Source organism: Euleptes europaea, chromosome 11 (assembly GCF_029931775.1).
Source record: "Euleptes europaea isolate rEulEur1 chromosome 11, rEulEur1.hap1, whole genome shotgun sequence".
Lineage (NCBI taxonomy): Eukaryota > Metazoa > Chordata > Lepidosauria > Squamata > Sphaerodactylidae > Euleptes > Euleptes europaea.
In genome coordinates, this window is record NC_079322.1 from 28,352,320 (window position 1) to 28,424,408 (window position 72,089).

Below are 72,089 nucleotides of genomic sequence, written 5' to 3' on the forward strand. Positions count from 1 at the left end.
TTGCCATCCATCTTTGCTATGTTCAAAATTCTGGACCTTTCTGTGCTCGTGATATATTACCTAAAAACTCATTCTAAAAACCGATCTGAGCCGCAAGGAACATTTCACAAAGGAAACCGTATAAAAATAGGCTTAAAAATTATTCCTTTTAAGGGGAAAAAAAGATACAAATGTATGTAAACCACAGTTCCTTCTATGTGCCTGAGAAGTCTTAGATTTTGTACCATAGTTATTCCACTGAGTTTTCCGGTTCCTTCTCTCCAAGTAAGGACATGCCCACCTCTCCATTACCACTAACATGTGTTTCACCATTACTCTTAAGTGGCTCCAGAGCACGGTGGGCAAAGGTATACGTCTCATTGTCAGCCATTGGTGTGGAAGACTCCTCAGTCGTAGATAGTTTGGACATTTTCCTGAAAGATGAGATTGGAGGCGGGGATGGAGGCCTAGAACTGATGGGACCAGTAAAAGGCCTGTATACGCCGATTTCAGCGTTTCCAGGGCCACTCAAGTTATCGAGCAAGTGCCCGTAAACCATGGTGTCATCAATGACTGCATAGACATGAGACTCGTTGTTCTTCCTCCCCTTTTTGAATACGCCTGGTTTTGTGGGGAGCTGGGTGCTGACATTGGTATTATACACTCCCACCACTGGGGTCTGGGAATTTTCCTTTTTCCTGTAAAAAAAAACAATAAATAAGCAAAACATTACAAGCATGTTGCATTTTTTTCACATCGTTTTAATTTGGAGGCCTTGCCTTGTGGGGCTTTTAGCTGAACCTCTGTCAGAGGTACTTCCAGAGCATAGAGTCTCCCCCGCCTTCCCCCACACACACCCCAACCGTTTAAAACCGCCAACAAACAAAAATCAGAAAAAGTGTCGCCCTGTCAGACAAAGCACTTATTTCAACATTTCCTCTGATGCAATTTTCCATTTTCTGGCACACGGGGCGTGAATTCACGGACAGAAAGATCAAGACCGCCGTACGTCAAAAATAAACATGAGTCAGTCCCCTGTGAGTTTGCCCTGGCCGGCTAAATCTCGCTGATACTGGCCCAGGCGTTTGTGAAGCATGGCTGCCTACAGAAAACAGTCGGCACTGCTGCGTCATAAGGTGGGGCTTCCTTAAAGCAGGATGGGATTGGGCAACTCGGGGTTTGTCCCTCCCTGACTGTACACTGACCGAGGCAGTGATGTATCAAAGCCACAGCAATGTGATTTGGGATGTCAATAAAGGGGAAGGACAGTTGCACGAACGGAGGTCAACAAGTCTGCGGAGAATTCGGCATGGAAATCACCCAGTTGTAAATGGCAACCTTTATTAAAGCATAAATTCAAGGGTTTATATGAATCTTAAATAAGCTGACGAACACAAAACGGAACTGATGTTAAGCAAACATTTTAGGAGAGATGAAATGTTGACATTTTAAGCTGTATCCATGCTTGGGTATTTAAAAAAGCCCCTTTCATGAGAACCCGACCTCAAACGAGAACTCGGAGGAGGTAGGGAGAGACTTACAAGATGCACTTTGTATTCAACACTACTTTTTCTATATCTGTCCTTCGCATTTTTACTCTGCCCTTCTTCCAAGGAGCTCAGAGCAGGTCTCCCTCCTTTTTACCTCACAGCCACCCCATGAGGAAGTCAGGCTGCGATTCAGTGACCCGTAGTCACCCAACGAGCATGTAGTTGAATGGGGATGGTGGGATTATTTGGTTCTAGTTTGACACTAACCATTACATTTATATCTATATATGAATGGTATTTCACCACTTCCAGCACCCAAGCACGCCAGTCAAATCCCAGTTACTTTAAGAATGCATAACTGTGCGCTGGACTAGAGTTTCTTTTAATAGTTTTGACACATCCAATTTGGGGGCAACCAATTTCATGATGAATGGAATTCAGATAACAAGAAGCAAGACAGTGACCAGTGTGGTATATGGATGAATTTACTCTGTACTGTTCTGGAGTCCAATCAACTAGACATGCTCTTGCTGAATGAAAACTTGATATGGATGCCAGGGGGGAAAAACCTAACCCTATGCACCTCCCTGTTAGGCTAATACAAGACTAATTGCATGCAATAGCAGGTTAAGCTTTCTTTAGACAACTTCTTCAAGTGTATCTACATAGTTAATTCAAGGAAGGTGTGGCAGAGAAGGGTATCTTGCACAGAACATGTTGGGGTCTTCAAGGATGCTCCTGCACCACAGCTCCCTGTTTAACAAAAAAGGCTAAACAATGGGGGCACAGGCTATCTGGGATTCTCCCAATGGGGTTACCATTTTGTGTGAAAAAGGATTATGCGTGCATTTTCCATGTGCGTGCAAGCTTTAGGATGTGCAAATGAGATCCCTCAAAAATCTGGTGTTCTGTTTGCATGTACCAAAGCGGCATGCACATCAAAAATGTATGCATATTGCCCTTTCCATCCAAAATGATGGATAACATGCACGTCCACTATGTGTGGTCGGACTGCCAAAAGCAACCATCTGGACAGGGCTACAATCAGTGTGTTTTATAAGCACAGCAGAAGGCAACAGTTTGCTGCTTTGGTTGAACATACCCCCCGCCCCCCACAACACAACCAGTACTGTGATTTCTGACGACACTAGTCAGATATTAGGCATGAGAAGGGAGACCCCCAGTTCTCCCTTTGACAAACACAATGCATTTTGACACTACTTGTGAACCTACTTCTTTTTCTTAATGCAGCATACAGCAAGGCCAATAGCTGTTAGCAGCACAGCCAGCCCACCAACCACCACGCCAATGATGAGAGCCACATCTGTGAAGAGATAAGGGGAAAATGTTATTGAATGCCACTGAAGGGACAGTCCAACTCATCTGGAATCACAGCTGCTGTATCTCCCCTCACTGTTCAGCTTCTGAAATGTGATATGTCTTTATGAGCATGCGGGCGCACACACTATACACATTTTTCTCTGTAGCCCAAGCAAAATGCAAGGAAGAAGAAGAGTTGGTTTTTATATGCTGACTTTCTCTACCACTTAAGGAAGAATCAAACCGGCTTATAATCACCTTCCCCTCCCCACGACAGACACCCTGTGAGGTAGGTGAGGCTGAGAGCTCTAAAGAGATGTGACTACCCAGGGTCACCCATCTGGCTTCATGTGAAGGAGTGGGGAAACCAACCTGGAGAAGAACAGGATGTGGAAGGGAAGGATGTAAGTCTAAACCCTCTCCTTCAGAGATGAATTTTTAATTCACATTTTTTTAAAAGCCAGAAAAAAAATCACAAGACGTTTCAGCACACAAAGAACAAGGGGTTGTCTTTCCTGTGGTTGACAGGTGGATGGTGGCGTTGTTATCAGTGGCAGCAGGAAGAGAGAGGGGAACAAAACAAAACAGTCTCTAATGGTTGTGCAGTGAAAATATGCATCATCCACTTTTTTGCTCGACATCCTTCCTTCCAACAAGACAAAACGTTCATTAACAAAAGCAATACTTCACGGCAATCCAATCAACCTCCGCACAGGATAGCCTAGTTGTACCAATAAGTAAATTTTTAGCTTTGTTACTGCTCAGCGAATGAATCCTCTTCCCAAGCTCACTTCTCTGTGCCTCTGTGTGATCAGAGTCAGGACTTTGCCAGTGGTAGCACCTTAGCTTTGGAATGCCCTCCCCCTTGAGGATCACCTAGCACCCATCTTACTGTCCTTTAGTCATCACACCAAAACACTTTTTATCCATGCTTTTAACTGAGGTGGTTCCATCTTTTAACGCAGTCCCCAGAAGTGCCTGGCAACCCTCGGCTCAGAGGACAGTCTACAAACTGCACTAACCAACACAATGGTCCCTTTGGTAGGAAAAGCAACAGGACAGGAAGAACAGCAGCCTAAATCTGGCTTTATCGCCACTAACTCTCCTTAGTACTAATGTCCTCTTCAAACTCAATATTTTCAGGTATTCCTTTAAAAAGCGTGCATTCTGCAATCAATGTATTAATATTGTTTGCACAGTGATCTGGTTTTCAGCTGCAAAACTTGTATTTGACCCGGGGATAGAGAAAACTTTCTTGCTTCCTCAAGGGACGAGAGACTTGCAATCCTATACAGCTACTCGGAATTAACTTATTCCTAGGTACATGTAAATGGTGAAGCAGCCTTCAGTTCCTTTTGTAGCCACATTTCTTTTTGTTGAATGGTTCATACGATTTGGGCGTAATAACTAGTGCAGAACAGCTCATCCCCCCTCTAACAGCTCTTAAATGGGATGGTAGTCCTAGTTGACAGCTAGATGTATGAAATCAGAGTCTCGTGGTGCCTGGATAGGTGCTTTTAATTTAAGACAGGGGGTTCTTTTTTCGATGCCAATGCCCGGAGGGCTCTTACATCTATCGAAGGACAATTCTTTCAGAAGCATGTGGGAGAAGTGTGTAACCATTCAAGTCCCTTGGTCTCTCCCTCATTATGGGTAGGAATATGAGCTATCAGGAAGCACTGATAACGATCAAGAAGGTGGTAACCCATCTGGGCCGTGTTAGTATGCAGTTGTGTGCATATGTTTTATTTCCCCCTCTCCAACCCTCCCCTCATACGTCAGTTTCCAGGCCTGCTTTCATGTTTAGCCACTGAATGTTTTGCAGAGTGCAGAACTGAGGGGGGTGCTTTGAGAAAACCTCATTTTCGGCTCATTTTTGTTATTGCAAGTCTGGTACAATCGAGATTATAGATCATCTTGTGTGATTTTGCCATCAATGGACTGTACCCAGATCTTTGGAACATGCCTATCTTGATTAAATATCAGCTTCCTGTTGAATCCTAGGTGATCTCTTTTCTGTTGGCAGATGTCAATCTGGTAACAACTTGGTCGGTTGCCAAAAATCTTTTACAAGCGATTTGCTTAAGGCACTATCAAGACGGGCTTTAATTGATCAATGCTTCCTGTGAAAATTGTATACGAGTACTGTAATATTTTATTCTGCTATGTATTTTATTGTAAGAGCTCGATTATAACAGCACTACTTTTCGTGCTCGTCGCGTCTGTTCATCCTAGTTCTTCGGAATACCCCCTCCACGTGGTCTGCCTGTCTATACATATTACCTGACAACTCCTCATCTTTGTAGAGCTTTTTGCTTGGCTAGATTGAATGATAACCCTTCTATGGTAATGAAGGGCAGAATTCTGAATATACGATACTCAGACAGGATCTGCCCTTGCTCTTCTGGCTCTATTGACACATTAGCCCATGCCCTTTTGGAATGCCGCTTTTACGAGGAACTTCGATTGCACTATATTTCCCCCCTTTTAACATACAAATCCAATGCCTCTGTGTCTGACATAATGCCTTTTCTACTAAGCGATAGGGACCCCAAGGCTACATTGTCAGTGGCAAGATTTGTTTCAGTCCTTATATCCCTCCAACACTAGATATTTGCTGCTCAAGATCAATTGATCAAGGAGCTTCTAAGGGATAAAAGGAAAGGAATGTATTTTATTGTTTTGACTTTTTTTATACTTAAGACCTCTAGTCAAAAGTGATTGTTAATAAAAGCAAAGAGTCACATGATGTGCACACATAAGCTACCTTGGTGGCCTTTGTAAGGGAAGAAAGTCCGGGTGCATTTCCTGTTGCATACATAACATTTTGTAAACAAACATGGCAGTGGAATACTCTAAGCAGGTACAGTTTACATGAGTAACTCAACATTTGTTTGGTAAGCACTACCACCTCCCACACATGAGCATACTGAAGTAGCTGAAAATCAGCTGTGGCTCAGTGGTAGAGCATCTGTTTGGCATGCAGAAGGTTCCAGGTTCAATCCCCAGAATCTCCGGTTAAAGGGACTAGGCAAGTAGGTGATGTGAAAGACCTCTGCCTGAGACCCTGGAGAGTGGCTGCCAGTCTGAGTAGACAATACTGACTTTGATGAACTGACAGTCTAATTTAGTATAAGGCAGCTTCATGTGTTCATGTGCTTATACTAGGAAGGGAAGTACATACAGATAAAACTAGGCTATTTTGAAGTTCATAAACTAAGTTACATTCAGAACTAGGAAGCGGCAGAGTGTGTGTTTTCCCTCCTAAAACATAAACCCTTTGTCTTCCAAGTCATATAGCGGGGAGATTCTTCTCCCCACACTCCTTAATAGATGCAAAGGGAAGAAGTAAATTAACTCTTGGTAGAATTGACCTGTTCTTTTGTGGAGTCTCATGGTGAATTGCATTACGTGAAATCAGACATAAAACACATCTCACCTGATTTTTGGCCAATTGTCACTGTGAACTGCATGGACAGAAAGTGCTTAGCAAGTGGTTTACAGTTACTGATGTTTAACCAGAAATTATGACGCATATTTAGAGTCCTTGGCAGTAACTGATCATGACGGCGTACAGTTTCCTCTGAATTTGGTCTCTGTTCGTTTGCATAGACATAAGCCCACCCCTTGTCACAAGAAACGTCCATCCGTTCTGATAAGAACTGAAGCTGTGCAGTATTCTTCTTTGGGACGCTGATGTTCCAATAGACATTCATGTAGGGAGGCAGACCCTCTACCCAGTTAGGAGTCTCTAAGTAAACTTTGGATTTTGGAGCTGGGGTAACTGTGAAAATGCAATCTTCTGTAGAGACACAAAAAGCAGACATGCAAAGTCATTTCTGATCTTTCTTATTGTAAGGTGGAAGAGACACTTTGCCAAAGGAAATACTGTCAATCATAAACTACTACGAAATCTTTTGATAACTTGTCACTGTGATCGAGGACCTACAGATTCTGAAACTTTTTGATACAATTTCTGGAGCATATTAACTATTAGGATTGCAGAGATGCCTCCATCCAGGAAAATTAATCTTTACTCCCTTTAAACTTATAACTTTTTATGTGCACTCTGTGGGGGTGGGTTGAGATGTTTTATTGCTGCCACCCCCCAAACAAGGTTGAGAAATTCCTGGTAATTTGGGGGTAATGCCTGGGGAGGACAGAGTTTGGGGAGGGAACACAAGCAGGGTATAATGCAACAGAGTCCACACCACAAAGCAGCCACTTTCTCCAGGGGTACTGAGGTCTGAAGTCTGGAGATAAACTATAAACTATGTAATCCCAGGAGACCGACCACACCCTGCAGCCAGAGGAGGTGATCCTTTTTACCTCTTTGCAACCCATGCACTCTTTAAAAATAACTCCATATGTCACCTATGCCCCATAAGGCTTCCCAAACTTTCATGTTATTCCTTTCTGTTATTAGACTTTGGCCACTATTTTGTTTGCCCTAGCAAAAGGCAACTACAAGTGCAGCCAAACTCAAACGAGAACAAGGACTCTCATGAGAATTAAGGGACTGGCATCCTAGGGAGGTGGTGAGCTCCGCCTCACTGGCAGTCTTTCATCAGAGGCTGGACAAGCACTTGTCAGGGATGCTCTAGGCCAGTGGTGGCGAACCTATGGCATGTATGCCAGAGGGAGCACTCAGAGCCCTCTCGGTGGGCACGCGCGCCATCACCCCAGCACAGAGTTTGCCGAGCCAGGGCTGCTGAGGGATGGGAGAGGTGGCGGCGGCGGGGTGGCAATCGGGCAGCTCGCAAGGCTCCCCCTGTGTGCCGGACGGGGCACACCCAAAGGCCATCTAGTCCATCCCACACTTGAAAATCAAGAGCATCTACCCGCTGGTCTCTGACAGATCAACCCCCTGCAACTCTATGATTCTATGATTCTAACCTCTTGCCTGGACGAACAGAAACATTTTGGACTGGTGCCAAAAGGAAGTAAGGTAGATGCCAGGCTTGCCTCAAAGGGAAGGGCATTCGAAAACCGAGGTGCCACTTCAGTTCAACAAATTCCAGAATCTACTACAACTCAAGTATGCTTACCCAAAGATTAATTGATACTCCGATTACAGTCTCAGGATGTTTAAGCTAAATTTCAGAAGGTGCCATTCAAGCGCTCAGCAAATCCATACAAAATTTAACTCTTTACTCTTTTTTAAATTCAATAAATAAATATGAATCGCACTTACCTTTCATTGCCGGCACAAAAAATAACATCAGATACTGATTCCGCAAATCATTGTTGAAGTTTTGCCCAAACGTCTTCAGGCTTATGGTGATGTTGTTTCTTATCTGGATTTTTTCAATGGCTCCCCCTGGACAGTATATACCAAACCCTAAGGTCTTCCCTGGGGTGGTCCCATTAATGGCATAACTGTAACTTCCACTGCATATGTGTTGTTGGTTGGGGATATGTTGCTGTAGTTTCAAGGCTGGAGCCCTCAGTTCTATGTTGGTGTCTTCAGGTGCTGTAAGTTTCCATATTAACATGCTGAGAGGAACCGGCAGCCCCAGAAGAGCCTCGGGTACCACCAGACGAAAGGGTTTATTTTGACACATTCTGGAATTCCAACAGGCTGTAACCAAACAGACACAAATTACAGATCAGGTTAATTTAAGTCAGGCAATCAACCCAGTAGCTACACATGACCTATGGCTTGAGAAAAAAGGTCTAAAGCAGCATTCCTCATATACAGGGTTGCCAATCTCCAGCTAGTGGCAGGAGAGCTCCTGCTATTACAACTGATCTCCAGCCGACAGAGATCAGTTCGCCTGGAGAAAATGGCTGCTTTGGCAATTGGACTCTATGGCATTGAAGTCCCTCCCTTTCCCAAATCCTGCCCTTCTCAGGCTTCGCCCCAAAAACCTCCCGCCAGTGGTGAAAAGGGACCTGGCAACTCTACTCATATAGCTGACTACTTCTGCAAACCCAAGAGCTTTTGAAAACTGTGTGTGCAAAAGTGTGGCTTTAAAGGGGAAAGGGGCAAACTCGCCAAAGCGTACTCTTAAACATGCTCTCTAGATTGTGGTCATAATTTTTTTTTACTCCCAAAGTTTCACAAAATATGTGTTCCTATTATTCTGTTCAGGCCCCCCCTTTCTGCTCAAGCACAAGGAAAAGAGTAATTACATGTTAAAGACATACCATCAGCAAATGTTACACACACGCAATGTCTTATATTTAGAGATTTGTCTACAAACCTGAGGAAACCCCCAGGCATGCAGAAAAATCTGGAATCTTAAAAAGAAGAAGATTGATTGGGGAATTAACTCTTCAAAATACGCAGAACAACATGTATTGCTTTGATAAATGAACTCTCACTACATTCTTGCAAGACTATATTCTAAGAACTTTGCAGCCATTTGGGGCATCACTAGGCAACCACAACAATATTGTGAGGCTTTCAGGCCCCGGTTTCAGTAAATCAAATGCTGGGAGGGAGCACGAGCGGACTGGTCAAGACAACCCTAGAAAGGGTAAGGGTAAAAACCACTGAGACTGGGGCAATTCCCGCAGTGCTGCAGATACTGCGACATTTCTGCTGCTCCACTGCTCAAGTGCAGGCAGTTGGGGGCAGGACAGAGAAACAGGTCAAAACGCATGGTCCCTTAGCCCACTTTCTTCCCTGTTTATTCCCTGTATCACCCAGGATCAAATCTTCGCGAACGGACAGGACCTCATTTGCTGTTGGCTCAGCCTTGTCTCGACGCCAAACGAACCCGGCTTTTGTAATTCACGAGTCAAACTGTTATCCCTGGCTCATCTCAGATAAACACGGGCTGAGTCTTCCCGCGTCACAACGGCCCGCCCGACTCCAAACCCCTCCCCTCGTGACCTCTCCACCTTTTTTGAAATGACCAATCACCGGAGGCATTGCTGACTTGCTAGGAAGTACCCGTCTCCGGTATTTTCTGTTTTCATGGACCGATCGGCACGCAGCTTCGCCCCGGATCATTCAAGGTAACGCGTACAGTTTCCCCCCCAGCCCGGGTTCATTTTATCCTGGCTGGAACGGGGAAGAAAGTGGCTTCCTAGAGGCCCCTGGTTGGCCACTGTGTGAACAGACTGCTGGACTTGATGGGCCTTGGTCTGATCCAGCAGGGCCTTTCTTATGTTCTTATGTTCTAAAGTGGGCTAAGGGACCATGCATTTTAGACCACAGACAGACACAGACTGACGTCTATAGAGCTTGACCGCTGCAAGCATTTGAATACTGGCATTATAGCACCACACTGCTATATTGGTCTATAGTGCAAAAGTTAGAACATTTAAAAAAGGAAGAATAGAATGTGCTAGAAATAGGTGGGGGACAAAATGTGGCCCCGTTGAAATGGGCAAAACACTTCAGCTATGGGTCAAAAACAGATGTAAAAATGCTGTTTGAAACCTCTGTCTCCGCACTGCTTCGCATGGACTTGGGCCAGCAACAGATAACAACTGGGTTCAAATGACCATGTGAAAGGGGCCAGAAAGACAGAGACAGTTCTGACAAGGAGAAGTGAGTCTGTGGAGAAATAGTGTGGGGTTGTTGTTTTTGCCAAATGTCTCCCTTTACTTTCATATAAAGGAATTCAGGATATTTTCCTCATACCTCTAGACTGTTCAGCAATCATCTTTACATTGCTGGATATATCCTTTTTGTGGCACAGAATGGTAAGCGAGGCTGAGTCACCAGATGCGAGCGTCACATTGGGCCCACAGTGCCTAGCACTTCTGCAGATTAAGCAGGCAGGGTTATTCTGCGAATGGGATCCAGATTGTAGAGAGTCTGTATAGATTGTAACGTTCATGTTCTCTTTCGTAAGGTCAACAGTGAAGGATATATCTGAAAAGGAAAGGAGACCCAATCAGGTCATAAAAAAAAAAAAAACCGTGGTACGTCATGACGTTCTTACAAAGAGAAAGACATTAATGGTGATTCCCCAGGATTGAAGATGATTTACAAAGTACGCACTATAGAAAAGTTTGTTTAGATCTTTTGTGCTTTGTAGCAGTGAGAATTTTAAACAGAAAATGAGTGAAAGTTACATCTTCTCTCTGACAGAACTATTCTCTCTCCTTGGAACAACAATCTGTTCATCCTCTTGCCTCAGAACTACGAGGAATGCACAAACATTGCTTTACAAATTATTGTCTCATCAACCTTCACTGTAATACCGTAAAATAAATATACTAAGCAAGAATTTGAACATGAACCTGCCCAATAACTGTGCCCAATGTTTACTCCACCACACTGGCCCACCCTCATGTTAATACTCGTGCATTTGTCCTAATTGTCACACAGAATGACTGATGCAACATTTGTATTTAAAGATTTCTGTTACAGCCTGTTGTACTTATTTCAGTGAAACAGAATCTCCATCTCTTTGCCTAATCTAGAAAGTCCACAAGGAACTTGCATGAGCCATTGTTGTCTAGCCTTCAGGAAACAATGCCATCTCATTGGCTTAGTTCATGCTTAACAGCAAACCATAGCTGTTTACAACCTGAGTTAGTGTAAGGGATCCTTGCTTCCCCCTCTCCAGCCTGTGCAAGAAAATAATGAATTATTTTGGAGTTGTGATAAATCATACTTCACCATATGTGCATTTCCCTTCCAAACCAAGAATCCATATAGTGGTTTGTTCCTGTTTGCACATGCAGATGCAACAGCAAACCAGGATGTGCCACAGACCCGGGAGTTACTAAATATTCTTACGCAACACAAGGAGAGAAAAGGGGTGGGAAATCATGAAAGTGAGCCTGAGGCTCCCTTCAGGGTTCTTCTCATAGTGCCAAGCTATGATTTGGCATTAGAAGAAGAAGAGTTGGTTTTTATATGCCAACTTTCTCTACCACTTAAGGAAGAATCAAACCGGCTGACAATCACCTTCCCTTCCCCTCCCCACAACAGACACCCTGTGAGGTAGGTGGGGCTGAGAGAGCTCTAAGAGAGCTGTGACTAGCCCAAGGTCACCCAGCTGGCTTCATGTGTAGGAGTGGGGAAACCAACCCGGTTCACCAGATTAGCCTTCACCGCTCATGTGGAGGAGTGGGGAAATCAAACCCGATTATCCAGATTAGAGTCCACAGCTCCAAACCACCGCTCTTAACCACTACACCATGCTGCTATCCAGCTAGCTTGTGAATTACAAAATTTCAAAAGTAAAAAAAATTCACAATGGAAAATAATAACTGAAGAAAAGATGCAAGGAAGAGAGGAAAGAAAAGAAAAACACTTACTGTCCTCATTTTTAGGAGAGTGAACATCAACTTTAAAAAGCAAGCGAAGAGCCTCCGGGGTCGTATCATCTTGATCACAACCTTGCAAGGAAAGGTTGAAGCTACCAGGAATATTCATTGGCTGTGCATCTTTCAGAGAATACACCTCAGGGTTATCGTATCCAGGTAAGAAATACTCCAGTCTCTGTTCTTTCCGTTCACAATTTGGTTTGGTGTGGTTGAGGAAGAAGACGCTGGCTCTCAAAGTAGGTGGAAAGACAAACTGCCACGTCATGAGTTCATCTTCTGGGAAGCCCCAGGGATAATTGGCAGACATCAGGGTTGCAGACGATTCACTCAGAAACGTTGATTCAATAATGCACAATCCTATTTTTTAAAAAAAGGGGGGAAGAAAACATCTGAAAGGGGAGAATATATGTCACTCTCACAGTTATGATGTTTGCTGGAACTAGAAGTTGATTACATTGCAGAAGGCCTTCAGAGCCCCTTAAGCCTGATTCATTGTAGAAATTATGTACAATATATAACCAATATATCCAGATAATTTTGATAGTGGGGAAATTTTTTTTTTATTTATATATCAAATTTATAATCTACCCTCCCCAGCCTAGACCAGGCTCAAGGCAACTCACATAAAAATAACAGTATCATAAAAACATATTAAAATAGTAATGAAAAACAAGCCCATACAAATATTCTTTCACACAGGTGCTTACTGTATTTGGCCAGTAGAACCAAGCCAAAGACATACGGTTGCCAACCTCCAGGTGGTGCCTGGAGATCTCCTGGGATTACAACTGATCTCCCGCATCATCAAACAAACATACTTAGGCACTCCCTGTTAAGCATTAAACATAAATTGGAGATTGGATAAACTACCATCTTTGGCACTTACTTTTTATGGAGTCCCTGCTTTCTATCTTAAAGCCAGAAGTGTTGAGTTTTGTATCCCAAGGAAGCTCCAGAGTCATGATTACTTCCCCTTGCACCTTCACCCGAGAAACTGAACCATTTCTGCAGAAAAATCCAATATTGACGGTGTTGGCATCAAAGCGGCTGCCGATTTTATAAACAACTTGATCGTGGCAAATGTGTCCAGGTTCCACTTGTCTTAGCCACATTGCAAACTTCAGTACAAGTGCATCTTTTCTACCAGCTTTAACATCCCAAATGAATGTCCTGTTAAGGTTGGGTAATCCTGAGGGCTGAAGAAGAATATCTTCAAAGGGGCAGTGTCTTGACATACAATCTAGAGACAAACAACCACAACATAAAGTGAATCATCACCGTAGGTGGCCACACAACCAAATGATATAAGATAGTGCTTTCATCTCTATTTACTATTTTCCATACTGTGCTATAACCAAGTATCAGACCAGGGAATACACCACTGTTTTTGACAGCCACTAAATCAAGAAAGAGGCATGGTTTCATCTCCTCCGACATCTCCAGGAAAGATGATAAGATAGAAGGCATGAAATCTGAACCAGTTAGCAAAAGCATATACATTGTAATAAGGAAAGTTGTTCTTTACTTGGTAAGAACATAAGAAAGGCCATGCTGGATCAGACCAAGGTCCATCAAGTCCAGCAGTCTGTTCACACAGTGGCCAACCAGGTGCCTCTAGGAAGCCCACAAACAAGACAACTGCAGCAGCATTATCCTGCCTGTGTTCCACGGCACCTAATATATTAAGCATGCTCCTCTGATCCTGGAGAGAATAGGTATGCATCGTGACTAGTATCCATTTTTACTAGTAGCCATGAATAGTCTTCTCCTCCATGAACATGTCCACTTCCCTCTTAAAGCCTTCCAAGTTGGCAGCCATCACTGTATCTTGGGGCAGGGAGTTCCACAGTTTAACTTTCCATCCTTCTGGCTTCAGAAGTAGGTACTATTTGTTGAGTACAACAATCCATCCTGAGCTGGTCCCATAATTCCCAGAACAGAAAATTAATGTAATGGCATTTGGTCAGACAGGACTTGCAGACTGGCTGCTCACTAATCTATTTGGGCAAAAGACATACTCAAATGTCATCCTCTATTGTCTAGCGAAAGACTTCAAGAAAATTGAGGAGAACAGCTGCGATGGGCTCTATTTCTTTCTCTCTTACACCCCTCCACAGAGAACAGGGTCTTGATTTGGAGGAGATTCACTTTGCAGTGAAAAGTGTGAATAATCTGAGAGGTCTTGAAAGCCAATGAGAATTGTTTGGCTCTCTTAGCCATGTGAGCCAGTCTCATACCTTATTTCTGGCAAGCAAAACACACCTGTAATGCAAACTGCAGCTGAAGAGCAAAGAGAGAAAGGAAAATTGAAAGGACAGGCATCTTCACTTCTGTATGAAAGCCGGCTACTACAAATAGGGCACTCTAGACAAGGCATGTAAGTGCTTTTCACAGGAAACCACTGGCAATCTTAGCCCCGTAACGCTCTCATACACACTCCTGATGGACTTCTGTGCCTCAAGTCTACTTTGTTTAAAATGGAGGCCCGCTTGACTTTGGAGTCCACAAGCTTTTGTTGAAAGGAGACTAAAAAATGGGTGAATAGTAAAGTTCAGGTTATTTATAATATTTATATCCTGCAAGCTCAACCTGAATATCTCTAAGCATGTCTGACAGCATCCTTTGAAAACATTAAAATACAATTATAAAAGAGTGACTGAGGGTTGTCTTATACACGGACAACTGTTGGGTGGGGTGGGCGGCGACCGGTTTGAATGCTAGACGCCGGCTGGCCAGGGCAACAGGCCTCTTTCCCTGCTCGCTCTCTTCCCCGGGGAAAGAGAGCGAGTGGGGAAAGAGGCCTGTTGCCCTGGCCAGCCGGCGTCCGGCATTCAAACCGGTCTCTGCCCGCCCCACCTGTCAGCTGTTGGGCAGGGTGGGTGGCGATTGGTTTGAACGCCGGACGCCCGCCAGCCAGGGCGACAGGCCTTTTTCGGAGCTCACAAGCACCTGGGTTTCTTCTTACAGACAAAGTCCCCATGTATAAGACGACCCCTGTTTTTTTTAACCCAAAATTAAGAAATCAATATTGATTTCTTAATTTTGGGTTAAAAAAATAGGGGTCGTTTTATATATGGGGGTGTCTTATACGCAGAAAAATATGGTATATTGATTATTAAGCTGCAAGTTATCACCCATTTCCTTTACTATCTCAAAAAAGCCTGAATATGAAGATTTTAGTAACATGCTAAAATGAAATGAATTAAAATAATTAAACAGATTAATTTGCCAAAAGGCAGGTGATTTACTCAAACAGAAATTATTTAAATCAGTTTGCAGCCCTAGTTGTAAAACTTCTGACTCACCTCCATGTTCTGGACAGCACCTGGAACAATGTTAGGGTTAAACAAAGATGATGTAATTGTAGTAGCAGTAAATCCAGAGTTTAAACTTGTAGTACCTGGTTCAAATCTGCACATATCTCAAAATTATTTGAGTATGCTTAGAAAAACTTTGAGAGACTGGAACACAACTTACCAATGTACCTCTCAACTACCAAGACCCAATATTTTTCTGGTGCGGAACATGCAAGAGAAAAATTAAACTGCTCCCCAGATAGTATTTTCCGTTCAGGAAAGCAGACTCTTCCTGTACACATCCTGCAGAATTTTTCTGCTTGAGTAGAAACTCCAGGCTTTATCTGAACTGTTATTTTGTCAACCGAACGAATGGAGATTGTAAAGGAACCTGAGAATGTGAAAAGAAAAAGATTGCACATCATATATTTGGTAAAACAAATGACAGCCACGTGTATAAATATTTATAACCATCACTCTGCCAAAGGGAAAGCCTTATACATCTATCATTATGTTCATTAGAAAAGCTATGACGTCAATCCATTCAAAGAAGTTTCAATCTGGTTACCACTTGGGGTTGCTAGCTCCCTCATGGGAATTTCCTGGAAATTTAGGGATGGTGCCCGGGGAAGGGAAAGCGTAGTTTTGCCAACCTCCAGGTGGTACCTGGGATTACAAGTGATCTCCAGACTACAGAGATTAGTTCCCCTGGAAAGAAAATGGCTGCTTTGAAGGGTGGATTCTATACAATTACATCCCTGCTGAGTCCTCTCCCTTCCGCAAACTCCCCCATCTCCAGGTTCTGCCCCAAATCTCCTGGAACTTCCAAACCCAGAGCTGGCAACCCTAGGACAGTGCGGAGCAGAACACCACACCACCACTTCACCTTCTGCTGAGGTCACTTCCTTCCAACAAAATCCAAATTTTAAGTGTAAGTGTCTCCTGCCTCGTTTCACTCAACCTAAAAAAAAAATCTCAAAATTGTCCACAGATTTTTCTCAGTGTTAAGGAGAAAAATCCAGACTGAAGACCATAGGAGGATGCCAGCTAATAACAGTCCCAGCTTCCCATTGCCTTCTGCCACTTGGCCAAGCATTTGGAAAACGCTGGAAAATCACTTCCAGCAACTACCTGCAAGTGGCATCACATCAGCAATGTGACCCGGTGCCACTTCTAGGTATTCACTGGAAATCAAATTGTACCATCAGTGTGTCATTCCCCCTATTCCCACCCTCTCTCACTGGTTGCCAGCCGTGACAACCCTAGTTCAATGTAGGGGAGCCAGCCTCTTGGAGTTCTAAGCCCATTTACTTCATCAGACATAGATAGGGTTGCCAACCTCCAGGTACTAGCAGGAGATCTCCTGCTATTACAACTGATCTCCAGCCAATAGAGATCAGATCACCTGGAGAAAATGGCCGCTTTGGCAATTGGACTCTATGGCATTGAAGTCCCTCCCCAAACCCCGCCCTCCTCAGGCTCTGCCCCAAAAATCTCCCACCAGTGGTGAAGAAGGACCTGGCAACCAGAGGTCACCAGAAGTCGGCTGCGACTTGACGGCACTTTACACACACACAAAGATCTACAATAAACCTACTTTTAAACTTAATATTATTGTATAGTTGCTTGATAAAACAGGCATGCAATTCTAAAACCAAAAAAAGAATGGAACATGTTTTGAACAACCGGTACCAAATACACTTTGGCATACGCACCAAAAATGCTGTAGCCCATGGATCAGCAACTGACGGTCCGAGGGCCAAATATGACCACCTCAGAAGACAACAAAATTGCCAGAACAGATGCATAGAAGTAGTAACGGTGGCAACAAGGCTTCCTAGCAATCCATTTTGATTGGAGAGGTGTGGCCTGGACCACCAGCCCTCCATATCTTCCTACTCATCCATCACATTTTTAACATCACTTTTCCTTACAGGAGCTCAGCAGGGCAACAGACGTTCCTCTGCCACATTTTGTGCTCCGAACCCTGTGAGGTAGGTCAGGCTGAAAGAGTGACTGGCGTTATGTCACCCGATGAACTTCAAAACTGAAGCAGAGTTTCCCCAATCTACTCACACCAGCATTCAAAGCAGGGTTGCCAACTCCTGCTTGGGAAATACTTGGAGCCTGGGAAGGGCAGGCTTTGGAGAGGGGAGGGACCTCAGCAGGGCATAATGTCATAGCGTCCACCCCCTCCAAAGCAGCCATTTTCTCCATGGGAACTATGGTAGCCAAGCTTCAGTTGGGCCCTGGAGATCTCCCGGAATTGCAACTGATCTCCAGAGTACAAAGTCGAGTTCCCCTGGGGAGAAAATGGCCAGTTTGGAAGGTGGACTATATGGCATCATACCCTGCTGAGGTCCCTCTCCTCCCCCAAACCCCATTCTCCCCAGGCTGCACCCCCAAAATCTCCAGAAATTTGCCAACCCGGAACTGTCCTCTGTCACCTGGAGATCAGTTATCCTCCTGGGAGATCTCCAGTTCCCACCTGGAGTTTGGCAACCCTAACTTGGAAGTGTTCCTCTGATAAATCCAGCTGCCTGGAGCTATACACTTCTGGGAGATTTTGATGCAGGAAAACTCCACATGGCAGAACTGGGACTGCAAGCTTTAATAGGTAGATTAATTAAAACTGTCATGGATATAAATTAGTCCACCAATTAATCAGAGAGGCTGACACGGAGGAACACATTGTTTTGGTTTTTCAAGGTCCCTTGTTTCAGATAAAACTAACACTCATCCTTAAAGGGAACGGTCCCTTTCAATGTACCATCTTTACTGGCCTCCCCATCCCTCCCCCTCCTGTGTAATGGAAGGTATGGTTGAGGGCTCTTACAGTAGAACGGGATTTGTGCGCCATCTCAGATGAAGGGTTTTAAGGTTTAATTTTATTGTTGGCTTTATTATTATTACTATGTGATAGTTAGGTTGTAAATGATGTTACTTGCTGGCTTGCTGGGGAAGGCGGGCTACAAATTTGAAAAAATAAATGTCTTTTTAAAGGTTCTCTATTATGGTCATTTCATACACTTACCTATTTTTAAATGTAGAAAACATTGGGTACAATTCCTTCAAAGAAATGTTTGTTACCAAAATTTATTTTGAATTTAAAATTGATTAATTAGCAGATAACTCCACATTTTTTTTGCCTGCTCACAGCTCTAGAAATAATAAATTTTAACTTCGTCCACAGTTCATTCCTAATATTAATGGTTGAGCTCAACTCTACAGGTGTATATTAAAACTAAGATGGTGCACAGTGTGCTAAAAGAAAGAAAACCGTAAACTAGAACAGGTGGACTCTCTGATCTCTATCCAGAGGAAAATCTGTGCATTTTTGTAATTTGCTCTGTTTTTTCTTGTTATAGGGATAGCCAAGAAGCTTTACAATGCAAAGGTTTACAAAACCCTGCCTTCTTCTTCCTTAAGTTGCTGAGATTTCAGCAGCCATTGCCCTCAGAAAGTTTGAGAAAGTAAAATCAGGGAGTCCAGGATCCTAGTAGCAAAGTCAGGGCTGCACTGGAATTGCAGAATTCACAGGTTTAGTTATGACCCAGATTGTACATTTGCTGCAGTTCCACAGGAATACAGAAAACCACGGAATGCAATATTGGTTGCAGTATTCAATTTCCCAAGAATCTACGTTTCCACTTTTTATAAAGGGGATCAAGTTTCTAGTCTTCATGTTTGGAAAGCTTTCCTGAAAGTGTGTGAGCAGTGCCTGCTAACAGGGATGCCAGCCTCCAGGCGGGTCTTGGGGACCCCCAAAATTACAGCTCATTTCCAGACTAGAGATCAGTTCCCCAGGAGAAAATGGATGCTTTGGAGGGTGAACTCTAGGACATTGTACCCCACTGAGGTCCCTGTCCTCCTCAGGCTCAATCCCCAAATCTCCAGGAGTTTCCCAACCTGGATCTGGCAACCCTACCCCCATCCCCCACCGGTGGCCAGGGGGACCTGGCAACCCTAATATCACTGGAGCCAGAAGAATAGCGGATTAAGATTTCCAGTGGTGTGGTGGGAATCTACACTGCCCAGCACCTCTCTTAGATTTTCCATGTCACCAGCAAACCTAAAATTTATGTACTTAGAATATTCATAACTGGGACCCAAGGTGGGTAACTCCAATAAGAGCGGTAAAAATAATAATCCTAAAAACAGATTTTAAATCACTGTCAACTTCAACAGAGACTGCTATCTGTTTAAAATCTGGGTTTCCCCTCTTTACTTTGCCACATCTGTCCTCATGTAGAATTCTGGGGAACTGGAAAGTTTGCATACTGTTATGTGTCTTTGGGTGGGAGGGAAGGCAGCACACTATAGCCTGATCTAGGGCTGTGCATATCGATATACCTCAACCCAAAATAAACCCGAAATTAGCCATTTTGGCAATATTCGGGTTTTGATTTTACCAAATACCAAAACCTGGGAAGCTGCCCAAAGCCGAATAAGGGATTCCCGAAAATGCTGAATGATTATTTGGCTTTTTCGGGTTTGGCTAATTGCCTTTGCTCAGATTCACGACTCTTTTCTTTCTCCCATTATTCTATCTTTTTTTTTTACTGGTTTTGTGAGGGCCCCATAGTAAATTTCGGGTTTGGGTTTATTGGGCCTGAATACTGCCTCCATACCTGGAAGATGGGGGTGACCCCTTGGCTGGCCCATAAAATTGGACCCCCTTGTCCCAAAGCTCAATAAACCTGAAATTTACTGATTTTTTTTTAATGACCTTAGCCTGATCTCATCAGATCACAGAAGCTAAGAAGGGTCAATACTTGGATAGACCACCAAGGCAGATATTGATGGGGAAGGCAATGGCAAACCATCTCCGCTATTCATTTGCCTTACAAGGCCATTGATGAGGTTAGTGTAAGTTGGTTGCGACTTGTTGGTACACATGTATGCATGTGTCATTGGGCTAGGCCCAATAAAGGTATTACTTGGATTGGGTTCTTGGCTTTTGGGTCCCACACAAAGCAGTCTGCCTGAGGAGCCAAAGGCTCTTTTAAAGAGTTCTGTGCTTGACAAACCCTCTGAAACTGAAAGAGGTATAGGTCTTCTAATTTCCTCTGGGAAGCTGTGCCAGAACATAGGAGCAGCCACAGAAAAAGCATGCAGCAGCAAAGGTAGCAGCAGAACGTACCCTTGCAGGGGGTCAGAACAACCAGGAGGCATTGCTGAGCAAAGCTGCTGTGCAGGCTCCTACCAGGAGAGTCAGTTTAAAAAAAAAATAGCCACACTCAGTCATCCAAGATACGAAAATATTATTTTACTTGATTTGCATAATGTATACTGGCTGCAGAACCAAGCTTCTCTTGGCACAGAAATTCCTTTTCTTTTAATATTGGATTATCCCAGCATACCAAGAAATGGAAGCCAAGTAAACCATTTCTTCCTTAAAACACTGCTACCGCACCATAAACAAAACCTCCCTTAAAAGCCCAAAGGTCAGCCAAAAGAAACATGGTCCCAGAGAAAGCATAAGCAAAGACCTCGGCTAGCTAAACATTTAGGTCCTGCAAGTCTGTGGCGATGGCAGAGGACGTGAACTCCATTTATCATTGTGGTTTACAAGCAGAGCAATAGCAGTGATTCACACAGAAGAGGTTGGAGTAGATGCGTCTGTCTGCATGTAGCCCTATCAGGATTACAAGAACTGCACATAATTAAAGGAAGGAGGGAATTTCTTTCAATTGTAGATCACTATTTTAACTTGATGACACACAGCACTTAAAGGAGACACAGGGTCGGCTTAGGTTGCCCAAGAACTCTGTTTCTTTGCTTGTTCAAGGAGCGCAAACTAAACAGACACTGAAGGTCCAGAGAAAAGTTCGTGTTGGCTTAAAACAATAAATCACATCTCTTACAGATGCCCAGGAACCCCCATAGTTCTCACTGCATCCTTCATCTCCAGTCACAAACACTGGTAGCTTCCATGCCAAATTATTCCCTCATTTCTAGGTGCAACCAGAGTTCCTGACTTCTTGTTCAGGCTTGCAGCAGCATTAACTGGAAATAGGAAATATGACTGCTTCAGATTTCAGGTGTCTGCCTAGCTGCAGGCAATTTTGCCTGAATAAATCTGCACAAATCTCCCCCCGCCCCCGTAACTCTGCTTTATCATAACCCATTTTCCTAACATGGATGACTTCTAGACTGTTATTAATATCATGTGCAGGAAAAGAAGAAAGGTCACCTCTAGTCCAGAGTAATTTGTGCCATGGCCCCTCAAGAAACTGCCTGCTGCTTAGGAGCGGTGGACTCTAATCTGGAGAACCAGGTTGGTTTCCCCACTCCTACACATGAAGCCAGCTGGGTGACCTTGGGCTAGTCACAGCTCTCTTCAAGCTCTCTCAGCCTCACCTACCTCACAGGGTGTCTGTTGTGGGGAGGGGAAGGGAAGGTGATTGTAAGCCGGTTTGATTTACTCCTTAAGTGGTAGAGAAAGTCAGCAAACTCCTCCTCTTCTTCTTAAACCTCATCACAAATAAGATAGCCTTTCAGCACCTCCTACAAACTTCTGAAGATGGTCGTCCCTCATCTCCTTAGGGAGCCCATTCCACAAGGTGGGAAACTCCAAAAGTTGATTCCACAATCATTGTTCCCTTGTCATTTTATTACAACCAATGAATCCTAAAGGCCACCATGACATTGGGCTGATACCCAGTGTATAAGTTAAATTTTAGCATGCTCAGTTTTTAGAATGCATCATACACATAATGCACTTGAAAACATGAATCTGATGGGTGGGGGCATGCTACAGGGATGCAGCATGTCCTGGCAACTGGGGAGGGAGGTGGGGACATAGGGGTTGCTGACTGGTGACTGGTTATTTTCCTCCAGCCAGATGCAGGCGTGGTGGTGTGAAACAGGGGCAAGGGTGGGGAATCCTCTGCTTCCAGCAGGAAAATGGCAAGCTTATGTGCAAATCAGACACAGATATTAAGGTGGTCTCAAGCAAGGCATTACTTCAGCTCTACATCTGTAAACAAGAGTAAATATTACCTGCCACAAGGACTGGCTCTATAAAAAATGTTACCTCTCCTAAGATTTTGAATGGGATTAAAAAATATGTAGCACTGGGCCAAACACAAGATTACAGTCAATAAACTTTCTGGTAGCGAGAATACCTCACACTGACATGGGACAGAGAAAAAAGTCTCTACCTACCCTCTCCATGTCATACTTAACTATCATCAGGTCATCTCTTACTTAGCCCTTTACCTCTCTAAACTAGAGTTCCCAACCTTTTCAGCCGTCCCTCAGAAGGAAAATCCTCCAGCTCCTCTATCCTTTTAGTTGTCCCTTCCAGGGTACCTTCCCAGCTCTAGGACATCAACAACAGGCCAAGGAGTTATGGGATAAGCCCAAGTAACATACTCAAAATGAAGGCCTACGAAAAGGAAATCAATTCACAGTGTGCTGTGACCAGCAGAAAATCAGGATTCTTGGGTAGAGATAGTCTCACAAACAGTACGTTTTAGCAAGAAATGCCAGGGGTTTACTACTCTTGAACTTCATACAGGATAGTGGTTAAGAATGAGCTAGTATATCACTGGTTCAAGTCCCATATCAACCACAAACTCACTAAGCAATGAGTTGACAACTGTTTCTCAGCCTCAGTCCCCCAACTGCAATACAGGAATAATAATACTGGTCTACGTTACAAGGCTGCTTAAGGATGACTGTGATGACATAGCTATACAGTATTGAGTATTATCATAAATGCAAAACATGCCCTTCCTTGCAAATGAACTGCTGCTATGGAACAAAGCAGTGACTTGGATCCCATAGAAGATTTCCATAGATGGAAGGGATTTCCACATAAGGAGCACAGGTTTCTCACCTGCTTCCTCCTGCTGAACCACAACATGTTCACTGAAATGCTGCTCCAGGGAACAGATGTTCTCCAGGAATAGCATGAAGGGATAGTCAGAGATCTGTCACGGGAGTCGTGAATCTACAAAAATCACTTTCCCTTCCCTCTGCAGAAGGCCTACCTGGAATCCAAGCCCATGTGTAATTTGTTCTCATTTTCCACCTGAGGCAGTTACTTAGGGTTGCCAGGTCCCCCTTCGCCACCAGTGGAAGATTTTGGGAGCAAAGCCTGAGGAGGGTGGGGTTTGGGGAGGGACTTCAATGCCATAGAGTCCAATTGCCAATGCAGCCATTTTCGCCAGGAGAACAGATCTCTATCGGCTGGAGATCTCCAGCTAATACCTGGAAGTTGGCAACCCTACAGTTACTCAAGGATAAAGCTGGTGTAGGGAGGGAAAGATAACTCTTTGACTATCAAACTATTGAGAGGTTTGCAATGACTATGTTTACAGAGTTGATTAGTCCTATTTTTCTCTAGTGCACACTCATCCATACAGAAGAGGAGCCAACTAGGATCTGAGTGACCAGCATTACCACAGCAGCTCACTGGGTGACCGTAGGCCAGTCACTCTGTTAGCCTCACAAAATTGTTCTTATGAAGATAAAATGGAAGTGGGGAGAGAAAACAATGTTAACTTATTTGGGTCCCCAAGTGGGGAGAAAAGTGGGGCATAAATATTTAAATGTACAAATATGTCCCCAATACAATTCTCATCGTGATCAATGGATTACCCCTATTTTAATTAAATTACATGCCACCCTAACAAAAGATAAAATAGTCCCGTTTTTGCTGGCAGATCGAGATCCAAGAACAACACTGGCGGTGGCCAAGTATCTCTCCACCATATTTTCCTTAAAGAAATAAAGGCTCCCCATTGACTGCTCAAGACCTTTGGGTCATGGGAGCTTGAAAAAGGAAAGGAACAAATAAGAATTCTACTAAAACGTAATGAAAACTAATTGAAACATTATACACACATATATATTCACAAAAGGCAACAAGTAGAGTCCACCAAGAGGGCCCTATCTTAAAACATGCACAGTTCTGAAACCACACATGCTCAGGAGGCCACAGCATGCCTTACAACCACGTACATCTGAGCACCTGCTAGAGCAGGGGTGGGGAACATCAGGCCCGGGGGCCGTATAAGGCCCACGAAATCATTTGGTCTGGCCCTTTATGGGTCCTGGCAGATTTCTGGCTCAGAAAAATCTAAGACTGGCAATCCGCCCCCTCCTGCGGATAGGAACAGCCTCTGTTCAAGGCAGATGTGAGTTTGTTTTGCCGAGAAAAGGAACTTTCTTTCCCCCTTGGAGAAGAGTCATTAGCTATGGAGCTGTTATGACCGCCCAAGAATGTATTAACCCTTTCCCACCTGGGAAAGAAATCTTTTCCTCTGTATTACAAGAGGGCTGGGGGCGGAAGTGGCGACAATGGAGGGGTTAAAGGGGGCAGGGCCAGAATGCGCGGCCCGCGAATGATGTTATAAATATCCAAATGGCCCTTGGCAGAAAAAAGGTTCCCCACCCCTGTGCTAGAGACTCATCCAAGAGTGAGAAAATAAAACCAATGAGTTCTTCTTGGAAATACTCAGACCTTCCAAACGTGTGCAAAGGAAATGATTACCACACTTGAACCATACTTGAATCACTTTCATGGCTTATGCCACACTACCAAATATGGGAAGAAGATTGGGACATTTTTGGCCACTAATGAAATTAACAAATGTTCAAAAGGTCAACAAAACAAAACGAGAACTAGCAACAGTGTTGAAAAAACCATTTTAATTCAGAGTCCAGCAAAACAGAGGAAATATCAAGGTAACCCATTTCCGCTTAGGATAGCACAGTAACCCGTCCCCATCAAAAAAAAATTTGGGGAGATGCAACAGATGTCGTCATAAAATTGTAAATGTTTCTCTGGCTATCATTGAGGTAAAAACCAGGTGCAAATAGGACAGGATACCCAGCAGAGATGGGTGGGACCCATACACCAGCAAACAGGGTTACCATCATCCAGTTGGGGCCCAGAGATCCCCCAGAATTACATCTGATCTCCAGACTATAGAGATAAATCCTAGAGATTTGGGGAAGAAGCCTGGAAAGGACTGGGACCTAAGTGGGGCACAATGCCACAGAGTCCACCCTCCCAAGCATCCATTTTCTCCAGGTGAACTGACCTCTGTAGTCTGGAGATTCTGGGAGATCCCCAGGTCCCACCTGGAGGCTGGCATCCCTAGTTCCCCCTGGAGAAAATGGCTGCTTTGGGGAGTGGACTCTATGGCATTATACCCTGCTGAGGTCCCTTACCACCCCAATCCCTGTTCCCCCCAAGCTCCACTCCCAAATTGCCAGGAATTTCCCAGCCAAAACGTGGCAACCCTACCACCGAAGTCCACAAACCACAGTCAAACCTCAGTTACAGAAGCAGCAACTAAGAGCTTCTGGCTGATCAAACTGACTCCCTCAACATGACGAGATTCGTGGCTCAGTTCTTCCATTTTATAAAGCATAAAAAGGTATTTGGGGTCTCCTGATCAGCACTGCAGTGAAACAAAGCAGGACAAACCCCTTTCCCCAGTTTAGGTCTTCCGCCTTCCTTCCCATTTGGTTTTATGTTTATCTGCACTAGCAGATAAAACATAAAACCAAAATGGTTTAAAAAAAATCTTATTAAAAATCTTATTAATGGAAGGTTGCATGCCACCTCACACGTTTCACATGGAGAAACAGACATATGCGAAAAGGGGCTTTATCCTTGTTAGATTCCTATATCTTATGGATGTAAAGTGGAAAAACAGGAAGTATACGGAATGGTAACCAACATTCAAACATCTCATAGCTCATGTCCACAGGTTCACAGTTTAAAATGTAAAATGCTACAGAAGTGGGCAGACTGATTCCTTTTTCTTTTTTAAAGGTAAGCAAAGATAAGGTAAAATTAAGAACAGGACCACTGACAAACTAGGGTTGCCAGGTGTATATTCGCCACTGGCAGGAGATTTTTGGGGCGGAGCCTGAGGAGGGCAGGGTTTGGGGAGGGGAGGGACTTCAATACCATAGAGTTCAATTGCCAAAGCGGCCATTTTTCTCCTGGTAATCTGATCTCTATCTGCTGGAGATCAGTTGAGTTAGCAGGAGATCTCCTGCTACTACCTGGCAGTTAAGCAAGCCAAAATAAACACCTCTGCACCGGTACCAAGGTAAGGAAGGTACCGGTTCAAGAAGACTTGAACAGCTGGGATAGACGTCGTTGCAAAAGTAACCATTCCCCAAGGGACTTTGTATCCCTTGGGGAACGGTTACTTTTGCAACGACGTCTATCTTTTTTAACTATATCCTTTATACATTATAATCCATATGGAATGCTGCTATTGCCAATGGATATAGTTGAAAGCTCTATCCCGAATGGGAAGGACGAATTTTTTGAACGCATTGTGTGCATATTGAATTATATGGATTGAATGGAACTGATGAAGAAAGAAACGATCGTCTTCCTATTTAGAATTATTTTCTACTTACCTGCTGAGTTTATATAACCAGCTGTTCAAGTCTTCTTTGGATCAGTGGACTATTGGAACACATTTGTGTGTACCGTTGTGGACTATTAGAGTATTGTTGTATATATTTGTTAGTCCTCTTTCACTTTTGTATGCACTTATTACACCTTGATGTTTCACCAGTTCGAGTTGTATTGATTATTGCCTAGGATTCCTGCACTACCTGGCAGTTGGCAACCCTAAGACAAACCCATGACCCCTGATATTTTCTGTGCAGTAGAAAACGTACATACTTGGAAAGGAAAACATACAGAAAGCAAAACCAAATGCTAATGTAAGTTCTAGCCTACAGTGCAGAGACTGCCCCACCTAGCTTTTCTCATTAACTTAATGAGAAACGCATGGCACCAAGCTTCTCAGGCAGTCTGTCTGGGTACCCTTGCAGTTTCCAGACAATTAGCTCAGGTTGCCAATCTCCAGGTGGGGCCTGTAGACCTCAGAATTACAACTGACCCTGGGAAAAAATGGTGTCTTTGACAGGTGGACCCTATGGCATTATAACCCATTGAGGTTCCTCCCCTCACCAAATCCCACCCTCCCTAGACTCCATCCCCAGATTCTCTACGAATTTCCCAACTAGGGATGCCAGGTGCCCATTGCCCTTCAGCAGGAGACTGGGGGCTGTTGGGTTGCCAGCTTCCAGGTACTAGCTGGAGATCTCCTGCTATTACAACTGATCTCCAGCCGATAGAAATCAATTCACCTGGAGAAAATGGCCGCTTTGGCAATTGGACTCTATGGCATGGAAGTCCCTCCCCTCCCCAAACCCTGCCCTCCTCAGGCTCCACCCCAAAAACCTCCCGCCGGTGAAGAAGAGGGACCTGGCAACCCTAGGGGTCGGAGACATGGGGAGGCGTGAACCCAGAAGTGATGAGAGGCTGCTCTAGGATTCTCAGAAAAACCATGCAGGATTCTTGACACACTTTTATTCTTAAATCCTGCTCTACTTTTTCCTCCCCATTTTTCTTTTTCCCTCCATCTCTGCCCTTTTTCCTTCACCATCCAGGGGTCCAGTCCACCCAGCAACAGACTGTGATGTGTGATTTTGCCATCAAGTGACAGCTGACTTATGGCAACCCCATTGGGTTTTCAAGGCAAGAGATGTTCGGAGGTGGTTTGCCATTGCCTGCCTCCACGTGGGCTGAGAGAGCTCTGAGAGAACTGTGACTGGCCCAAGGTCACCCGTAGGGTTGCCAGGTCCCTCTTTGCCACCGGCGGGAGGTTTTGGGGGCACAGCCTGAGGAGGGTGGGTTTTGAGGAGGGAAGGGACTTCAATGTCATAAGAGTCCAATTGCCAAAGTGGCCATTTTCTCCAGGGGAACTGATCTGTATTGGCTTGAGATCAGTTGTAATGTCAGGAGATCTCCAGCTAGCACCTGGAGGTTGGCAACCCTAGTCACCTGGCAGGCCTCATACGGAGGAGTGGGGAATCGAACCCAGTTCTCCAGATTAGAGTCTGCTGCTCTCAACATCAACACTGAAATAAGCTATAGCTATTAATACTCGACACACCCTTTAAAAAAGAAATATTATTTTTCACTATTAAAACAACAGGAGCCCTGTGGCGCAGAGTGGTAAGCTGCAGTACTGCAGTCAAAAGCTCTGCTCACGACCTGAGTTCGATCCCGACGGAAGTCGGTTTCAGGTAGCCGGCTCAAGGTTGACTCAGCCTTCCATCCTTCCGAGGTAGGTGAAATGAGTACCCAGCTTGCTGGGGGTAAAGGGAAGACGACTGGGGAAGGCACTGGCAAACCACCCCACAAACAAAGTCTGCCTTGGAAATGTCAGGATGTGACATCACCCCATGGGTCAGGAATGACCCGGTGCTTGCACAGGGGACCTTTACCTATTAAAACAACAGGAATCGTTTGGAACGTTTAATCAGCCACTAGAAGATGCTTTCGATGCCTTCATCCCCACTCTCTAATCTTTATCGATGCACATCAGCACATGCACTTTGGAGGATTGGGGTTTACATTAATGAAACTCTTATTTTAATCAATGACTAAACAAAGGCCAGGTTTCTTCCTGCATTTTGCTACTGAAAAGGACAGCGTTCCACTAGCTTAGAGTTCGTTCTGTGCTAGGTAGCAGGACACAAACATGCAAGAGCAGCTCAGAGCGACCTGGAAGTCGCCAGCCTGACACAAAGAAAGGGACTCTGGTCAAAGGACATGTTTACTCGGATGAATGAGGATTTAGGAAAAAGAAAAAAAGCTGCCAGGTTGAGCCTCCTTCCCTAAGAGACTTGCTAGCATAATTAAGCCTGGGCACGCACACACCCTTTTGAAGTGCCAACTACCTTGGCAACACCTGGGACTCCCCACCCAGTACACATGTGACCTAGCCTAACTAGTGAATGGTCTCTATTTTTCTTGATTAGATTTGAATTTTACATAATTATATTTCAACCTGTACTTCCTGTATGCCATGCCCACTTGGCCGCACTGTTTTGTTTTATCGAACCTCCAATCTAAAACGCCTCGCATCTGAAAATGAGGCACTCTAGTCCATGAAAACGTATGCTGGAATAACATTTGGATATTCTAAATTGTCACAAGACTCGCATTTATTTTTGCAGCCACAAACTAATGTGGCTACTGCTCTGGAATAATTCTCTTTACATTGTACCTCCTGAGCCCAGATCGTTCAGGAGTAGCATGTTTTCTTTGGATTCATCCCCAGGCATATACGACTGTCAAATGTAAATACCACAACCTCATGGATGGGGCCTATCACACGAGTCTTTCCCATGTAATCTTTCCTCACCATGTGGCCACACGACGACTTCACAGGAGCATCATGGATGACTGAAAAAGCACTCCCCTCTCAGTAGGGTTGCCAGGTCCCTCTTCACCACCGGCGGGAGGCTTTAGGGGCAGAGCCTGAGGAGGGCAGGGTTTGGGGAGGGACTTCAATGCCTTAGAGTACAATTGCCAAAGCGGCCATTTTCTCCAGGTGAACTGATCTCTATTGGCTGGAGATCAGTTGTAATAGCAGATCTCCTGCTAGTACCTGGAGGTTAGAAATTCAGTATAGGAATAGCTGTAACTAATACCAACAAAATTGTGGCTATATATTAACAGTATGTGGTAATATACCCACCAACATCACATATTACCAACAAACACATGTATTTATTTCTTACACACATAGAATTTTGAACAAAAACATATATTCAGCATTTCCTATAAAAGGTAAGTATTGTATTCATTCAATATAATTAAAATGTCCTTTATGATGTATTTCTTTTCTTTTGCAGCAGCTGATTGGTTGAAGGAGAAAACGATCGTTTCAAGGCACAAGGGCCAATTTTTCTTCAGTTCTTCCTCACGTTATATGCAGAAGCAGCATCCTATGGAGGATTGTTCGCAGTGCATTCTTGCACTTCTGGGTGGACTAATCTGCTGCAATTGTAATCAATAGTCTTCTTGTAACCTACAACTTGTTGATGAAAATGTAGAAATATAAGAAGACTATTGATTACAATTGCAGCAGATTAGTCCACCCAGAAGTGCAAGAATGCACTGCGAACAATCCTCCATAGGATGCTGCTTCTGCATATAACGTGAGGAAGAACTGAAGAAAAATTGGCCCTTGTGCCTTGAAACGATCGTTTTCTCCTTCAACCAATCAGCTGCTGCAAAAGAAAAGAAATACATCATAAAGGACATTTTAATTATATTGAATGAATACAATACTTACCTTTTATAGGAAATGCTGAATATATGTTTTTGTTCAAAATTCTATGTGTGTAAGAAATAAATACATGTGTTTGTTGGTAATATGTGATGTTGGTGGGTATATTACCACATACTGTTAATATATAGCCACAATTTTGTTGGTATTAGTTACAGCTATTCCTATACTGAATTTCTCATCTCAAGATAAGTGTATAGAGGTGTCTAATTTGTTTTCCAGTACCTGGAGGTTGGCAACCCTACCTCTCAAGGATGGATGGATAGATGGATGGACAGATGGATAGATTTCTATTTCTAGGGACCAAGAGATACTGGCCAGTCTAGCACCTAGACAGGCCCAGCATCAGCAGCCAGCCTAGATGGGAATCTGCTGGGATGTATCACTGACTGGAGCCTGTGAAATCACTTCAGGGTGGGCAGCAGGCAGGCCAGAGGGACAAAGGGCAGCAGCTGCTCTTATTACTTGCTTGACTGGCCACTGGTTCCAGTTTGGATGGTAACAGGGAAGGAGACCACTGATGGTCTGTCTGTCTCCCATCATGTTTGTTTATATTTTTACACCCCCCTGTTCTCCCCAATGGGGGCCCAAATTGGCTTACAACTAAGGTTGTCCACTCCGGGTTGGGAAATTCCTGGAGATTCAGGGGAGGGGGCGAGGTTTGGAGAGGGATCTCAGTGGGGTATAATATCACAGAGTTCACCCTCCAAAGCTGCCCTTTTCTTCAGGGGAACTCATATCTGTAGTCTGGAGATCAGCTGTAATTCCAGGAGATCTCCAGGCCTCCTCTGGAGGTTGGCAACCTTACTTACAATATTATTCTCCATGTTATCCATGGAAGATCAGGTAGCCAATAACGGGTCTCGCAGATCCTAGCCTCATACTCTTATCTGATATACTGCTTTATGTCACTACATTGTAAGATCAACACTAGCAGAAGAAAAACTATCCACTGTTTAAGATTAAGATAGAATTCCTAGAATCTTACAAAGTTTCACATCACCTACCCAGATGAAGAAGGAGCCCCGTGGCACAGAGTGGTAAGCTGCAGTACTGCAGCCCGAGCTCTGCTCACGACCTGAGTTCGATCCCGACTCAGCCTTCCATCCTTCCGAGGTCTGTAAAATGAGTACCCAGCTCGCTGGGGGTAAAGGGAAGATGACTGGGAAGGCACTGGCAAACCACCCCGTAAAAAAAGCCTGCCTAGTAAATGTCGGGATGTGACGTCACCACATGGGTCAGGAATGACCCGGTGCTTGCACAGGGGACCTTTACCTACCCAGATGAAACACCATTGTTTCAGGAAGCTCCTTAGATTTTGGCAAACCTCCTGGAAGCCAAGATTCCGCCACTGAGGAGCTACTGAGTACAAAATACTCCTCTGCACATCCTTGCATTCTTAAACTGGTGCATAGGTGTTATGTTACATAGATGACAGTTTAGTCTATCTTAGGGTTTGTGATGGGCTATGGGAAAGTGATGGTGGAGATCCTCTTGCAGCTGTGTTAGATCCAAAGGATCTTAGCTTTATATCTACTAATTAATTAATTAAACTTATATCCTGCTGTCTATCCCGGCCAAAGCTGGGCTCAGTGCAGGTAACATCCATACTAGCACTCTTAATGAATCTGGAAATCCAACACACAGCAAGTGAAGTTATTGGAAAACCAACGTGATGCATCTTGAGAGTCAGCGAGGTGTAGTGGTGTTTCCCCACTCCTACACATGAAGCCAACTGGGTGACCTTGGGCTAGTCACAGCTCTCTCAGCCCCACCTACCTGACAGGGTGTCTGTTGTGTGGAGGGGAAGGTGATTGTAAGCCAGTTTGATTCTTCCTTAAGCGGTAGAGAAAGTCGGCATATAAAAACCAACTCTTCTTCTTCCGGAAGGACATTAGAAGGTTCTGCATCTACAAATGTGTCCAGACTTTTTATAAACAACAGGCCCATGTAGAGTACATCACTGTACTCTAGTTTTGAAGTTATAGGAGCATGACTGACACCAAGTGAGAAAAGCATGGTTGAGGCAGTTGTGGAGCTTCTAGGAAGCACTCCTGGCCCCCACCCAACCAGGTCATCTCCATGCTGTGAAGAATCCAGGAACACCTCAAGGCTGAAAGCCTGTGACAAAGCAGATTATGGCGAGCTGGTTAAGAGGAGTCAGCAATATCTTACTGCTTATTTCTGTACCAAATAGAAGACTAGTTTCCACAATGCTGGAAACTAAGAACGTAACTTCTCCCCCCTCCTAGCTTTAGCTCAATACAGATCTCACATCCTTATCAGAACTTACAGGAGAAAATTTCAAAGCCTGCCCACAAGATAAGTCACATCCTTTGGGAATGCCAGGATGAACAGTTTGAAAGCTTAATCACAACGCTGTCTGGACTATTCAGTCAACATTTAGCTATGTTTCTGCTTGAAGAAAAGCCACAATCACCTGGAACAATGCAGCCCATCCCTAATGAAAGCCAAAGTCATCACACACCTTTTCTTTTTGGAAAGCAGCCTACTATTGTTTTCTCATTTCTAGTTCTATAAATATTTTTGTATGGACAAGAAGCTCCAGTCCTTCAAAGCAAACTTCCGAAGGGGGGGTGTCACTCACCCAAGCTTAACAGCTTTGTGGACATGCAAACACAGCAGGAAAAGAGGAAGACCCAACAAGAGCCGAATCGACTCTATAAAGGAAGCCTCGGCCCTCAATTTGCAAGACATGAGCAAGGCTGATAAAGACAGGACGTTTTGGAGGGCACGGATTCAAAGGGTCGCCATGAATCGTAAGCGACTTGACGGCACTTACACCCTAACACAGCAGGCTGTAGCTCTGGTTTGCTTCCTCCATTCTGGTGTTTTCATCCCTCAAAGCATTGGGAAACCATATTTTCTCAACACTGTAGTAAAGCTTATTGAAATATATTTCTGAGGTTCACATCAGAACAAGCCATGGTGCAAATGTCGCAGTTGCAATTTCCTGTTCTCCTTGTCTGAGTGAGGGGGTCTAGGAGAGGGATTAGTTGAGTGAGTTATGTCAGCGACATGTTGCAAGAAGATCTCAGAGCTGGATGTTACTTTTTAGAGCAACCCCCCTGCCCCAAGACATGAGTGAAGTGTGTACATCTAAGTATTCTGAACTATTTTCAGAAAAAAACAGGTCAGCTCTAAGAAGAAGAAAAAGAGTTTTTATGTGCCCATTTTCTCTATCACCTAAGGAGAATCAAACCGGCTTACAATCTCCTTCCCTTCCTCTCCCCACAACAGACACCTTGTGAGGTAGCTCAGGTTGAGAGAGCTCCAAGAGAACTGTGACTGGCCCAAAGTCACCCAGCTGGCTTCATGTGTAGGAGTGGGGAAACCAACCCAGTTCACCAGATTAGCCTCCACCGCTCACATGGAGGAGCAGGGAATCAAATCCGGTTCTCCAGATTAGAGTCCACTGCTCTTGACCACTACACCATGCTGGCTCTCTCTTAAGTATTGTAAGCCACCTTAAACCAAGGGGAACGGCGGGGTATAAATGTTTTAATAAATACATATTCTCAATGATTTCAGAAAAACTGCCTCAGTGTTCTGAATTACTGCAGATAAAACTATTTTAGAAAGTATTCTGAATTAAACCAGACAGAGGAATGTCTAGTAGACATAAACTGGCTAAGCTGGAAGAGTCTGTTTGGTACCTTTCTTTATCCAACCCAGCTGTCATCTTTAGCACAAGCACATAACAGTCATTTGGGTTGATAAAGTCAGCATAAAGGCCCTGAACTGCTACAAGATGCAGCTGGACACCAAGAAGCAAGGCAAATTACTTTGCTGCCCCCATCCACTGTGCTCCACCCCCACCCCCCGCAGAGAGAGAGAAGGAGCAGGCTAACCATGGGCTGCCTGCTGGAGCCAGGGGAGCTGTGGGTGGGCAGGGGGGGGGACAACAGGACCAGTTTGTTGCATCTCCACCTCTGGAGCCCTATATGAGTCTAACAGATAGGTCAGCCCTGCCCAGAAACCTAATTCTTAGGGTAAGTGCTCAGCACTTTTGATGGGTATTACAGGCCTAAAGACTACCGTAAGTGAATGAAACACACACTTCTCACACTTTGTCCAAGGGTGACTCCACCAAGGAAAGAGAATAAGCAACGTTCGCAACAGTACCTCCTTTAGGATAGCTACTACCATATTTTGATTCTGTGAGCCAATGCAAAGGAATAACTGACGATCTATTCACTCTGTTCTTTAAAAATATAGCATGGGTTTCCCACCCACCCCCAACTTTACCACCTAACACAGTGAGGTATAGTTAACATGATCTTACAAGTAACAGACAAACAGTACAAAGGATACAGAAAAATAATAAACATGAGAACGTTAATATGGAATTTATCAGTGGAGACTACCAGGGTGTGGTAACACTGATCAGAACTACAACTCTAAATAGATTTAACAGGAATCCATCACACTTCTATGCACACCGGAAGTTGCTCATTTATCTCACTACTGTCCAGCCACGGGCCACAGAAACCGGCTTCTTTTTAAACTGGCTGTGTCAGGGACAGGGACTGACCCTTGGGCATGCAAAACCCCTGCTCAGCCACCCAGTAGTATCCCATCCTTTTAAGGGGACTTGCATGTGGCCCCAACTTGGCTGCACTCATATTTGTATCAATGGGCCTGGATCCCAGCTGTCAAACCAGAACAGGCAGAGGCTTCCTACACAGGGCAAGCCCTACTAGTGAGGTGTGGTTGACAATATGCCAGAGAAGCAGCGGATTCACATCTGTAGGTAGAAGAAATCCACCCAAAGCAGGCAGCCTACTTCAGACTACGCACTGGAGGGGGGGGGGGAGTCAAGGAAGCGCTACTACTACTGGAATTGGTTCTATGGACCGGTAACCCACATGAAAACTATGCATAGGAAAAACCCCACTGTCATAAACGTGCGCAAGAAAAATGCCCACAGGGGGAAAATGCCAAATATACTAATTTTCACATACAGCTGAATATGTCCATGCCACTTCAATATTTTTAATCACGGGTAACCAAAACTCTTCAAAGGCTTAATATTATTTCATTATTGAAAAGTCAGAACCACAACATCACTTTTACAACTATTAATCCTCCCTCCTCCCCTCTGGAAAGAGAGAGCCAGGGCTGCCGGGAGCTTTAGTTTGTTTGAAAGGCCATTGCAGCTGGGATGAAAACGAAAGGCACCCAACCTTTTCAACAAGCACACTGTTTGCTTCTGTAACAGTGGCCCAAAAGATCTCTCCCCCCGAACCCCTGCTTACCACATCACTTCCAAGCCTATGGTGAATATGAGGTTTTTTTTCCCATGTGGGCATTTATGAAAAGGAGGGTGTTGTTTTTTTCCCCCTGTGCTCAATTCCCACGTGCGTTTTTGCCATAGAACCCGACGGACCAGCGCAGCTACCGCCAGTTTTGTCCGCGTTCGAGAAATGCAGTCAGCAGCCAGTCCGCGTCCAGGAGTTGCAGGTGACCCCCAAGGAGCAACCAGCTCGGGCGACCCGAGGGGCTGCCCGGGGATCCCGCCTGGCCTGACTTGGCTAGCAACGCGAAGCATCCTCGCCCCCCCCTACTGCGAGAGCAGGCGCCCCCAAACCAAGTTGGCTTCCGGCCCCCTCGTCCGTGAGACAGCAGGGTAGACTTCCCCTGACTATGGAAGATCCACCGATTAAGCCATTTGCAAGCATCCCTTTTCCTTTCTGTAAAATGTATTAGGACAGCCAGGGAATAGCTGGTTTACTGCATCGTCCGCAAACGCCCGGGGATTCCGTGGCCACGCACACACAAAAAAGGGGGGGGAACCCTTCCCCTACTCGGAAGCCCCATGGCCATGCGAAGCCGCCTTATAGTGAACCAGACCCTGGGTCCGTTGAAGTCAGCGTCGCCTACTCGGGCCGGCAGCGGCTCTGCAGGGTGTCGGGCGGGCAGGCAGGGGTCTCCCATATCCCCCACCGAAAGCTCTTTGAACGGCAGACGCCGGGGATCGAACCTGGGACCTCCTGCGTGCCGAGCGGAGGCTCGCCCAGGGCCCTGCTTGGAAGCGTCCCAAAAGGAGCTCGCGGGGGGGGGGAGTCCCGCCGGGGACTGGGCACTTTCCCCCGCAGCCGGGCTCCTTCCTGCACGCCGCGGCCCTCCCCAGCAGCAGCAGCAGCGCCGGGGTCCCCCTTCCCCTTGCACCCCCCCCCCCCAGGCTCCCCCTTACCTGCCCACGGCAGGATCAGAGCCGCCGCCAGCGCCAGGTGGGGCAGCAGCGCCGCCGCCGCCATCCTCTGGGCATCCGTCCCTGGCAGCGCCCCTGACCCTCGCCCGGAGGCGGCTTCCCTGGGCGCTGCGCGACCCTCCGCCCTCCCCGAGGCGCTTCTCCCACTGGCGCCTCTTCCTGCTCCACCTGAGGTCAGGAGGGGGGCGGCCCCGCCCCGCCAGGTAAGGCCCCGCCCCTGCCCCTGCCCCGCCTCCTCTTGCTCCCCGGCCCCGCCCCGGGAAGAAGAAGAAGAAGAGTTGGTGTATGCCGGCTGTTGTGCATGCCTATAGTTGGGGAGTAACCAAGGGGGGCTCAGGAGCTTGAGTTCTGCGCGAAGGGTCCTAAACCCTGCTCGCCCTATTGGTCAAGCAAACGGATCCTGTTGGCCCTAAGCCAGCATGTCCCGTTGGTCACCGAGAGGGTGGTCCCCCTTTCTCGACCACTTAAGGGAGACTCAAACCGGCTTACAGTCGCCTTCCCCGCAACAGACGCCCTGTCAGGTCGGTGGGGCGGAGAGAGCTGTGACTAGCCCAAGGTCGCCCAGCCGGCTTCGGGTGGAGGAGTGGGGAAACGAACCCGGTTCGCCGGATTAGCCTCCGCCGCTCATGTGGAGGAGTGGGGACTCAAACCCGCTGCTCCAAACCGCCGCTCTTAACCACTGCGCCACGTGGCAGGCATTTCCAGGGTAGGTGCCCCGCACACACGCACTCCCCTATCATCTCCAGCCTGGCGTGCAAAGGGGTGGGGGGGGGGGAGAAGCTGTCGAGGCGCACAAAGCTGAGGGTGGACTTGGGGGGGTTCCCAAATTGGGAGGGCTCGGTGAAAAGCGGGGCCGGCGGGATCGTTCTGGCTAACAGGGGTCGCTAGTTGGGGAGAAAGTGTGAGGCAGTCTTTTGTGCCCTTTATGCATGGGTTTTTTTGCCTTGGATTTGCCGCTTTCTAGATGCACATTTCCCCCATCTGAATTCTCAAAACGCTGCATGGGGGTTTATTTTTGAGTTGTGTGAATTCGGATGGGGAAAATGTGCATCTAGAGAGCGCCAAATCCAAGGCAAAACCTCCTGTGCATAAATTGTGTGTGTGTTAAGTGCCGTCAAGTCGCTTCTGACTCATGGAGACCCTATGAATCGATGTCCTCCAAAAGTCCTGACGTTAACAGCCTCACTCAGGTCTTGCAAATTGAGGACCTTGGCTTCCTTTATAGAGTCCGTCCATCTCTTGTTGAGTCTTCCTCTTTTCCTGCTGCCTTCAACTTTTCCTAGCATGATTGTCTTTTCCAGTGACTCTTGTCTTCTCATAATGTGACCAAAGTACGACAGCTTCAGTTTAGTCCTTTTAGCTTCTAGGGTCAGTTCAGGCTTGATTTGATCTGTAACCCACTGATTTGATTTTTTTGGCGGTCCACAGTATCCATAACACTCTCCTCCAGCACCACATTTCAAAGGAATCTACTTTCTTCCTACCAGCTTTCTTAATTGTCCAGCTTTCACAGCCATACATAGTAATAGGGAACACGATAGCATGAATTAACTTAATCTTGGTGGCCAGTGACACATCCTTAGACTTCAAAATCTTTTCTAGCTCCTTCATGGCTGCCCTTCCCAGTCTCAATCTCCTTATTTCTTGACTGCAGTCTCCCTTTTGGTTGATGATGGAGCCAAGGAATAGAAAGTCTTGAATAATTTCAATTTCCTAATTGTCGACCTTAAAGCTGAGTAATTCTCCTGTAGTCATTACTGTCTTTACATCCGAGGAATCCGGGAGGAGAGAGTCAGCGCAGACTGCAAGGCTTGGCTTCCTGTCCTGAAAACCTCCAGACTAACAAAGACTACAGTCCACAATAGCCATGCAGATTAGCTTTGGATTTCACACGTTAACAGATCACTTCAGGATACAATGGTTCCATATTAACATACCACACCCTCATTAGCACATTATCTTGTACTTACAGGACAATGATTAGCACATTACCTTGGATACTTTTTGCAGGACAATGATTCAGCTCAAACCCAACCCCTTTCTGACTATATATTACTCTTCCTACACACTTGACCCTGAGAGACACTGCCCTTCAGTGTTACTCCTCTGAAGATGCCTGCCACAGCTGCTGGCGAAACGTCAGGAAAGAAAATACCAAGACCACGGTCACACAGCCCAGATAACCTACAAGAACCAACGAACCCAGATCTCTTCCATTCTCATTCTTAAGTACCGTACTTCAATTGGTGATGTAAGTGAGGCTTACTTCCAACAATAGCTTTGGTGAGTAAACACAAGCTGCTTTAAACTGAGGGGGTTACCGCACTTTGTTTTCCCAGTGATGTATTAAGAGTTTGAAAACGTTATAAATGGTTGGAAGACGTCTTCACAGCTAAAGGGGCCAAACAAAGTATGAACAGTATTTTTTATAACATTTTCAAACTCTTAATACATCGGTGGGAATACACAGAAACTGCGAACAGTATTTTTTTATAACATTTTCAAACTCTTAATACATCGCTGGGAATACAAGTGCGGTAACCGCCTTTGTCAGACCTTTGGCCCGTGCAGTCTGTTTCCTACTCTGACTGGCAGCAGCTCTCCAGGCTTCCAAGGAGAGGTCTCCCAGATTGCTTCCTACCTGGTTCTTTTAAATGAAGATGCCAGGGATTGAACCTGGGACCTTCAACATGCAAAACTGATGCTCCTTTACTGAGCCAGGTCCCTTTACATTTTTTCAATAGAGCTTTTGATTTTAATAAAATCAAAATTTGAACCCGTTTAAACCACAGTCTTTCATTCCATCCATTGCATTCAGCAAGGTGCTGCCAAGAGCACTGCTGTTTATGCTTCTGTATTGGAGAACTTCTTCTAGAGACAATGTTGGCAGACTTTTAAAACTCTCTGTTGCTCCTGCTCCTTCCAAAACAGATTGCTTACTGGATAATAATTCACCGTGCAATAGAAAGCACCTACTAATTTCTGCAGACAAATCTGCTGTTGGAGCCGCTGTGCCATTGCTTCCTGGCCTTGGACTCTATATATGTATTCCTATACCCTGAAGTTCTGTCTCCTCCTTCGCTGTTCACTTGGCCTTGTCTTCTCCATTTGTATCTGCTCCACTCTGTTTCTCTCATTTCTCCCAATGTTCAGTGGCTCTTTTCTGCTTCTATCTCTCTTGCACAATTCTCATAGGTTTTCTCCAGCTTCCCCATAGCTGCTCTGGCTGTGGAAATGGCAAAGAGTACTTGAATCAACAGGACAACAAAGTCATCAGTAGCTGATTGACAAACAAGGGTGTGAATCATGGAAATGTAGTAATGGGGACTTTTAGTCTTGGATGCGACGTCAGGGTCATCTAGTTCAAAACCCTTTCTCATGCCAAAAACAAGGAGTCTGAAGACTAGCAGATTTTTTTAAGCTTAAGGCTAGAATTAAAGCCTGCTTTAAGTGCATTAAGTGAATTTAGTCAGCAGAATGTATACACAATGGCAGTGGAGAAAGGTAGAGTGTGACATTTCTATGCAAAACTCAAAAGTATGCAGTATTCAGTGGCCACTCCCAACAGTTGTATATGGTGGTAAGAACTTAAGGTGCTTCCACACAGAGGTACTTCTCTGCCTTGGCTTCCAAATTTGAGTGTTTGTTTTGGGAGGGGGAACTTCCAAGTGATGCCATGTTCTACTTGTTCTCTTTCCAGGTTTTCTCCATTTTCATTTGCTCTTTTCCTGTGGTTCCCCCCCCCCATGCCACTTCAGGTCTCTAAAAAACTGGTAGTTGCTATTGGGCAGTCATCTATATGCTGATGACACCCAGCTCTATATCTCTTTAGCCAAATCTCCTGGTGATGCAGTAAAGAACTGATGCAGAGATGTGAGCTCACTCATCCGGAGTCCAAGTAAACTGGAACTCAGAGGCTTGTAAACAAAGCAGTAGGAAAGTGTTTCTTCTAAGCTAAGGTTCGGGAGGCTTTAATTATTACAAGGTGGGGCTGTAAGCAATTGCAGTGAGGGGAATAAAGTGTTTGGAATTTTCCCCACACACCCTTAAATCAACCCTGCATGAATACTGTTGCTGTCAGGGGCTTGAACAGGCCAATTTCCCCATCCTCCTCAGGTTTCTGATTCTCAACAGTCTGATCCTTCTGGAGCAAGTTCTTCTCAGACCATTGGTGGGAGGTTCCTTGGGCTTATTTACAAAGTCCTGTTTTTCTGCATACCTGGGAACCCTCCGCGCATTTAGAAATCCTTCCTTTGTTTGTGGGAGACCCAGCTTTGCTGCTTTCATGACTGGCATGAGAGAGCCAGCGTCGTGTAGTGGTTAAGAGCGGTGGTTTGGAGCAGTGGACTCTGATCTGGAGAACCGGGTTTGACTCCCCACTCCTCCACATGAGCGGCAGAGGCTAATCTTGTGAACCACTCCTCCACATGAAGCCAGCTGGGTGACCTTGGGCTAGTCACAACTCTCTTAGAGCTCTCTCAGCCTCAGCAACCTCACAGGTTGTCTGTTGTGGGGAGGGGAAGGGAAGGTGATTGGAAGCCGGTTTGAGTCTTCCTTAAGTGGAGAGAAGGCATAGAAAAACCAGCTCTTCTTCTCAGTATACTATTCAGTATCAATCATTAGGGTTGCCAGGTCCCTCTTCGCCACCGGCGGGAAGTTTTGGAGGGGCGGAACCTGAGGAGGGCGGGGTTTGGGGAAGGGAGAGACTTCAATGCTATAGAATCCAATTGCCAAAGCCTCCATTTTCTCCAGGTGAACTGAACTCTATCGGCTGGAGATCATTTGTAATAGCAGGAGTTCTCCAGCTAGTACCTGGTGGTTGGCAATCCAATCACTCATCAATGTATCTAATTCTTAACATGGCCAAATCTGTCCTTGTGGGTTCCCCACCACATAACGGGGCTTGGCCTGGTGGCCTGCAAAGCATACCTGGGCCATCATTTTCCCAGAAGGAAGCTGGCAGGTGTATAGGGAAGGAAGGAAAACTGAGATAAAAGTGTGCGTGGTGGGGGGAGAGATGAAGGTAGGTTGACTGGTGGGTGGGACAGAAAAATCTAGGGAGCAAAAGGGGAGAATTTATAGTGGTTATCAGGAAAGGGGAAAGAGGAAATAGTGGGGGATGGGGGAAATCAGATTCCTCCCCCTGCAAGTCTTCGTAGGTCTCCTGCTTATTGTCTGTGGTTAATTGCACCAGAATATGGATCCCACTGAAAGCAATAGTGTGGTCAACACCATATACCAAGTGCTGTTGGGGGGCGGGGGTGGCAGGGAGGTTGTATTTCAGCAGGATGATTCCACTTCTTCCATCTTTGTTGCAATGTGCCAGGGTACAATCTGCTACCAGCTAGCTACACCCTGTGTCCGCTGAAGTCAGATAAGCATCCTACAGACATCCTACAGGATGCACAAAGAGGTGTTCACACTGTAGCATGATAGACGTGTTTTTCTTCCCATGCCCCTTTTCATCTTTAACTTCCAGTCTGATGCAAAAAAAATATTCTGGAGAACTTACATTGCTGTGTGTCATTTTGGATGGTCTTAAGTAAAAGTATTCTGTGACTTTTGTTTGTGGGCCCCGTTACATAATTTCTGATCCTGCAGGTAGGTCTCTTGACAGATCCAGATTATGCATATGCTTAGCCTGCACAAGGGACACTTAGAAAATATATCCTGACCCTACTCACTCCCTTTTGTGTTAAAAAATACAGCCGGTAAGGGAGAAGGCACTAGATTTTTACAAGGACAGTGAGATATCTTGATTGTTTTAGCCTTTTCGCTTTTGCACAAAGATGCCCCTGACACCCGAGGATGAATAGCTGCCCTTTGGGTTTTGCAAATTCAGAAGGAGAAGCCTACAGCATTTCTACACAGAGTTACTCCAGCCTAAGCCAATCAATTGCAGTGGGCTTCAACCAGAGTAACTCTGCTCAGGATTGCCTTATAGGGCTGCCATCCTAAAACACTTTCCTGGAACAAAGTGGGGCTTATTTCTGAGTAGACCCACTTAGGAGTGTTCTCTAAATGACCTACCCAATGAAGATTAGTGACAATAAATTCTGTGCTGACAGATGCATTTTTTTAAATACAATTTTTTATTGGTTTTTTGTTAATAACATATCTATGGATCTTCAAAATTGTAGATAATCATAACAATAAGGACTCCCCTCCCCCCTCCTCTATCATTTTGATGTACCAGTTATCCCCTTTGTATTATTATTTCTAATCCACAATGTAACCTAATAATTTTATAAGTAAAAATATTGATATACATTTATAGATCACCTATATTTACCTCCATTACTTGTCTTATATGCGTTTCTAATTATTATGGTAATCTAAATAAACATTCATCCATCTTTAAAAGTAAAAATCTTCAAATCGATACTATTATATTAAAACTAGATTAGAACAGTGTATAACCTTTACAATCTCCCATATATAATTCATTTTCACAGTATGTCCTCCATTCTTCCCATTCTCTCACAAACTCCGCATTCTCCTTTTGATTTATTAACGCAGTAAGTTTAGCCATCTCTGCCAGTTCTAACAGTTTTTGTATCCAGTCACTTTTATCTGGAACCTCTGACGTTTTCCGTTTTGCTGCATACACCAATCTTGCTGCCGTGGTGGCGTATATCAAAAATAATCTCTGAGTTAATATAGAGTCCGGTATTATACTTAACAACATCATTTCCGGTGTTTTAGGGATCTTTTGTTGCAAAATCAATCTTAATTCATTGTAAATCATATCCCAAAAGTTCTTTGCTTTTTCACACAACCACCAAATATGATGAAAGGAACCGATCTCATTTTTACATTTCCAGCAGTTAGGAGACATCGTTTTATACATTGTAGTCAACTTTTTTGGTGTCAAATACCATCTATAAATCATATATATTCTCTCTTAATGGCTGTGCAAGTATGGACTTCATATCTCGTGACCAAAGTCTTTCCCATCTGTTCAATGGGATATTGTGACTTGACAGATGCATTTTTTGATGCTGATATCATGCATCTCCCCACTCCCAAACACACAACCAAATTAGAAAACTGATTAGAAGAGAATAACAGAAAAGCTCTTAAAAAACTGGAAAGTGATAGTACTGTAATTTTCTATTTTCTTTTGTCCTCAAGTTCCAGTTCTACAGGAAAGAGGTGCATAACTGAATCTGCCATGTCTGAAAATAATCATAGGGCCCAAACCCACAACTTTTGAAATGAACACCGAGAAATCACAATTAAACTAACTTAGAGCAGAAGTAAACAGTTAGGGGTATTCTTCATGGAGATTTGCTGCTGCTTCGACGCTCTTTTGCGTCGGAGGCAAATTTTGGTTATTCACTGCAGAGCCGTGTTTTCCCCCACTGAGCAAAATAAGCCGGTTTAAAAGAGAGGCAATCCAAACCACTTCTGAGCCGTACTTTCCAGTAAAAGAGCGTTTTTTTGCTCGGATGCCCATGAAGAAATGTTTGCTTCGCTCCCCGGGACGTCTCCTTTCTCCTCCCCCAAGAACGGTGATTGGCTGGGGGAGTTGCCACTCTAACAGCATCGCACCGGCAGGAGGGAGACCCAGAGCAGACTGGCTGCCCCTCTTCAGAAGGGTGACGGGAGTTTTGGCTTGGGTTTGCCGCTCTCATGGTCCCCCCCCCCCCAACACACACACACACATAGGATCACACCGGCAGGAGGGAGACCCAGAGCAGACTGGCTGCCTCTCTTCAGAAGGGTGACGGGAGTTTTGGCTTGGATTTGCTGCTCTTGGGATGCCCCCCCGCCCAACACACACACACAGGATCATGGGAAGAGTGGGCGGGATTAGGCGGATTTGGAGCGGTGAGTCATGAGCGGCAGCAGACGTAAGCAGCGCAGAGAAGTGCGCTGTTTCTCCCGTGAAAAATTGGGATGGGGGGAGAATCTGCACTGCCATGAAGAAGCTATTTAAATCAGTTTATTATTTGCTCCGGTTCGAAACCGAAGCAAAATCCACCGGCTGAGGGGAGGGGCTGTGGCTCAGGGAAAAAACCTCTGCTCTGCATGCAGGAGGCCCCAGCTTCAGTACCTGGCATCTCCAGCTAAAAGGATCAGGCGGTCGCTGATGTGAAAGACCCCCCCTCCCTACCTGGGACCTTGGAGAGCTGCTGCCAGTCTGAATACACAATACCGACCTTGATGGACCAGTGCTTTGATTCAGTATAAGGCAGCTTCATGTGTGTTCATGTGTGAAAAGTCAAAGGCTACTGTATTTACAAGCAGAAGACCACCCCAGCCCACCTTCGAAGAAGTCAGGGGCGGGGCGAATTTTGGATGCGGTCGCAAGAATGACAGCCAAGCGTGGGCATCGACGTACGATGAGGGTGGAGCCAAGGGAAGGGATTTATGGACTGGGTCGGGCAGACCCTCCCTCTTTGGAAGTTGAACAAAGGAGTTGGTTCCCCCACTCCTCCACATGAAGCCAGCTGGGTGACCTTGGGCTAGTCACAGCTCTCTCAGCCCCACCTGCCTCACAGGGTGTCTGTTGTGGGGAAGGGAAGGTGATTGTAAGCCGGTTTGATTCTTCTTTAAGTGGTAGAGAAAGTTGGCATGTAAAAACCAACTCTTTTTCTTCTCCTCTTCCTCTGACTTTGATGGACCAATGGTCTGATTCTGTATAAGGCAGCTTCATGTGTGTTCATGTGTGAAAAGTCAAAGGCTGCTGTGTTTACAAGCAGAAGAACAACACTGAACAAAGGATAACTTTACACATTATTATCAAAGCGTAAACAGTACTAGGTTAATAGCTTCTGAAGAGAGCAAGGGAAATGCTGCAACTTGATTACAATCGGGCTTGACGCTGTTAAATAATGTGTTACCGGAAATAAATCTGTAGCTAAAGCAAACAGCCCAAGTAGTTTAACTATATTATTTGAGTTAACTGGTGCAGGCATGTGCTTACTGGCTATATTTAGCCAATCACAGACGAGTTTGTCATGTGAAAGCAGCTCCCTCCCTTCTTTCTTTACACACTGCTAGAGAAGTGAAGGTTTCCTGGTACCATCTCTCTGCTGCTTGTCTTGATGAACTGGGCAAAATGACAACTTGTGGTTTGTTCGCTTGCCTTGTACAAGCTAGGATTGGAAACTGGGAGGGGAGGCCTTGCAGCAATCCTTAGGATGCAACCTATAATAACTAAAGTGGGAAACCCCCCCCCCTCTCCCAATCATCCATCAAGCATGATCAACAAATTGACTGTGCATAGGGGTGAAGCTGGGTGGTCAGATAGGTTGGGTGAAGCATCGTAAAGTTGCTATTCTAAACACAACCTTTTCCTTACAGTAAATAATTGAATTTATTATTTGAGCCCCGTGGCGCAGAGTGGTAAGCTGCAGTACTACTGTCAAAAGCTCTACTCGCGGCCTGAGTTCGATCCCAACGGAAGTTGATTTCAGGTAGCCGGCTCAAGGTTGACTCAGCCATCCATCCTTCCGAGGTCGGTAAAACGAGTATCCAGCTTGCTGGGGGTAAAGTGTCGAGGACTAGGGAAGGCACTGGCAAACCACTCCGTCAACATAGTCTGCCTAGTAAACGTCGGGAAGTAACGTCACCCCATGGGTCCAGAATGACCTGGTGCTTGTAAAGGGACTACCTTTACCTTTTAAAATAATTAAATATTGCAAGTGGAGCAAACAGAGGCAAGAACGAGTAAATTTTAAAAGCAAGAGCCATGATAGCACATAAATTCTGCAGTGCAATCCTTGCCTCATGGAAAAAATCCCTTCTGCTGAGCGCTTAAGTCAGGTGGCGAACACCAAAGGGGAGGCGATCCCGTCTGAGGACTAGCTCTTGAGTTGTCGAAAATGTTCACTGCAAATTTCCCAGCATGCCTAAATTACAGGCCAATTTATAAATAACAGGGCACATTAGCCCTGTGTGGGCATCATTTAGAATACCATGGTTAGATCAGCATAAGGACCAAAACAGGGCAATGCCAAGGGAGTAGCCCAACTTACTTGGGATCCTAAGCCACTTCAACATCCCACCCTCAGGGCTTGCATAACATTGTCCCAGCCAAGATGCTGGTGCTGAGTATAAACACACCCACTGAACTCAATGGGAGTGAAAAGTCTCCTTCCCTGGCCTTCTGTCCAGCCTACCAATCATGGCACAGCTCAGGATACTGACTAAATTTGCAGGCGGTCGCAGTTCTCTTTACCACTACATAAACTCCAGCCAGGACACAAATATCGGAGGGGTCAGAGTCACAACCTGGGGATACCATCATTCTGGCCTCGCATTGGGCATATTTAGAAAACACAGTTTGGTGGCGAGAGCCATAGAGAACGAGCACTTTGTACAACAAAGGAGTGCACTTTTCACAAATATCCAAGGATAACCGACAGCACGCAAAACTCTTCCGGGTCCTCTACCTCAGGAGACAGACAATGAACTTGACACTGAATGGGACTCTTTTTCTCCTCCAGCTGAGGGATGCAAAGACCGTGTGCACCCCACTCAGGGAAGCGAGGGAGTGTTCACATGCCGTCGTTGTTGGCGTCGCCGTCTGCGTGTCCTACTTGTATTGCCAGGTAGAACTCTGAAGTCCTGAATGGAGGCCGAGTAAAACCAGTTTGTCTTCAACATGTCTGCACATGCAGTGCCAGCTTATGTAACCATTAGTTCTGATGGAGCCGGTCTTATCATGTAACAATAATGAGGAGGAAAAAAGCCATCAGGCAACTAGTAACGTCAGTCTAGAGGAAGGAGTTGGTTTTTATATGCCGACTTTCTCTACCACTTAAGGAAGAATCAAACTGGCTTACAATCACCTTCCCTTCCCCACAACAGACACCCTGTGAGGCAGGTGGGGCTGAGAGAGCTGTGACTAGCCCAAGGTCACCCAGCTGGCTTCATGTGGAGGTGTGGGGAAATAATCACCAGATTAGCCTCTGCCGCTCATGTGGAGGAGTGGGGAATCAAACCCGGTTCTCCAGATCAGAGTCCACAACTCCAAACCACCGCTCTTAACCACTACACCATGTTGGCTCTCTGGAAGGCTGCTTACATCAGTGGAAAACACTACCAATAGTGTCTGAGGGAAGCAATCAGTATTGAAAAAGAGGAAGAGTTGGGTTTTATACGCCAACTTTGCAAGTGGATTTATATGCCGTTTCACACACAGTAAAATCCATTTGCAAAGTGCATTCAAAGTGGATTGAAAGTGCAATATTCGCCATGTGTGAACGCGCCCAAGGGTCACACAGATACTTAACAGGGAGTTGTAACTGGCTGTAGCTCTGTTAAGGATATTCTTGGTGTTCAGGGCCATTCTTGCACACTCACAAAAATCCTGTGAGATAGGTCATTGTCAATTCAGTCTCGAGCAAAGTTACACCCCTCTAAGTCCATTGAAGTCAGCAGTCCTGGAAGGGTGTAACTTTGCTTAGAATCGCACTGCATATTCCTTTTTACAGATGGGTAAAATGAAGTTGATTGGTGGTGGCTTTCACAAACTGAGCCAATAACTGGTTGAGCTGGAACACAAACCCAGATCTGTTAAGAAGAGTTGGTTTTTATATGCCGACTTTCTCTACCACTTAAGGAAGAATCAAATTGGCTTACAGTCATCTTCCCTTCCCCTCCCCACAACAGACACCCTGTGAGGTTGGTGGGGCAGACATAGTGTGACTAGCCCAAGGTCACCCAGCTGGCTTCAGGAGTGTGGAAACAAACCCAATTCACCAGATTAGCCTCTGCCGCTCATGTGGAGGAGTGGAATCACTCCTCCACACGAAGGACATCGAAACAGTGTGACTCGAGAAATCTGTCTTCCTTCTACATGCAACAAAGCACCCCCTATGGAATAAGAGACTGAATGATTTTCTTCTTCACATATCAGCATACCCCCTGTGGAATAAGGGACTATATTGTTTCATTATTTCCAGCTGTTAAAATGGAATGACTAAATGTTGTGGATATGAATAGATTCTTTGATGTGTACTGAAAAGTTAAATTATAATTGATGTGTACTGAAAAGTGAAGATTATATTGCTAATTCATGGTCATTGCATTCCCTTCTGTGTTGGATTTGCTTTACTACCTGGAGGTTGGCAACCCTACACCACTAGTGAAGAGGGACCTGACAACCCTCAACAGGCCCCACTGAAGTTCCAGACCCCTGCAGCTGCCCCACCTCAAGGAGTGTTGATGCTGGCCCTGCCCTAAATCATAAATAAACACATTTTTCTGTCATGCTCAAAGGCCAAAGGTTTTTAGTAATTAGGGTTGCCAACCTCCAGGTGATGGCTGGAGATCTCCTGCTATTACAACTGATCTCCAGGCAAAAGAGATCAGTTCACCTGGAGAAAATGGCTGCTTTGGAAGGTGGACTCTATGGCATCATACCCCACTGAAGTCCCTCCCATCCCCAAACTACACCCTCCTGAGGCTCCACCCTCCCCAAAATCTCCATGTATTTCCCAACCTGGAACTGGCAACCCTATTATTAATAGCAAAAGCGCTGACTTTCCCCCATCCTTGTAATGGCTATTTGCAGATGAAATGGGAATTCAAATTTATGATAACACTACCAGGATGTTAATACAGAAATAAATTATTCTAGGTTAATTAAAATGGGGGGGGGCAGTGCTATGACCTTACGTGTCTGGTGTCAGATTCTAGCAGCAGCATAGATCATGTGGCAAGCGTTAAACAGGGGATGTGATGAAAGGCTCTGTAACGGATGCAGGTTTAGTGCCGAAGCAACCACCAGGCGGTTTAGCAAGCCGGCAGCAGGAAATTGCAGAAGTTCTTGTCTGATGGAATGCTGTGGTTTTTAAACACCAAAACAAATGTTGCTGTGCTTTCTGGAATTCAAATCGACAGCTACCTTCATCAGTCACTGATTGCTGGGTAGATAATTGGAAAGTATACAACTGCTTGGATAAGCTTGATTGGAGGTAACGTGCAGGTTTCACAATCCTATGTTTATCCTGCCAGGATGAAGGTATTTCTCCATCTGCAAGTACTTGCCTTGGGGCGATGAAAATGCATGCTACACTTGAGCAGGCGCTGTTTAAATTAGAATATCCCCAACAATACATGTGGATTTTGGTTTAGGAGACGTACTACATTATATAGCAGAGTATTAGGAAACTTGGAAAGGTTAGATGCTTAACAAGTCAAAAGGGTCCACTAACTTTGATCTTGAAGTTCTCATATCTAATTTAACAGCTGTCTCCACAATTATGCCCTATTTCTCAGTTTAAATGCAGGCTACATTTGCTTGCGGTTCTTGCTACTCTGATTCTCGCACAGGACTGGAAGCAGAATTAGCACTTCCCAACAACCTGAAGAAAGTTCCTCTAGCCTGGAGAAGACTGCCTCCAACTTATGGCTCTTCCATTGGAGGATGAGCTAAATTAGTTGGAGGAAGTCTCCTTATGCTGGAGGAAGATGTCAAACTTTGCTTGATGGCATGGTTGGATGGATACAGGCCAGTATCTTTGTTGATCATTCTACACTTTTGTGTATTTTTACATAATGGATATATATGTTAAAGCTACTAAAATAGCCAAATACAACTTCGTTTCCGTAAGGGTGAACTGTATTTGATTATTTCCTTCATTATTTGTGCAGAGTTCTGGATTCTCATTCTATATCCATTTTCTGGATTGCCAACAACTTGTGATAAATACTAGGGACATGTATCATGTCCTCCCTAGAAGATGGGAAGACACCCCAATAAAATTCAATACTGTAACCAGCAGAGTAAGAAATGGCATCTTCAACGTATGGCCACTGATACAATAGCAGGAAGATCAGCTTGATCTATCAGTTTGAGAAAGAGACTGTATTTAAATTGGATAACCTTATGTGCATACAAGAGAAACTTGAACTAAATGGAACTGATGAAGAATACAGAAACGATTGTCTTCCCAATAACTTCTATATGAAGAATTCCTTGATGCTTGGCTCTTAAACTAGCATTTTGTACCTTGGGCTTTGAAAGAGTTTTGTATTATATTGTGTGTTTGTTATATGTTAATTTGTACACTTGTTACACTTTGTCACACTTGTGTGTTGTCCATTATATCTCAGTAATTCTAGCAGTACCTGGAGGTTGGCAACCCTAGAGGGGACCCAGAAGGGAGCCATGAAGCCTCTGAAAGTGGGTCCCAGGCCAGCCCTCCCTAACGGAGGCTCCTGCCCTTTCCATCCTTTTCTTTCCTCCTCCCCAGCTTCTCACATTCCCATCTCCCCCTCTTTCTTGGTAACTAGTAACCGCAATGTAGTAGCTGAAAGGAGGAGGAAAGGCTGGAGAGTAGGTGGGAGCTGTTCAGCATGCCATGGGGAAACCAGAGGAGGATAGAAAGAGGCGTGAGGGCACCAGGGTTCTGTCTTGGGGCTGTTCCTTCCACAGCCCAACCTCTTGCCCCTGCGTTGCTTCACTGCCCTCTACCTGCCTGGAAAAGGGCAAGAGTCCAGTAGCACCTTAAAGACTAACAAAAATATTTTCTGGTAGGGTATGAGCTTTCTGAAGAAGTGATACCCTACCAGAAAATATTTTTGTTAGTCTTTAAGGTGCTACTGGACTCTTGCCCTTTTTGACTACTGCAAACAGACTAACACGGCTACCCAATGTGAATTATCTGCCTGGAAAAGGTACTGCATCAAGCCCCTTGCCACCAATCTCTTCACTGCCATCTTTGTGTATCTCCTCAACCCAGCGCCCCCGCCCCCTGCCCCACAGCATGCTTCTCAAGCTCAAGCTCTGGGACAGCTGGCAGAGGACAAGGAGGTTGGGAGTTCTAGTGGGAGCAGCGGCACCTTGTCAGGGACACCCCCCCCCCCAATTTCATCAAATTTGTTCCCATTCATCCCACTGCACCTTCTGGTCCATCCCTCACCTGTCTCATCTCTCTGAGCGGGTTTGCTTTAGACAAGCCAAGAGGGAAGAACATAATTTGGATTTAAAGCTAACTTTAATTGAGAAGTTAGATTAAAGAAACACAACTACACACTAGAATTGGGTAAATTGATTGTTTTTATTTGGGTTCCACAGTACAGTTGACTGCTATCTCCATTTTCCTGGTTGATTGTCAATTTCTAGTCTGTATCTTGTTAGGACAATAAAGTTGCTTGTTGGTTAAGTGCTTTGTTTTCCTTATTTTTTTTCTTGGGAATTGCTATGTCGAAAATGGGAGTTCTGTATACAACAGACAGAAACAATTACAATTCAGCCCCAGATCTTGTGTGTCTGTAGGGGTGGGATGGGACGCAGGAATGCTCTGACATATATGGCCCATACAGGAAGTGGTTTGGGTAATGGCCCCTGCTGATTTGGATAAAACAGAGCTGTGTTGAGTATCTAGCAGCCAAGAAATATGGCTTCAGCCAGCTAGTAAGACAAGGGCAATCTTGGGTCATTATCTCCATATGGTCTCTTTCCCCAAAATAATTTCCCATCACTCACAGCTGTATTATTTCATTTCAGTGTTGATTCAATGTTGAATGTTGCTTACCATTCCTTGTGTAGAAGAAGAAGAACAGCTGTTTTTTACACCCCGCTTTTCTCTACCTTTAAGGAGTCTCAAAGCGGCTTACAATCGACTTCCCTTCCCCTCCTCACAACCAACACCTTGTGAGGTAGGTGGGGCTGGGAGAATTCTAAGGGAACTATGACTAGTCCAAGGTCACCCAGCAGTCTTCATGTGTAGGAGTGGGGAAACAAACCAGGTTCACCAGATTAGAGTCCACTGCTCTTAACCACTACACCATGTTTGCCAGCCTTCACTTTAAGGTGGAGATCTCTGGCACGGTGGCTGCCTTCCTTCCTCCACCATCCATAGTACAGTCTGGGACCAGGAGGAAACAGATTGTCTGGGAGGGTTTTTGGACCTTTGCTTCATAGGAAGCCAAACCTCTTCAGCCAGTCCTTTACAGAGAAGAACCAAAAATCAGAACCATTGGGGATCTGGAAGAGGAAGAGCTGGACCAGATGGGATCAAGAAGAAGGAGGAGGAGGAGGAGGAGTTAGTTTTTATATGCTGACTTTCTCTGCCACTTAAGGGAGAATCAAAACGGCTTACAATTACCTCCCCTTCCCCTCCCCACAACAGACACCCTGTGAGGTAGGTGGGGCTGACAGAGTGTGACTTGCCCAAGGTCACCCAGCTGGCTTTGTGTGTAGGAGTGGGGAAACAAATCCAGTTCACCAATTAGCCTCCGCCACTCACATGGAGGAGTGGGGAATCAAACCCGGTTCTCCAGATCAGACTCCACTGCTCCAAACCACCGCTCTTAACCACTACACCACTCTGGAAGAGGAACCTTTGAATGTTCATGAGCTCAACTCTTACTATTACCAACTACCTGTGGGATATCTATTTGCGCTTCTGGTCAGATACTTTTAGCAGCTGTTACACAATATATAGCCACTATACCACACTGGCTCAAGATTTCCTCCTTATTTAGTTATTTGTGATATTTTTAGTCTGCCTTTTTCAATAGGATCTGCCCTTTTTTATTGTCCATTATTCAAGGTTGATAGACAGAGACTGGCTGAGTCATTTGGTAATGGAAAGCACTCACCCTTTCTGAATTTTTTTAATAACAAATAAACCAGAAATTATAAAGATTTCAAAATTTATATATATATTGGCTGCCTATTTTAAACAATAAGGGGAATAAGACATTAAATATTTTGGCCATTGTGCTTTGGTGTGGTCTTGATTAAGACCTATTGGTCATTTGAGCAGAATCATTAGAAAATCCCTTAATTAACAGATATTAATTATGTTAATATCTTACTGTTTTTAAAATAGTAGGTTTGTTTTCCCTATATTTATATTATTTTTCCTATATTGTATTGCCTATCTCTACCGTTTTTTTGTTAACCCTTGTTTGGCTTTTCCAGTTTTTCGGTGGGTTGTAGGGTTCCACCACCTCATTTTTCACCTCCCTGCCCACATGTACATCAGACATAAAAAAAACTTGTATTAGTATTATTTATATATTTAGAAAAGATGTATGCCACCTTTCCAGAGATCTGCTCAAGGTAGCTCACGAAGTAGAAACAACACAATAAAATAATAAAAGCAACTACCACGAAGTTATCAATATTAACACATGCAATAAAAGCAAGAGCCTGTTATAGGATCCCCCAGAATTACAGCTTATCTCCAAACTACAGAGAGCAGTTCCCCTGGAGAAAATGGATGCTTTGGACTCTATGGCATTGTACCCCACTGACGTCCTTGTCCTCCCCAGGCTCAATCCCCAAATTTCTAGGACTTTCCCAACCTGGATCTGGTATCCCTACCCACTGTTGGTGGCCAGGGGGACCTGGCAATCCTAGCTCATAAGGATATAATTCTGCTTAGGGATTGCCCTCTATCATAATGCTATCATAATTCTCTCTGCTCTAATGAGAACTCACCTTACTGTTTGCTTGTTTATTTCTGCATCCTAAGGTTGCCAAATTTGGGGGTGGAGCCAGGGGGGGCAGAGGGCCCTCAGTGGGTATAGTGCCATAGACTGTACCCTCCAGAGCAGCCATTTTCTCCAGGGGAATTGATCTCTGTAGTCTGGAGATCAGTTGTAATTGTGGGAGAAGTCCAGGGCACACGAAGAGGTTGGTAATTCTACATGGTTACATAAACAAAATGCTGGGTCCCTGCCCCCAAGGAGCTTACAGCCAAACATGTACCCATACCAACTATGCTGTGCATTTCTTTGTATTGTGTAATGTGAAAGTAAGACTATTTTAATTAATCTCTTTGTATAAGACATGCTAGTAGTGGGAGAAATAACTCTTGCATAAAAATTAACATCGGAGATGTTACATAACTGACATTCAGTTTGGTTACCTAAGAATTACTGTGGCTTTTCCCCCTCAAAAGTATTTACTGCTAAATGTTTGTAAATGAAATTGTGTCATACTTTCTCTTCATATGGTTGATTATGCAATATCTGACAATTTTGCTTTCGGATCAATAGCTGGCTGTGTACACACCTTCAAATAAGGCCCAAACAAACCCCCTCTGTTCCTGTCTAACATCTCAGGTCCTTAAGAAGCACACAGCTAAGGCTTGGGAGTTACTGTATTGTAAATTATTATGGGTGAAATGCTAACTGAAGAGCAAGAGAATGTAGGAAAGAAAGTGCCAATGTTAATAATTGTAATTATGATGCAAGCGAATGTCATTATTCATTTACTGTAAGCCATTCTGAAGATCTCTTAAGGGTGGGTAGACTTAGGTAAAGGTAGTCCTCTGTGCAAGCACCGGGTCATTCCTGACCCATGGGGTGACGTCACATCCCGACGTTTACTAGGCAGACTATGTTTATGGGGTGGTTTGCCATTGCCTTCCCCAGTCATCTACACTTTACTTGGTCCTCATTTTACCGACCTCGGAAGGATGGAAGGCTGAGTCAACCTTGAGCCGGCTCCCTGAAACTGACTTCCGTTGGGATTGAACTCAGGTCATGAGCAGAGCTTTTGACTGCAGTACTGCAGTTTACCACTCTGTGCCACGGGGCTCTTAGTCTTAAGGGTAGGAAGATGGGGTATACATTGCCCTAATAAATAAATTATGACATTAAAGTTCTGTGTCGGTTTTGGCCTAAAAAGTGTACAAACATCTTTCCTGGAATCCCAGGAGTGAGACCATACATGTTCATGGATAGAAAGGATTCAGAATATGGTTACATCTAGGAAAACACTTGTGTTCTATATTATAATTGTGTACTTGTAAAATCAACCAAAGGTTAAAGAGTTATGCCTATAAGTGGCATTCTGGCTCTGTGCTTCTGATGGATAATGTAGCTGTGGTCTGCAGGCCAGATTGGCCAGGGATCCTGGAGTAGTTTTGCAGACATCTTCTGGGCATAGAGTAGGGGTCGCTGGGGGTGTGGGGGGATGTAGTTGTGAATTTCCTGCATTGTGCAGGGGGTTGGACTAGATGACCCTGATGGTACCTTCCACCTCTATGATTCTATGATTCTCTGCACTTACTTTGAAGTCAGTATAAAGTTTTTTTCCCCTTGATGGGCACTTGAGTGTTTGATCTGCCTGTTTCCAAATCATGCTTTGGGAGTTTTCGTTCTACGCCAGTGCTACCTAAGAGAGTTGGGTCATTTACATATGATACATACTGTGTTGCAATTCTATGTTCTATTTGGAAACGCCTGAAGTTATGTTTCCCTAAATAGTTCTTCGGCTAACTGGGACTCATCTTCCTTTGGAATATTAAAATCCTTGCCAACTCACTAAAGACAGGCATATGCAGAAAATCATAAAACAATTTGGACAGTTAGGGTTGTCAACCTTCAAGTGGTGGCTGGAGATCTCCCGCTATTTCAACTGATCTCCAGGCGACAGAGATTAGTTCCCCTGGCAAAAATGGCCACTCTGGCAATGGGACTCTATGGCATTGAAGTCCCTCCCCTCTCCAAACCCTGCCCTTCTCAGACTTCACCCCCAAAATATCCAGGTATTTCCCAACCCGGAGCTGGCAACTCTATGGACAGTACAGGTGAACTGGGAAAGTGCTGATCACGTCATGCTGAGATTCACTTTATGCTGAGATTTGCATTGCTAAGAGAAAGTCTCTTAATTTTCATTACCTAATTTCTGCCTGAAATACTATAATCCATTTATTTTTCCTTTTTCTAGGAATTTGTAGCCTGTCTCGAATCAATTCTGTTTTGTTCAAAGTTAAATTTAAAGAGAGTAAGTGCAGGAAGGGAGATTCTGCAAAATGTCAGAATATCACTCTATAGATGCTCAGAGGCAAGCAATGTTTTTCCAAATCTTCCTATTCTCCTGTTAGAGCACCACCCTGTGGTGTTTTACATAAAACAAGTGCTGCGGTTACAATAGGAGGCACAGATTTCTCTATACACAGAGAAATGAAAGAGAAGCCCTTCATTTAAAAGAGAAAAAAGTGAATAAGAGGAACCAGTGGCTATATCTAGTGATGTGAATTTCGGAAACAAAAATCCCTGTCCCCTTAATAATGCTACCTGTTATTCAGATACCAGATTCAGATATTGGCTGGATGTAGACATCACAATAAACGGAAGTTTGTGTAGCAAACTAGACATAAGTAACAAATCACAGTTTGCATGTAAAGCCTGGTTGTGGCTCCTTCCCTCCTCTCCACCCTCCCAGAAGGAAGGGTATCTTCCCATGATACTATCCCTGAGACCCGGTAGCTGCAAGGCACAGGGCTAGTAATCAATTGTGGCTTGCAAAGTCAGATATCAGGTCCCTCTTTACCGCTGGTGGGAGGTTTTTGGGGTGGAGCCTGAGGAGGGCGGGGTTTGGGGAGGGGAGGGACTTCAATGCCACAGAGTCCAATTGCCAAAGCAGCTATTTTCTCAAGGTGAATGGATCTCTATCGGATGGAGATCAGTTTTAATAGCAGGAGATCTCCAGCTAGAACCTGGAGGTTGGCAACCCTAATCGTAACAAACCAAAACTGGTATAAACATTAACAGTGCAGGTAGTCAGGAACAATGTCAACAGTCTGCTTTTGGTGCCAACCAAAAGTCCAGTTTGTTGGACTGTTTGTGTTCAGACATCCCGACAACCAGGATTTGTTGAGATGTTGGAATGCTATCAGTTAAAATGGTGATGTGATACGCTCCAGCATTAATTCTGGTCAATCTCGCTTCTTCAGAATATACCCAATAAATGAGAGAGGGTGCACGTACTGCACATATCTTAAATTTGCCATCTGAGAGGTCACCACACAATATGCATTTTTTTAAAAGGTGCATCCACCCATTTACTACTTTGTAATTGGTTGTTCATAGCAATATTTTCTTCTGTTTTTGTAAACAATTATCAACAAAATAAAGAAAAGAGCAAATACATCTGTCTGGAAAACCTGGATGTAAGAAAAGAAAGAAGATAGAGAGTGTTTTCTGGCATTGTAAAATGAATATCTGTTTTTCTTTCCCAAGGATATGTGTGCGTGTGTCTATAATATTCTGCCTTTGGTAGTTAATAATTCACACATGAAAAGGGAAGTGAGCTCTTCTATTCCTTGACTGGAGAGGTGGTGTGGTTTTGTCTAGAACTGTAATGTCAATCATTTGGTCACTAAGTTGATTTGCAGAATCCATTTACATTGTGCAATGGAGACCTTCCAGAAGTTGGGAATTTACCCCAACAAGATAACAAGGCTGTTCTAACGGTAAATTTATCCTAATGAACGCATCTGTCCAAAGTGGAAAGATTATGAAGCATTCCCACATCATACATGTCAAGGAGACAGCATGTCCAACAGCGGGAGGTGGACATTAGGTGTTTTTATAGCCTGGTATATCTGATAAGTGCGAAATAAGCCTTAATTTTAGGTTTATGATAGAGTTAGGGAGCAAGTGCTATGCTCAGTTGCTGGTTATGAACTATGTGTTGTAATATCACTTCTCTGAGTATGACTGCATCGATGTAAGTTCCATCAAGAGCAATGGTATAGCAAGATGATTGACCTCAGCAGGTGAAGAAGACCGACAAAGTCCTCAAGCGCTGAAAGGTTTCTGAAGTGCTGCAGATAACCAAAAGACAAACTCTGAGGTGAGCACATGGTTTATTTGTAGATATTGATAGCACATTTTGCCCAGAAGTTCAAACGTGCTTTGTTGCATCTTAAATGGTAGAAATTCTTAATTAGTATCAGTCAATGCATTCAGAATAACTGTTGGCTTTTTAGACCAATCCATTCACAGGAGTTAACATCATGATATTTTAGATCTGGACTATGATGTCATTTTGGAAGATACATGAGGATGGAGATGGAATTGACATCTCATTGTCTTCAGGCTTCTCTAACTATTGTTACACCTGGCAATTTGGGGCTGCTTTTTGAAGGCATGTGGAATGTAGTGATGCCCATCAGTTCAAGGGGAAAACAAAGTACAGCTCAGGAAGGGCCAAGAAAGGATTGGGTTGGTTCTATTTTTGCCTTCCTCCTGCATATTTAAGTAATCCCATTGGTAGGTCTAGATTAGAATAGCTTCCTCCTGAACAAGCAATTGTTAACAAGAAAATCCGGGCAAATTCTACCCCTCCCCAGATCATGACACCTGTTTCAGTGGAAGCCCCTCTTTTGACTACTGTTGAATCATATCAGCTGTGCATAGGGTTGCCAACCTCCAGGTACTAGCTGGAGCTCCTGCTATTACAACTGATCTCTAGCTGATAGAGATCAATTCCCCTGGAGAAAATGGCTGCTTTGACAACTGGACTCTATGGCATTGAAGTCCCTCCCCTATCCCCAAACCCTGCCCTCCTCAGGCTCCACCCCAAAAACCTCCCGCCGGTGGTGAAGAGGGACCTGGCAACCCTAGCTGTGCGTGCAAAATGTTGGGCAACATGAGTAAGTGAGGGCAAATTAATCAGCGCAATCTTGATATAAGTTAAAATGACTCTACTGCCAAAATCTTAATTTGGGCCGTCTGGCTTTCTTGAAACTTAAAACACCAGAAGTTCATTTAAACTCCCTTATCTGTATGATGATTAAAAAGTGTTACTGAACTTGTACAGGATCTCATGGCAAGGTATGATCTAGGCCCCGTCGTCTAGGAAACCGGAGCTAATGTTGTTTGCTATTCCAAACTTGAACCTGAGAACGTGTATTTTATTGAATGCAGTAAAGCTAGGAATATATCCTCAAGCTATTTTTCAGCATTATGGAAAATAATTAGACTTCAGCATAAGTGTGGAGCAGCATCCATAAAAATGTGAAAGAGGGTTTTGATCTGCCACTGTGGTTCGAAAACATTGGGAAGGTTCCAAACCAGATTAGTGCTTGGGTGACACCACAGAGGAAGAAGAATCTCTTCTTTTTCTTGTGTTGGTTTGTCTGTGGTGTAAGAGAGGAGGTAAATCCTGCTTTAGAGGAGGAATTTGCACTGTATCTTTTTTATTTAGTCCATCCCAGTCCTATGATTTCAGTTACCTTCTCTCTATGTTGGGTCCAGCTAGCATTCCCACATGGCTTGTGTACGTGCAGGTCGCATTACCAGCATAGCCTCTTTTTGTGGTCAAAGGGTTTCAGCAGCAGTAGCAGAAAAACTACTTGGATTCAATTCCATATTTTTGTAATTGGAAAGGTAGTACCAGACCTGGTAACTTTTGGTCCCTTCTATGTTATGTTTCTGCAACGAATGTCTTCTTCTTGGTGGGAATGCTACCAGTTACTTTCCATTTTTGACAGTTTCACACATAATTCCTTCTCTTACCTGTGCCTTTCTTTTAAAATTGGTGCCTGAGTGGTCCATGGATCTGTTGTCTATTGCCTCGTCGAATATAAAATGGATCTTTGCAAATCTGACAATCCAAAACTGCTCAATTTCCAGGTTTAGGATTTTCAAAAGTGTGGCATTCAAATGGTGGTTTCAAGGCTACCCACCAGACATCCCATCTTGCTACAGATTACAATATCCTTTTTTCTTGTTTTCCTTAGAGGGTGCTTCTACTAAATGGGAAGCTGTTGTTAGCTGAAGATTCTGTGCCATATGAAGTTTTAGAACCAAAGACACCATTGCTGCTGCTTTTGAAAATGCTGCATGGCAGATAAGGGCTCCCTATGATGTAGATTCAAAATTGCACTGCTAAATAAAGCATTCACATATTAATGTGGGGGGGGGAGTAGGAAGAAGATAGAGGCTGGTGCTGAATGTTGATTGCAATGCTATCAATTCATCATGCAAAGTCTTTCTTTGCCCTGTGAAGTCCAGAGACCTAAGCATCAGGAAGCTTTTATACATTACACTCTTAACCACTATAGAAGGGCTGACCAGGAACACCAATATGCCTGATGATCATTATTTGGGTCACTATATTCCATATGATATTTATCACAATATCAATTCTCACTGTAATAATCCCGCTAAATTGAGCCTATACTGTAGGATTGCCAATCTCCAGGTGGGCCTGGAGTTCTCCCAGAATTATAAGTGATCTCCAGGCTACAGATATCAGTTCCACTGAATAAAATGGCTGCTTTTGACTGTGGACTGTATGGCATTATATTCTATGGCATTATATCCCAGGCTTCCTCCTAGGGTTGCCAACTTCCAGGTGGTGGCTGGAAATCTCCTGCTGTTACAACTGATCTCCAGGAGACAGAGATCAGTTCACCTGGAGAAAATGGGAGCTTTGGAAGGTGGATTCAATGGCATTATACCCCATTGATGCTTATTTTTGCAGCAGCAGACTAACACAGGACTATTTACCTGCTGTGTAACTGGTTGCTGTTAATCTCTCAGAAACACAGTAAAAACATTGGCTACCCTAGTGAAAGTTGGTAGATATGACAAATCTCTGTGTTTGAAATTAAAACCCCTTTTCTGACTTTCCCAAACCAAAGAGGATTGCTGAAAAAGTAATCTGATCAGGACCATCATTCTACGAACTGGGAATTGGGTTTAAGATCGTTTCTAGTGGACACAATCATGTTCTTGTAACTGCTTTGCACAATTAAAAAATGGAAGGTTGGCAATTCCAGAAGGACCTTCCATTGGACAACATTGCAGCCTGCTTGGTACATTGGACTCAGCGTTCCGAGATCACTTCATTTGCTCCCAGAGGTCATTTATGCATGGGAGTTTTACCTGGGGTTCGAAGCTCACTTGGCCCACACTTTTCTGTAGCGAATCCAAAAATAGCTATGCACCAGCAAAGTCACCAAGCTCAAATCAGGAAGCACTTGAGTCCCTGCCCCTTGAGTCACCGCTGCTTTGTAACTGGCTGTAGTGCTTACTTTGAGAACAATGTCCATTTCCTCTCTCCCCCCAGCAGAAACCCAAGTTCCGTTTTAAAAACCAATGGAGCTCTTTAAAAGGAACGGGGGGGACGGGGGACGGGACCCAAGCGTTGTTTTAAAACCCATTTTTATGTGACTGCTCAGAATGGGAGACAAAAAGCAAGAAGTATTTGAGTCCCCACCCCTTGAAACGCTTTGTAATTGGCGGTAGTGCTTAGAGAAAAATGTAACACATACACCCAACTCCCCTGTCCCGTGCATTGGCTTATGCATGGTGATTTCACCCGGGCTGATCTCAGGGGAGATTGTAGAATCGGGTTATAACAGGAACAGGAAGATCCAGGATTTGTGGGGGCTGGGCACGAGGTCATCTCTAATGGATGGAAAACTCGTGCATAACTCCAAGGAACAATTGAGACAGTCCAGGGGTGAATGTGAGTGAATGTACCCATGCATAATGGACCAGAGAGTCCTTGTGCTGTAAACTGCAGCTGATTGCACATTTCCTCTTTAGCCATTTGCAAAAGGTTTTTTTCCAGGAGGCAAACAAAGGCTCAGACCCTCAGGCAGTATAACTTGCTTCAAGCCTAAGCCAACATAGAATTGGAGTTGGGGGAGGGGGTGGAGATATTGTTTACAAGCCGTCATTTTCTGAGTGGCTGTGCTATCAGGGTGTGCCATTCCCTAAACACCACTGAAAATGGCAGCCGAAGAAGAAGAAGTACTGTTGGTTACACCCCATTACAGTGGGGTGTAATGCCATAGAGTCCACTAGCCAAAGCAGCCATTTTCTCCAGGGAAACTGATCTCTATAACCTGGAGACCAGTTGTAATTCTGGGTGATCTCTCGCTTCATTGGTACTGGTTGGTATCTCTTATCTAGATGAACCATCAAAGGAACCATAAGAACATCAGAGGAGCCGTGCTGGATCCAGACAAGTGGTCCATCTTTTCCAGCATCCTATATCATACAGTGGCCAACCAGTTGCCCTGGAGGGCCAAACAAACAGGGCATAGAGGCCAAGGCCCTCCCCTGTTGCTGCCTACCTGCACTGGTATCAGAGGTTTGCTGCCTCTAGATATGGAGGCTCTCTTCAGTCATCATAGCTAGCAGCTATCGATGGACCTCCATGAATCTATCAAACCCCTTTTTAAAGCCTCCTATGGCTGCAGCCATCCTTACCTCCATTGTCAGTGAATTCCACAGTTTAATTACTCATTGAGCAAAGAGATATTTCCTTTTGTCTGATCTGATCCTATCGCCCAAAAATGTCATTGGGTGCCCCTGAGTTGAGGTATTATGGGAGAAAAAGCTTTCTCCATCTCCTTGCTCTACCCCATACATCATTTTATAAACCTAATTCCTTCATTATAGCGCACTTCAGTGTACTGTGATAGCACAAATAATCCGCCAACTGCTTTTGAATGCCTTAATAGTTGTCAGGAACAGCTTATTTGAACATCAATTTGGAGTGGAGCACCACAAAAGCAGCCCCCTTCCCATAAAATCCTGCAGATTTAAAACTGGCTAAACACACCAGCGAATCCATTTTTAACCACTTCATCTGTACTTTTCATAGAGTATTATTTGTATCCCACTATATTTATTAATGGCTATATTTTCCATTTTTGCCAGACACTTACCAAATCACTTCATTTGTGTAGTCGTTTGAAGAACTGTAAGTGGAATGTGATAGGTACGAAGAATCTTAATTTCAGCAAGCAAACTCTTCATAACTTCAGGCCATTCTTATATTTATATTTCCCTTGAGATTTTATTTACTAAGGAAAGAAACACAATCTTCATTGAAAGCTACACAGGAAAATGGCTGAAAGTGCCATCTTTTTTTATGAAGTTCAGTGAACATAACTCTGTTCCCATGGAAACAAGTTGTACAAAAAGAAATATGCATGATCATTTACAGGCAAGGTTTCTGAAGGAGCCAACTCCCTATCTATGCCGCCTCCCTCTACATACAAAAAGCACCCACATCTATGATCAAGTAGCCCATTATTCTGTGGCCAAAATCAGTTATGCAGAAAAGATTAATTCAGTCTGGTTAAGGCAACTTGACGAGAGAACCTGGGAAGCTGCCATGCAGTGGTCCATACTTATAAGATCAAGCACAAGTATTATAACTAGCTTTTTAAAAATATGCTTTTATGCTCCTGTTAGTGTTTTCTCTTATGGCACCATCTAATTCCATTACTTCTAAGTTCTACTGAACTCCGTGGGAGAGTTATGTTCATGTTTAAATCTCTTCTATCCCTCTGAAGTTGAAGTGGTTTTGGAAAAGTGCTTAATCTTAGTTGGATCCTGTCCCTAGTATCTTAAAATATTATTTCACTAGCCCAAGCAGAACACTCAATCGATATTTACATATGTGGGTTTTGGCTTTATCTACATTGTTTGGAAAACCTCCTTTATAAAGGGGCTTTTGTGCTTTGCTTTGAGGGAAGGGGTTGGATGGGAGGGACAGACACGTGGGAGGGAGAAGCCAAAATGGGCATGGGGAGAGAAACCTGAAGTTAAGAGCTATGCATGGAATTGGGCGGAATTTGCGTTGTTCTTGCCTTGAAGCAGTATTTAAATTCGTTCTAAAACAGGATCCAAGAACTGCAGAGGAAGGACGAGGCCAGAGCGAAGTCACATCTGAAGGTCGGTAAAATCATGAATAATGCAAAGGAAGCCTCGAAGCAGTCAGCAGGGACTGCAAACTAAATACCCCTGCATAAATGGCCGGTGACATGGCAAAATCCACTTCAAACGATTGATAAAGTGCATTGAAAGTGGATTGAAAGTGCATTATTCGGCATGTGTGAAAGTTTCACTGACACTGGGCAACACAGAACGTCAAGAATCTGGATGAAAAGGGCGTTTGGGTTGGTCAGGAAATGGGGGTCCTATATTATTTATTATGTGGCATTTGTTATTGCTCAACTATTTTGCATAATAGGTGTTTGTTGTGTTTATTTTATTCATTTCATTTACTTTGTTTATAGTTCACCTTTCTTGCTGAGATTCAAGGTACTTTACTAAACAGTGCAGTTAGACAGCATAAGGCAACCAACGACCAATGCAAGTGGACTAGGATTACAAAACGAGAGACCAATGCAAACGACAAACCATCTCAGAGGCAAAGAGTACAATGAATTATATGGAAAGTGGATTACAAAGTACAGGACAATGCAGTAAAAGCAGGTGATACCTACAAGACTCATGGCACTGGACTACAATCCTATTACATTATAAATGTGCCTTCTGGGGCTCTTCCCTTCGATTATAGTTCTATAGTTAACAAAGAAGGAATTAAGTAATCTGGCTGCTGAAGACCTCCTTGCATTTGAAAAAGCACCTGAAAAAAGAAAAAAAAATCTTCTGCAGTTTATATAGGCTGAACACCATTTTGCAGTTTAGCGGGGATGTTTTTAGCATCACTTGTTTTTAACATCGCCTTTTAGTCTGAAAGTCATTACTTGACAGAGAAGTTTCTAAATCAGATGTTGGTTCTTTTTAATGAGATGTCAGATGCAGGGAAAAAAGTAATGTCAGTGATACTTGCAAAAAGCAGCCCTATCGCCCAGCTCCTAATTTACTCAGAAGTAAGAGCCCTTTTCCATGTCTACCTTGCAGCGTAGTAGCCGTGCAGCATACATTAAAAGCCCAGCACTGCTACCCCAAGCAGGTATAAGCGCTGATGGCCCAGACAGAACTCTGTGGTCTATCAAGCTGCATTCCCACCATCTCTTCATGGGGTGGTGGCAGCTCACAATCAACGATTGCTTCTGGGACAGCTGTGCAAATCGGATGTAAGTTAGGTTTGCCAGCCTCCAGGTGGTGGCTGGAGATCTCCCATTATTACAACTGATCTCCAAGCAATAGAAATCAGTTCCCCTGGAGAAAATGGCCACTTTGGCAATTGGACTCTATGGCATTGAAGTCCCTCCCCTCACTAAACCACTCCCTCCTCAGATTCCACCCCCAAAATTTCCAGGTATCTAGGTAACCCTAGATGTAAGCGCTAGCGACTTACATCGAATTTACTTCTAAGTAAATATATGTAGGATTACAATCGATGCATTATTGTTCATGCCCTACTTCCCTGACCAGTGAGAAATTACAGGGGCAGTGTTTTCCCGGGTTTGTTTCCTTCGGAGGAGAGAACAAGGGAGGCAGGACTGGCTGTGCGCATTTTGCTTTTCAAGCAGTGAGTGTTCAGCACCGGAGGAAGTTTGCCCCCAAGTGGCATGGATGTGGCAGGGCGCATGCCCCCAAGAGCCTTCAGCAGCTCCAAGCTGCACTGGTAGGGTGTGCCCCCTCCTCATCCATGTTGTCCAGCTACAGAAAGAGGATGTGGCCTGACGGAGCTCGCTGGCAGAGGTCCAAGTGAGGAAAGTGGCCACACTCTTTCCCTGCTCATGCCACCCACCTCTTGGGGTCTGGCTGATGGAGATAAGTGGCAGGCTCAAGGAGGGGATGCATGCCCCCTCCTCACTGGTACCCCCCCCCAGTTCCAAAGGGCTACAGCCTGTCAAAGCCAGGTGGGCTGAGGGTGGAAGCAGGTGCAAGAAACATCTGTCGCATCCTTCCCTGCTACCCCACATGAGATCCCAACCCTAAGGCACTTCAGCCAAACTTCCAGCAATCTGTTCTAAGGTTGCCAACTAACCAGGAGAAAAATGTCTTGTCTGTTTAATGGAGACTTAATAAGATGTTGTTTACCTCCATGCTAGGGCATGTGAGGGTTACAGAATGTATTAAAATATAATTCCCTTGCACCAATAATTGTTTGTTTGTTTTTTACCTCCATGCTATGACTAGGGACAGTTTTAACTGTCCATTTCCACAAATAGGGTTGCCAGGTCCCCCCTAGCCATCAGCAGGGGATGGGAGGGTAGGGTTGCCGGATCCAGGTTGGGAAACTTCTGGAGACTTGGGAATAGAGCCTGGGGAAAACAGGGACCTCAGTGAGGGACAATGCCACATCATCCACCCTCCAAAGCAGCCATTTTCTCCAGGGGAACTGATCTCTGTAGTCTTCAGATGAGCTGTAATTCTGGGGGATCCCCAGGTCCCCACCTGGAGGCTGGCATCCCTAACACTGTAAGCCCCTATTAAAGTGATGGGACATTTTTCTTCAGGCCAGCTGACAATCCTAGTCTGTGAAGTCGTCTCTCTGAACCAGCCGCTCAATAGTACACTGAAGGCACAATCCTTTACTTTGGATATGTTTTCATGTAATACAATCCAACTGTGAGGATTTTCAATTTTGATGAAGCATGAGCGAAATGGGAAGATTTACCGGAAGCCCATTGCTTGTCCTGTAATCCTATACATTGCACATTGTATATTGTTCCCTTGTGTTGTTTTTGTTTCAAGGGCACTACTTGTATTATGTGCATTTTGATTTTGTGAATGCAATACTACTATTACACACACTATCTTGTGTTGGAGTGTAATTTTTCAGATATTTTCTGATATTGCAAGGTGCTATTTTGATTGAGTTCAACCTCCAGCTACTAGCTGGAGATCTGCTGCTATTACAACTGATTTCCAGCCGATAGAGATCAGTTCACCTGGAGGAAATGGCCGCTTTGGGAATTGGACTCTAAGGCGTTGAAGTCCCTCCCCTCCCCAAACCCCATCCTCCTCAGGCTCCACCCCCAAAACCTCCTGCCAGTGGTGAAGAGGGACCTGGCAACCCTACCCGTAGATGGGGATATCCGCACTCATTAAGAAACATTACTTTTATCATGTAAGAAAGACTGGTCCAAGGTGATCAGGTTCTAAATACTTTGGAGCAAGCCCTATTAAATTTGGTAAAAATTAGTTCCAAGTAAATATATATTTAATCCGGCTATTTGTTTTTACCGTAAGATCAGTCCTGTAGAACCATGGGATGTAGAAAAAGAGAGAAGACAGAAATGAGAGAAAAGAATTTAAAGGAACCAATTTGTCCTGAATTGCTGATAAAGGCCTCATAGTTCTCATCTCCCCCCACCCTAATTCTGCACAGCTATTTTCCCCTCTGGCTGAAAAGCTTCTCTTCCGTACAGTAGGCCTTGTTCAACTTCATTAAGAGATTGTTGACGCTAACCTCTGGGCTATGTCAGCATCTCAGTTTAAAACAAAGATTTGCAAATATACCTGCTATTCGATGGGGGGTGGGTATAATGGCTGTGTTTTGCAGCTTTGAATAAAAGCTGTGAAAATGTTAGCATTAGACTCATTAGAGATTGAGTTAAATGATGTATGAAATAATTCACGGGCCCGTGTTGCTGTGTGTTCATGCAGCTCAGGCTGTTATTTGTCTTGAGTTATAAAGACGAATACACCAACCTGGAAAAAGGGAGAGGGGTAGTGGTGATGTTGCTACAGTTTTTTCATCAGTAATTTTCAGTATTGCACAGAGCAGCCTTGTTACCTCAAGGACTGCCTTTTTCCACATGAGCCCCTCCTTATCGTAAGATCATTTGGTGTGGCCTTTCTCTAGGAGCAGAATTGTCTGGTATGAAGTTGTACAGAGGAGGAGGAGAATTGGTTTTTATATGCCAACTTTCTCTACCACTTAAGGAAGAATCAAACCAGCTTACAATTTTCTTCCCTTCCCCTCCCCACAACAGACACCTTGTAAAGTAGGTGGGGCCGAGAGAGCTCTAAGAGAGCTGTGACTAGCCCAAGGTCACCCAGCTGGCTTCATGTGTAGGAGTAGGGAAACCAACCTGGTTCACCAGATTAGAGTCCACCGCTCATGTGGAGGAGTGGGGAATCAAACCCGGTTCTTCAGATCACAGTCCACCGCTCCAAAGCACAGCTCTTAACCACTACACCAAGGTAGCTCTCTCTCAGAGCAAGGAGCAGGACATTTTTGGCAGCAGCAACCACACTTTTAAAAATTTTTGCTGTCAAGTCATAATTGACTTATGGCGACCCCGGAGGGTTTTCAAGTTAAGAGAAGATCGGAGGTGGTTTGCCATTACCTGTCTCCACATCATGACCCTGGTCTCTTGACAGTCTCCCATCCAAATACTAGCCAGAGTCAGGGCTGAGAGTGTGGGTAGCCTAAGGTCACCCAGCAAGCTTCCATGGTGCAAGCGGGGATTTGAACCTGGGTTTTCCAGATCCTAGTCCGACACCTGAACCACTACACCACACTGGTTCTCAGCAACCTCACTAAGGAACTCTCATTTAAGAGACAATTTTATGGTTATTTTTAGAGAGTCGGTTTATATAAAACAACATTTTATTCCAAGGAGCATTCAGAATGGTTCATTGAGGTCTTTTAGAGGTACTGATGATTGTTAATTGAAGAAGAAGAAGAAGAAGAAGAGTTGGTTTTTATATGCCGACTTTCTCTACCACTTAAGGGAGACTGAAACCGCTAACAATCACCTTCTCTTCCCCTCCCCACAACAGACACCTTGTGAGGTAGGTGAGGCTGAGAGAGTGTGACTTGCCCAAGGTCACCCAGCAGGCTTCATGTGTAGGAGTGGGGAAACAAATCCAGTTCACCAGGTTAGCCTCCGTCACTCATGTGGAGGAGTGGGGAATCAAACCCGGTTCTCCAGATCAGAGTCCACCACTCCAAACCACCGCTCTTAACCATTACACCATGCTGTTGTTGGCATTTTGTTGTGTTAAATTTTAATTAATTTGTATCTTCTTCTTTTTTGAGCCATGTTGGCCAGGGTACAAATGGCAACAGTTTAAATAAATCATTGGCATCTCTTTGGACAGATCCTCCTCGGGTCTACAATCTGGAGTGGAAACCTTGCAAGTAAGCAATGTGGTCTCACATGACACATCCTCCACAATCATTGCTCTAAGCATTGAGATGAGCAGATGGATTCAGTGTACGAGAACAAAGGCAGGTAGGCAGAACTAACATTTGCAGTGCCCTGTAGCGACTTCCTTGGTTTAGTATTATTAACGTGAAGCAGGATGGCAATGGTACATTCTCAATAATGCTTCAGTACATCACTCCCTAAGCACTTTTATTAGTAAATGGTGCTGCCATTTTTCATTCTGTGCACCATCAGCCATATGGATGCAGAGCATTTAAAAATGGCTCAGTCAATTCTTCATCTATAAGGTTTTCAAAAGTTTTGCCTTAAAGGATTTCCCCCACCCACCCACCAACCCTTGCATTCATTCTCAGCATCTGTTGATACACAGATGGTAATCTCATTGCAAATTTGACATTTAAAATAAGTGTCGGCCTCTTCAGAGATGCCACTTTCCATAGATTAGACAGGCCATTAAGAGCATCGCTGATTAGGTACGATGGGAGACTTCCAAGTGTACGTGTCAAATGTGTCACTGAAGATTAGGTTGATTGGACGAACTGATGAACACTTAAGTGAACAAAGCTACTTGAAGCAGTCAAGTCGCATACTCCTGTTCTGGTTTCCGTATGCATGGTTACAGGAAAATAAATTCTGCTAATCTCTGAGAGTTTATTCCCAGGTGAGAATTGCTGCTGAAAAATGAGAACCAGCTTGGTGCAGTGGTTAAAGTGTTAGACAAGGATCTGGGGGTTCAACCCCCCCCCCCCCCGGTATGCCATGAAACCTGCTGGGTAACCTTGGGCCAGTCATGTTCTCCTAATCTAACCCACCTCACAGGACTGCTGTGAAGGCGAATTGGAGGATGGCTGTATGCTACCCTAACCTCCAGGTGTGAAAAATACGTACAAAATAAATAGTTAAATGATAGAGTCGAAAGAGTGACAGGGTCCCTGTACGTCTTCTTTGTGCATACTACCCATTTCACTGTTTAGCTACTCTGGAAGCTCTTCATATAGAACATGAACTTAGAAGGACAATGTCGAACGAGTCCCTATTTAAAGATGAGGTTGGTAACAGCACCAATATCAAAGGGGTGAGTGTGTCATTTGACTTTGTTGAACCCCGGCGCATCTGAAGGGTAAATATAAGAAATTAACTGGGAAAAAAATGAACTGTCAGTGCAATTCTAAGGGGAAAGGGTGCTCAGGGAGCCAACTGACCTTTACACAGGCGTATCTCTGTCAGTGTAAGGGCCAGTTACACTGGCACAGGCCCGCAGTGCCTCTCAGCTGCTGGCACAGCCCTACAGCTGCTGCCCATCAGCACAATTGAGGTGTAGGCCCCTGCACCATCGTGGCTGTGGGCAGCTCTAGTTCATGGCTGGAGTTACTCGGCTCCCTAAACCCTTTCAGTCTGGGAACACCCCCTGTCAAAGGTGCAAAGTTACACAACAAAAAACATGGAGTAGCCCATAAGTAGGATTGCCAACCCCCAGTGACGATGCCTCCCACACCCGAGCCATTGTGGCCTTTGTGGTTGAACTGGGGCATCAAGAGCCTCAGACTCCTGCCACCATGGCCCCTCTCACACAAATAGGGTTGCCAACCTCCAGGTACTAGCTGGAGATCTCCTGCTATTACAACTGATCTCCAGCCAATAGAGATCAGTTCCCCTGGAGAAAATGGCCACTTTGGCAGGTGGACTCTATGGCATTGAAGTCCCTTCCATCCCCAAACCCTCCTCAGGCTCCGCCCTAAAGACCTCCCGCCGACGGTGAAGAGGGACCTGGCAACCCTACTCTCACACAAAGGGAGGGATTGATGCATGTGGAGTGCTTCAGGAGAGCTGCTGGGGAAGGGGCCCCACGTTTTTGGCTCCGCACTGGGCTGTATGCTCATTCATTTTGCTGGGCTCCCCCCCACCTCAGACAGGGTGCTTTGTTGGGGGGGGGGGGCATGATGCCAGCAATCTTGCAACTTCATTCTGAACCAGTTTTCGTTTCTGACCCATATCAAAGGCAGCCCCACATTTGACATTTGGTGGTTTAACCGGCACAAGTCCATGGGAAGCCGTGTTCATCTATAGCAGTGGTTCCCAAATGGACAGTACCATCCCCGGGGGGGGGGGGATTACCGAGGAGGGCACTAAGAGGCAAGGTGTCATGGCCTCACCTGAGTCTGAGAGCTCAGAGGGCGAGCTAGAGCAATTAGCAGTCTCTCCAGAGAATGCAGCCGACAAGCCTCCTGAACCAGCTGTTAGATCAAAGGAGCCGACGGAGACAACCACGCCGAGTCAGGCGAAGGAATTACAGACCCCCTCGTGAAGCCGCCTATCAGAAGGAGACGAATCCTCCCCAGGAACTTGCAGGAGGAAAAGACTTAGAGCTCTAATGAGCGAAGGAAGAAGGTCTGCGAGACTTCAGGCTAGGTGAGAGGTTGCAGCTGTGGAAGATGACAGTGATCGATGGCCAGACCAACCTCGTTCTGAGAGCCAGCTGATTTAAGGAACAGAGGGAATGAACCAAAGCGTGGAAGCAATGTGCTGATCTCTGGCCTCAGTGACACTCCACTTTGGTATTCTCTTGCTTGCCTTCGACTCCGGACATCCTTTGGATAACGACAGACTGACTTGCCAGTAGCCCTGTCCTTGGACTGCTTATTTGACAACCCTGCAGCCTAGACTCTGATAAGTACCAGCCCCAGCCTGACTTCTGGAACTGTTTACTGGACTTGGAATTCTCCTGCTGTCTTTACTGCTTAGTGCAGCCTGCCGGCTGCAGAAGCCTCGGCTTCAGTTCCTTCCTTCGCTACCTGCCACTCCCTCCCTCATCTCCCTCTGCACCGTGCTGCAGT

The 72,089-nt window shown here is 44.7% G+C and overlaps 1 protein-coding gene across 1 annotated transcript; it reads right to left on the bottom strand.

Moving 5' to 3' along the window:
* Positions 1-207: 207 nt before the first annotated feature.
* Positions 208-36,740, bottom strand: CDCP1 (CUB domain containing protein 1). Its single transcript, XM_056857062.1, has 9 exons — positions 36,677-36,740; positions 15,504-15,713; positions 12,913-13,266; positions 12,018-12,383; positions 10,387-10,620; positions 7,984-8,370; positions 6,229-6,591; positions 2,703-2,793; positions 208-677 (listed from the first exon to the last, which is right to left on the bottom strand). Exons 1-9 carry the CDS (start codon positions 36,738-36,740, stop codon positions 230-232), a joined length of 2,517 nt encoding a protein of 838 aa, XP_056713040.1. The 3' UTR covers positions 208-229.
* Positions 36,741-72,089: the final 35,349 nt, after the last annotated feature.

Coding starts and splice junctions, on each gene's coding strand:
- CDCP1 (XM_056857062.1), bottom strand. CDS start 36,740: ATGGCGGCGGCGGCGCTGCTGCCCCACCTGGCGCTGGCGGCGGCTCTG. Junction 13,267..15,503: donor GGTAGTTGAGAGGTACATTG/GTAAGTTGTGTT, acceptor GTTTGTCTCTAG/ATTGTATGTCAAGACACTGC. Junction 10,621..12,017: donor CTCTCCTAAAAATGAGGACA/GTAAGTGTTTTT, acceptor TTTCCTTTTCAG/ATATATCCTTCACTGTTGAC.